General features: G+C 40.2%; 1 protein-coding gene and 1 non-coding gene across 5 annotated transcripts; both read right to left on the bottom strand.

Annotated features, from left to right (window-relative positions):
- Positions 1–45862: 45862 nt before the first annotated feature.
- Positions 45863–52518, bottom strand: LOC107630481 (WD repeat-containing protein DWA2). Of its 4 annotated transcripts, none has more exons than XM_088501426.1 (16): positions 52204–52518; positions 51717–51762; positions 51525–51620; positions 50953–51041; positions 50783–50866; positions 50563–50695; positions 50286–50397; positions 49845–49944; positions 48834–48961; positions 48396–48465; positions 48090–48178; positions 47845–47890; positions 47642–47712; positions 47487–47560; positions 47350–47408; positions 45863–46023 (listed from the first exon to the last, which is right to left on the bottom strand). In XM_088501426.1, exons 4-16 carry the CDS (start codon positions 50995–50997, stop codon positions 46015–46017), a joined length of 1020 nt encoding a protein of 339 aa, XP_088357552.1. In that variant the 5' UTR covers positions 50998–51041; positions 51525–51620; positions 51717–51762; positions 52204–52518; the 3' UTR covers positions 45863–46014. The 4 variants fall into 4 exon arrangements, with proteins under 4 accessions (XP_088357552.1, XP_088357549.1, XP_088357550.1 ...); XM_088501423.1 differs by lacking the exon at positions 45863–46023 and adding an exon at positions 46181–46681; XM_088501424.1 differs by lacking the exon at positions 45863–46023 and adding an exon at positions 46181–46681 and having other exon boundaries at positions 50953–51036.
- Positions 52519–66589: 14071 nt separating this feature from the next.
- LOC148576627 (small nucleolar RNA R71) lies at positions 66590–66697 on the bottom strand. The gene has a single exon (XR_015904160.1). It is a non-coding gene; the product is annotated as a small nucleolar RNA R71 (small nucleolar RNA).
- Between the last annotated feature and the right edge of the window lie 5392 nt (positions 66698–72089).

The following is a 72089-nucleotide window of genomic DNA, read 5'->3' as shown; positions in this document are numbered from 1 at the left end:
AGTACAGAAGATCTCGTTCGAGATCGACCTACAGTTTCAGGTAACCCTCGGAACATTAGCGTCGTTGCCAAAGAACCTGGAAGTCATCCCATCACCATGGCGGACAACCATGATAACGATCACAACTCTGGTTTGGTGGACAGAATGCCACATAAGAACGCGGATGTCACACTAGACAATACTTCTCAACGTAACAAAGACAAGAATTCACCAAGCACAGGAGTCATGGAGGCACTTCACGATTGCCTAAAATAACTCGAAAAAGAGGTCGAGTATCAACAGGAAGCCGAGAGAGACCTACGAAGGGAAGCTAGGCGACGCCGCGAATTAGAAGACAAGCTCCTAAAGCTCGAAGCCAATCTCAAAGCTAAAACTACTCGATCCAGCCACGAAGATAGCTCCCGCAAGAACCAAGACTCATTCACCAAAGAGATCATAAAGGCCAAAATCCCAAAAGACTTCAAACCCCCTGACATGACTCTGTACGATGGCACATCAGATCCCAGCCATTATCTCAGTAATTTTAGAAGTAGAATGTATCTCACCGACGCTTCAGATGCAGTCCGATGCAAAGCCTTCCCGACTACCTTGACAAAGACAGTAATTAAATGGTTCAACAATCTGCCCCCTAGGTCCATCTCAAGCTTTGACGACTTAGCCAAGAAGTTTCTAGCCAGATTCTCCATCCAGAAAGACAAAACTAAAAACGCCCCAAGTCTATTAGGGATCAAGTAAGGAGATCGGCAAAGTCTCCGCAACTACATGAAAAGATTCAACAAAGCATGTCTGGACATACAAAGTTTGCCAACAGAAGCAGCCATTATGGGCCTCATCAATGGCTTACAAGAGGGAGCTTTTAGTCACTCCATATCGAAAAAACATCCCACATCTCTGAATGAAGTGCAAGAACGAGCAGAGAAATACATCAACATGGAGGAAAACTCTCGATTAGGAGAGATCTCAAAGTCCGAATTCTCCTACTCCTCCCGAGATAAAGATAAAGAGTCCAAGAAAAAAGAAGATCAGCATAGAGAAAAGATCAAGAAATACTACAATTACACCCCTCTTCGGGTGTCTCTTGTAGATATCTATCGAGAAGTATGCCATACTGAAAAAATACCTCCACCTCGTCCACTCAAAAGCAAGAAAGGAGGAGGAAATTGGACAGAATACTGTGAATACCATCGAATCTATGGATATCCCACCAACGAGTGCTTCGATTTGAAGAATTTCATAGAAAAATTGGTAAGAGATGGGAGACTAGATCGGTACTTAGCCAACAAAACAGATGAGCCAAGAAAAAGAATAAGGGACGAAGAGGTCGGACGAACTGAACGACCACCTCGTACCTCGGAGAGACATGTCCACATGATACAAGGAGGATTTGCAGGAGGAGAAATCTCCAAATCATCTCGCAAAAGATATCTGAAAGAAGTATATCATGTCGAGGGAGGAGAAGGAGCACCCGACCTCCCCACTATCACCTTTACCAAAGAGGATGCAGCTGGCGTCATCTCGGGACATGACGATCCCATGGTCATAACTATCATATTAGCCAACGCTAATCTCCACCGCACATTGGTAGACCAGGGAAGCTCGGCTGACATACTGTTCAAAACCGCCTTCGACAAACTCGGCCAAGAGGAAAAAGAACTCAGAGCATATCCGACTAGCCTATTCGGGTTGGGAGACACTCCAATCCAACCACTTGGATAAATCTCACTGCACACAACCTTTGGAAAAGGAAACCAGTCAAGGACACTCAACATAGACTACATCGTGGTCAATGTGAGTACAGCCTACAATGCCCTGATAGGTCGGACAACGCTGAATCAGCTCCGCGCAGTAGTCTCGACTCCACATCTATGCATGAAGTTTCCAACCACAGAAGGGATCACTACAGTAAGAGCAGACCAGAAGACAGCGCGCCACTGTTACAACGAAAGTTTGAACCTTAGAGGCAAAGGAGAAGAAATCCACACCATTGAACTCGGGAGAGTGCGAGGGCGGGAAGAACTTCGTCCACAACCTGAAGGCGAGATAGAAAAATTTCAAATCGGAGATACTCCATACAAAACAACCAATATTGGCACAATCCTAAAAGGAGACGTAAAGGAGTCCCTCATACAGTTCTTAAGAGACAATGTCGACCTCTTTGCATGGAAGGCCGCAGACATGCCGGGCATAGACCCTAAGTTAATGTGCCACAAGTTGGTAGTTTACCCAGGATCTCGGCCAGTACAGCAGAGACGTAGAAAGCTCGGACCAGAACGATCCCAAGCTGTGGAAGAATAGGTACAACCTCTACTAGAGGCAGGATTCATAAGAGAAGTCAAGTACCCACTATGGCTAGCCAACGTCGTCTTGGTGAAAAATCAAATTGGAAGTGGTGAATGTGCATTGATTACACCGATCTCAACAAAGCTTGCCCAAAAGATCCTTATCCACTCCCAAGTATCGACGCTCTGGTGGATGCCTCTTCAGGATACAAATACCTCTCGTTTATGGATGCCTATTCGGGATACAATCAGATCCTGATGTACCCGCCTGACCAAGAAAAAACCTCATTCTTAACCCCAAAAACAAACTACTGCTACATCGCCATGCCATTCGGACTCAAAAATGCAGGAGCCACTTATCAAAAATTAATGAATAAAGTCTTCGCAGACCACATCGGGAAAGTCATGGAAGTACACATGGATGACATGTTAGTAAAGACACAAAGTGAGGAGTCATTACTATCCGACCTCACCCAAGTATTCGACATTATAAGAAGGCATGGCATGCGACTTAACCCTGTAAATTGCACCTTCGCAGTAGAAGCTGGCAAATTCTTAGGTTTCATGCTCACACAAAGAGGAATCGAGGCAAATCCGGATAAATACCGAGCTATACTCGACATGAAGAGTCCGACCTGTGTTAAAGAAGTACAACAACTCAATGGAAGATTGGCGGCCTTGTCCAGATTTCTAGCCGGATCAGCAATAAGATCTCTCCCCTTCTACGCCACTCTAAGGAAGGGAAAGAAGTTTGAATGGACAATAGAGCGCGAATAGGCTTTCTAGAATTTTAAAAGGTTCCTGGGACAACCATCTATTCTAACTCGGCCACGGGAAGGAGAACCACTTGTATTGTACCTCGCAGTAGGAAATCGGGCAGTAGCCTCAGCATTGATCAAAGAGGACGAAAGTGGACAACAACCTATATACTTCATCAGCAAGGCACTACAAGTGTCCGAACTGAACTACCAAAAAATAGAAAAATTCGCCTATGCTCTCATACTAACGTCTTGACGACTTCGCCCATATTTCCAAGCCCACAGCATCAAGGTTCGGACCAACCAGCCCATTAAAGACATTTTGTAGAAAATAGATTTAGTAGGAAGAATCTTGCAATGGGCAGTCGAGTTGTCCGAATTCAACCTTCAATGTGAAGCTCGGACAGCTATCAAATCACAGTATCTAGCCGACTTCATTGCAGAGTTTACTGACACACTGGAAATCCCTACAGAATGGAATCTCTACGTAGACGGCTCCTCGAATAAAACTGGGAGTGGCGCAAGAGTGATAATGGAAAGCAACCAGGGAACCCAAATCGAACTTTCCCTCAAATTCGGGTTCCCTGCTTCAAAGAACCAAGCCGAATATGAGACATTACTGGCTGGTTTAAAGCTGGCTAAAGAGGTCGGAGCCCAAAAACTTATCATCTTCAGTGACTCACAAGTAGTCACCTCACAAATAGCAGGGAGCTACCAAGTCAAAGATCCCACCATGAAGAAGTACTTGGACAAAACCAGAGAACAGCTCAGACAACTCGGGGAATATGAGGTTCGCCATATACCTCGGGAACATAATGCTCGAGCTGATGCACTCTCAAAACTAGCCAGCACCAAACCAGGGGTAACAATAGAAGCCTCATCCAGGAAATACTACAGACCCCGTCAATCACGGAAGAAGAAAAGGTCCTAACTATAACAAGTCTGGATCAAGGATGGATGACTCCTATAATTAACTACCTCAAAACAGAAATACTCTCCACAGATAAGAAGGAGGCAAAGAGGTTAAAACGGGAGGAACAATACTACACCATCATAAACAACACTCTATACAAGAGAGGGATCTCGACACCCCTATTAAAATGTGTACCGACCTCTAACACAAAAGAGGTCCTGGAAGAAATACACAGTGGCATATGTGGCAATCATCTGGGAGCACGAGCTCTCTCCAAAAAAGTACTCCGAGCCGGATTCTTTTAGCCAACTTTGATAAAAGAAGCGACCGAGTTTGTCAAGACATGCCCACCATGTCAGAAACATGCCAAATTTCATATCGTCCCACCAGAAGAGTTCATCAGCATAACCTCACCTTGGCCATTCGCAAAATGGGGACTCGACCTCCTGGGACCTTTTCCCCAAGGATCAGGACAAGTGAAATTCCTTATTGTAGGGGTCAACTACTTCACAAAATGGATTGAGGCAGAGCCCCTAGCTAATGTCACTGCTCAAAGAAGTCAAAAATTTGTATATAGAAACATTGTCACAAGATTTGGGGTGCCATACTCCATTACCAAAGACAATGGCACTCAATTCACAGACACAGGCTTCAGAAAATTAGTGGCCGACTTGATGATAAAGCACCAATTCACATCCGTAGAACACCCCCAGGCCAATGGACAGGCAGAAGCCGCCAATAAAGTTATATTAGCCGGGCTAAAATAGAGATTACAGGATGCAAAGGGAGCCTAGGCCGAAGAGCTCCCACAAGTCCTATAGGTATATCGGACAACTCCACACTCCACGACAGGGGAGTCACCCTTCTGACTAGCTTATGGAATGGAGGCAATGATCCCAGTAGAAGTCGAAGAAGGATCCCCCAGAATGATCTTCTACAGTGAAGAGGCCAACCCCCAACTTCAAAAAGAAGAGCTTGACTTACTTTCAGAAATACGGGAAAGAGCTCGGATCAAGGAGGAGGCGCTAAAACGCCGAATGGCCTCAAGATACAATCAAAAGGTAGTACATCGAAGTTTTGCTGAAAACGACCTCATCCTAATCCAAAATGATATCGGAACAAATTGACTTGGAGAGGGAAAACTCCCGGCAAACTGGAAGGGACCCTACCGAATCATAGAAGAACTCAGAAAGGGCTACTACAGGGCTGTCCGAACTCGAGGGACGAGAGCTACCAAGGTCATGGCATGTCTGCAACCTAAGAAGGTATTGTAGTTAGGAGGTAATAAAGATCTTAGGATAAAGCGCACTCTTTTTCCTGAAAAGGTTTTTTAACGAGGCGCCAAGCCAAGATCTATAAACTACCTGACTTAGAGGGATAAAGCACCCACATGTTTATGTTTGCATATTTTCTATTTTGAATAAAGTTTTTTCAGATTTTCTACAAATCCGCTTTATTAAGACGCATTAATCTGAAACACAAAAAATTCATCGTCCGATTATAAAACTACAGATCGGCAAAAAGTGAAAATAAAGTCACTGCTCGTTCATGATAAAGATCAACGAAGATGAAAACCGAATTCATCAAAGGTCGACTAAGCAAGGATCAAACTCAATTTCTACAAAATCGGCGAGATGAAAAGTGGTAAAAATAGAATAATGCAAGAAGTTATCAAAAAGTAATCCATAGGAAGAGACCTGACGAGGCCTCAACAAAAATGAATTGCTAGAAATAACTTAAAGATGGACCGACATAAAGAAGTCGGACCAGTCGACTACAACAACGAAAGTTATAAAAAATAAATCCCGAGAAAGAGGCCTGGCCAGCCCTAAAAAAAGGATTACTAGAAATAACATAGAAGGGACCGACATGATGAAGTCGGCCCAACAAAACCACAAAAGTTATAAAAAAGTAATCCATAAAAGAGACCTTACCAAGGTCCAAATAATATGGATTACCAAAAATAACTTAGAAGGGACCGACATGACGAAGTCGGCCCGACAAAGCTACCAAAAGTTATAAATAAGTAATCCATAAAAAGAGACCTGACAAGGTCCAAACAAAATGGATTACTAGAAATAACTTCGAACAGACCGAGATGAAGAAGTTGGCCGACAGAAGGCATGCACTATAAGGGACCCAAGTCGGACCCAGAAAGCCATGACCTCAATAAAATCAAGTACTGTATCAAAGGATGCGAAGAAGACTAGTTGAACAAAGCTAGCTTCAACTAAAGCAGGAAATAAAGCACAAAGGCAATCAAAAGAGGTCGGACAGCAAGATTCCAACACTCTCAAGATTCCAGAAAGTGTCAAAAAGATGCAGACAAGCATATCACAAAAGAAACAAGGGTGTTATAATAGCGGACTCACGAGGCCGCTTGAAGTCGACCCCAAGAGGCTGAGAAACTACTTTGTTTTTATAAAAAAGAAAAGCAACCAAAATATCCAAGTCAAACAAAACACAAGTCACAAGAATAAGAGTTTAAAAGCCCACAGACCAGGCTATACACAATACATCAAAGAAAAATTATAAAGGATCCAAAGACTCCCCAGTTGCAGTATCTTGGGGTGAAGGAGGACGAGTCTGAAGGGGTACCGCATCTACCGTCCCATCATCCCGATTCAAGATCTGGATATCAGGGTCGGACACGGGCTGGCTGACCTCATTTGCTGGAATTGAGGAAGGCGGGGCAACAGAGGCTTTGGCAGATGGCGTAGGAGGAAGGTCCACATCTACATCATCATCATCCGAGCCATCAGGGACAATCTTACCATCTACTACGATGTTGTCCAGACTGAATAAAGTGAGGTCGAGCTCGGGCGGAAGAACCCGAACCTGAGCCTTCAAATTCTCATAAGCCGCATTCACGCTACCTACAAGATGGCCCTGGAGCTCAGTATAGTCGGCCTGGGCAGATTTCAACCTCTCCCTAAGCTCTATCATCTTACCATAGGCCAGGACATAGCTCTCCTTATGCTTATGTGCCATCTCCTCGGCCAAATTTGCAGAAGTCGCCGCAGCAGTAGCTCGAGTCTTCTCGCCCTCCAACTCTTTTTCCAACTTCGTTACCTTCACCTCAAGCTCCTCCTTCAAACCCTTGATCCTGTCAAACTCCGATTTGGCCTCCTTCATAAAAGCCTTTGTTGCATGAATGGGAAGATCCTGGGCAGTTCGGTATAAAGCTGCTCCCATATGTGCCATCTTAATGCTGCTCCGAGTAATAAATTCCAAATGACGAAGAAGAGAGACATTGTCAGTAGGAATAACACCATAAGGAGTAATCTACTGATCAACAAACCCAACGGCATCAAAGTCAGAAGCATCCAAATTGAAGGGCTCAACAGTCCTCTGTCTTTTTGGAGGAGGGCCAACAATAGAAGAAGTAGCAGCAGAAGTCAGGGGAGGATCAACCAAATGGACCTGAGGAGTTAGAATCATCTTCCTCGGCCCAGCAAAGCTTAAAATCGGCTTCTTAGGAGGTACTTGGGAAGATCCTTCCCCTGCAGCTTTAGCCGAGATGTTCTGGGCGGCGGTGGCCTTCCTCGCCTTCTTAAAAGCTTTCATAGAATCATTGGTCTTTTCTATCTCTGAAAAAAACAAATCAACCAAAAAAACAAGTTACAAACTAGAAGCAAAAGCAAGTAAAACAGAGCAAAAGAAGTCGGTCACTATCCAGCTCAGCTCGGACAAGAGAGGGGTCCCCCAAAAATCTCTTTGTATCGAGATGGGGAGGTTCCCCCCAAATATCTTCCAACACAGTTACAAAGGCCTGCTCAACCTCATCAAGCATCTCCCATGAGTATCGGGACACCACAACACTCTTTTGCCAACACAAGGGGAAGGCAGGTTCACCATTCGACTCTAAGAAAAATGGTCGAGCTCTCTCAACAGCTCGGACCTTAAAAAAGTAGTTCTTAAAATCCCTAAAAGACTCATCATACATAGAAAACACTTTGTGCCCTTGGGCAGACCTGAAAGAAACCCAAGAAGCTTTCTTTTTGGTAGTCCCAGGCTTGGTCAAAACAAAGAGATATAAAAAGAGAGTTTGAGAAGGTGTGACATCTAACTCTTGGCAAAGTAACTGAAAGATCTTGATAAAACCCCAGGAGTTCGGATGGATCTGGGATGGAGCTACATTACACGACCACAACAAGTTGGTCTCAAAAGAGGTAAAAGGAAAAAGTAATGTTCAGGTGGCTGAAAAAATAGTCATAGGCATAGAAGAAGGGACGTCTCCCCTGGGTTAGAGCAGGAAAGCAAACCCTTTCATCAGAGTCAGGCGCTACCAATTCATAGTTTTTCTCCTGATCCCTACTACTACAGATTTGGTGATGTTTACTAAGCTCCACGCAGAACTCGGAATTAACTACGAAAACACACATCAGGACAAGGGAGTCCAACCAGTCGGACATACCCTCAGGAACTTTGGAAGATGTCTCGACAATATTTTTGCGAGAAGACATGGTCAACTAGTCCTACATCAAAGAAATAGATAAAGGGATTACTAAATAAACAACTCGGACAAATCAAAAAACATCTCAGACAAATATGGATACAACCTGGACTAAAGCATACAAAACAGCAAAAGGATGCCCCAAGACTCACACCAAGGTCAGGGGGCATCCTTTGGAGGCAGTAACAGAGTAAGGTTTCAGGAAAAATCTACGACCTACATCCCTCAAAACAAGGAAGCAACCCTCCTTCGACAGGAACATTCCACAAAATCACAAAATAATCTATCAAAGTCATTACCTTTTACAGCCTATCAATCAAAGCATGCAAAGGGACAATCATTAAAGGTGCAACCTTTTCTCAGAATCAAACAGTTCATTATTTCAAAGGAAGAAATCAAGAGGATACAATCAGAAATAGTAAAAACTCTAAAAACGCATCAAATACCAGCAAACAAGGAAAGGTTCTACAAAATTAAAAGAAACCCTAAAACAGCACACAGAGCAGAAACAAATCAGACGCAGCAAGCAAAGAAAGATTCAAACTTTCCAGCTTTTCCCAAACAAAAATCAAAAGGATTACAAATATCCAAGCATAAAAATGAAGAGAAAAAAAAGAGAGAAGGCCAACATGCAGTAGGGAAGAAACAATGAAGTGATCAGAGATTGAAATGAAGCAAACACCAACGATTGCCTCTTCAAAAGCAGAAGATAAAACGCAAGAAAAGTTGCAGTGAATCAAGAAGAGGAGAGACGAAGAAGAGAAACTCTTTGAAAAATTTTGAAAAGAAGTAAGAAGTGGGAAGCAAAGGAAACGGCGAAAGGGGAGGTTCATGGGCATTTAAAACCTTCGCATGTTCCCAAGGGTAGTACAAAAACGTGTGCTACAAGGAGAAACGTTCCGCATTTAAAGCTACTTAAATGAAGTTCTACAAACAGACCCAACAAAAGATTGCTCGAGTCCGGCTTCCCCAAAAGAGATCGAAGTTTCAAAAACTCGACCTTAAAAGAAAGACCGAGCTCGAGCAGGGGCACTGTTCATACCATGGGTCGAGCTGCACGACCCGGGCTGCTTGAAGACAAAGCAACCGACTTGTTCAGGTCTGGAATCCCCGATCTCTTCTCAAAGAGGTCGGCCAAATCGACAATAGAGGCCCAAAGCAGGCCCAAATAAAGGAACGCGACCCAAATCCAAAGGCATCCTAAGCCTAGAAAGATAAGGGCGGTTCCCTTAAAGATAAAGATGACTTCACTCAAAGATAAGATAAGATAACTATCTTATCTCCAGAAAGATCACTCTACAAACATTATAAATACACTGGAGCACCCAGGTATAACTCATACTCTGATTCTACACAAATACCTGCTTAATACCCTTGCTAACTTAAGCATCGGAGTCCCTTGCAGGTACCACCACCCTCTGGTGGCAAAGGATCAGCAGCATTGTCAATCCAACAAGCTGGACACGTCAGCTCTGACCAGTACAGAAGATCTCGTTTGAGACCTACAGTTTCAGGTAACCCTCGAAACAGAAGTCACGATCACAAATTTAAACTACTGAACTTATCATGCAAGGAACCTTAAAGTGCAAGAAACTAAATCAAGTAACTAAAGCAATGAGTGAGCAAATTCAATATAACAAGAGAGTATATAATCTACTTCTACTCTAGAATCAAGCAATTAGCTAAAACAAGAACTAAGCAATTGAGATTTTTGGTTTTCAAGTATGAATAATAAAAGGAACTCTTGGCTAAGCATAGGAATTGGGGTCACCATCCTTGTCTACAACCATATCTTGACAATTATGAGGAACCAAACTCACTAAGTCTACCTCCAAGAGCTGTAAGTATGTAATATCTACTCCTAAGCTTGAGGTACGTCGGCTTGATCAATCTCAACTCATAAGTCCCAACCTATCTACTAATTAGATTAGTAGTGGGTTAGTGTCAATGGGTATCAACTTGACCACCAAGGATTCTCCAATCACCAATTCAATGAGACCCAATGACTCAAGGTCACCCAATTCTCATAGCCTAAGCCAAGAGTAAAGAAAACTACTCCATAATAAAAGGAAACATTTTATCAAACACATGGGATGCACTAACAAAAGACATTTTCAAAATTGCAAATAAATTAGAAATTATAAGGACCCACTAACAATTATCAATGAAGAACAACTCAAACAACACTAATAATCATGGAAAACATCAATGTATTCATAGAAATTCAAGATCCATAAAATTCATAAAGTAAGAAGAAATTGGGAAATAACAAGATAACATAAATTCAACACAAAATCTAAGCAAAATTATACTAGAGAATTCAAATTAAGTAATCAAAACTAGAAATTAACAAAACCCAATTCATATTCAACAATGGAAGATCAAATCAAACTAGATCTAGAGAGGAATAGGGGTTTCTCTCTCTAGAAGAACAAGAACCAAAAAACTCTAGCTAAAATTGTGTCTAAGTGTGTAATGAATAATCCCCCTCTTTCCCCCTACAACTCCTAGGTCTTTTCCATCCAGAATCAGCTTGGAATTGGGCCTGGAGAGCCTCAAAAATCGCCAGCCACGAGTTCATTAATGAGGTCACGTGCTAAGCGCCATGCGTACGCGTCAGTCACGCGTGCACGTCGATGAGCTTTCCAATCCACGCAAATGTGTAGACTTTGCGCGCCGATTCCCAGCAACATGCATCCACGCGTACGCGCAAGGCACGCGTACGCGTCGCTGCTTAAGCTCCAAAGCTCCAATTTTCATCTCCCTTCCCCTTGTGCATGCTTCCTTTCCATCTTTTAGACCAATCTTACCATGTAAACTCTGAAATCACTGACGTTAGAATTTTTGCTAGTAAAGAATTTTATAAAAACAGTCGCGTTGTAGATATAGTTTCTAAACCGACAGAAATCCCTTCGTACAAATGTTTTGGTTGTCACAAGTAACAAACCCCTAAATAAATTGATAACCGAAGTATTTAAACCTCAGGTCGTCTTCTCAAGGAACTGCAGGGAAGTATGTTCTTATTATTGGTTATGAAGATTGTAAATTGGGGTTTTGGAAGTAAGGAACAAGTAATTTGAATGACAAGTAAAATAAATAAATAACTATAAAACACACTTTTGGCAAGGTATGAGAAATTGGAAGTCCTATCTTAATTATCCTTATCAATGGAGATGAGAATTGAATCTTAATCCCACTTAGTTAACCTTTACTAAAGCAAAGGAAGATCAAGTGGATTAGTTAGTCTGATCTTCAGGTTCTAGTCAATTCCTGAGAAAGGACTGGAATTATTGAAGTTCAATTCAATTAACAAAGATAACAATAATCGATCACGTTGAGTTTGATAACTCCTGAGTTACTGATTTCTTAACCAAGCCAACAGGGAAAAAGTAAATCTACTCGAATAAAAATATCTTCAGATTGGAAGTAACAGTAACATAAATAAAAGAGAGCAATCATAAACTGAAATACCTCAAATAACATTAATTAAGAGAATTATCTGTAACATAGAAAAGTTCATAAATTAAATTGAGAAAATAATTAATTAAAAGGAATGTTGAACCTGATAAAAAGGGACAGTCATGAAAGCAAGAAAAATCCTAAATCCTAATCCTAAGAGAGAGAGGAGAGAACCTCTCTCTAAAAACTATATTTAAATCATCAAAAGTGAATAATTGGAGACTCTCCTTTGAATGGATGCATTCCCCCACTTCATAACCTCTGATCTGTGCCTTCTGGACTTGGATTGGGCCAAAAAGGGCTTCAGAAATCGCTGGGAGCGTTTTCTGTAATTTCTTGTGCGTGGCCTCTGTCATGCGTCCGCGTGGGTCACACAGTCGCGTCATTTGGAGTTTTTCTTATCACGCGTTCGCTTCGGTCATGCGTCCGCGTCATCTGCGTTTTGCTCGTGGCGCGCGATCGCGTCAGTCACGCGTTCGCGTCACTGTCTTTTCGCGCTAGGCATGCGGCCGCGTCGCCCACGCGTTCGTGTCGCTGCCAGTTTCTTCAAAAACTCCATTTTGTGCTTTCCTTCCATTTTTGTATGTTTCCTTTCCATCCTTTTAGTTATTCCTGCCTTAGAAGATCTGAAACTACTCAACACATAAATCACGGCATCGAATGGTAATAAACGGTAATTAAAATAATTATTCTTAAAGCATAGGAAACATGTTTTTCACATATATCACATAATAAGGAAGGGAAAATAAAACCATGCAATTAACATGAATAAGTGAGTGAAAGATTGAATAAATCACTTAAATTAGGTACAAAATATATCATAAAATATGGGTTTATCAACCTCCCCACACTTAAACAATAGCATGTCCTCATGCTAAATCCAAGATAAAGAGTAAGGTTAAAGTTAAAGTGGTGGAATCTCATGCAATGCAATCTACTCTAAATGCAACTACCTAAATGAATCATGCAATTCTAATTATCATTCACTTGTATATAAAACTGACATGTAGTTGAATTAATTAACATTTTCAAGGAATCATATATGCATAGCCAAACCTTAGATAATGTTAAAGCACTTTTACATTTGAGATGGGAAAGAAAAATATTGTACAAACTTGCAAGACAATTAACAATTTAAGCAGAGATATATGTTGATGAGCTATTGAACCCTCACTGGATTTTGTGTTTACTCTCTAGTCACTCAGTGTTTATTGGGTTAATCACTCTATTCTTTTTTTATCCTTACTTTTTATAACTTTGTTCTTCATCTAACCAATCAACAATTACAGAATACAGACATACAAAAATCGTGAGGTCTTTATTTAAGGTTGTAATGGGGCCAAGGTAAAGGTAAAGGTACATGTATAAGGCTAAGTGAGCTAATAAGTGAATCCTTGATTAGTCTAAGATCTCACCTAACATACATATTTTGTAATTCAAAGGTTTCTTTGCCTATTTACCCAAATTTTCTCACTTTGTATTGCAAGCTCATATATTAACTTTAACTTTTGTCCCATGTGCATTGATTCCTTTTATTTTACAAATGGGGAATTTTTGTATCCCCTTTATTTAAATAAAAATTAAAATTTTTTTTAATGCACATGGTAATTTAATTGTTTTGATTTCACATGAGCATGCTTCTCAAAACTTTTATTTTGAAATGTCTTTATTCTTTTTAACTTTCTACCTTTGTTTTTATCATCCATGTTCCCATAAGGTTTTCCACACTTAAATAATACACAATTTCTATCTTAAGCTAACCAAGGATTCAACTTGGGATTTTTATTTTGTTTTTCTGCTTAAGGCTAGTATTGTGGTTTATAGAACAAGAGGGGATTAAAAGCTCAAGGGGGCTAACAAGGGTGATGTAAAAGGTAGGCTAACTTTGGGATAAGTGAGCTAGAATCAAACAATGGCCTCAATCACTTTCTTGGTATGGATCTATATTCTATAATTGGACATATAGATTAAAACAAAGTAAAGAACATCAAAATAAAAAAGAAGGGCGGAACACACAGGAATAAAATATTATGGTTTGAATGTAACCATACAATTAAACTCAAAACTCACAGACTATGTGTTCTCTAGCTCAAAAATCATATCTCAGTTATATATGTCATGCAAGTGAAAAATTAAGAGTTCCCATTATTCTCAATGTAAACCTTAGGGTGGCTTTAAAGTTTTAGTGTTTCTCCTTGATGAAATGTTGTTAACTAACTAACATGTAATGCTATATATACAAGGTATGGATTGTTTTTATTATGTTAAAGTCTCTAGTTTACTTCCTTTTTATTTTCAATTTAAACCAAACTTATCATATGCTAATAGGGTAAACTATACTAATTAATCCACATATTCTATAGCTAATAAGTTAGAATTGCAACTAAACTAACTGGCTAAAATATGAACTAAAGTGCAAAATATAGAAATAGAGTAAAAATACATGAAAAGAGCAATATATAAGTACTGAGAAATAAAAATAAAGATAAAAATATAGAAAAGAAATAAAATAAAATAAAGAGTCTGTAGTGGTTCACCAAGAAAAATACGCCAGAGATGGCGACCTCCCCACACTTAAAATGTAGCATCGTCCCCGATGCTCACTCAAGCCGGGTGTGAAGGAGTGTCATCACTAGAAGGATGGGTGGCTGGAGTCTCTGTGGTGGTGGCCTGAGGATCTGTCTGCTACAGAGGAGGTGCTGACTGAATAGGAACCTCTTGGTCTGCAACCTGAATTTGATGCGGCTCCTCTTGCTGTGATTCAGCCTGCTCTGGGCCTGCCTACTCAGCCTCTCTCTGTGGATGGGTCTCCGCCTCATGATCATCCGCCTCCTCCTCAGATAGTTCTGATGGAGTGTCAGGCTCGGAGGGGATGTCGCCGCCAGATCGTATCATCAGCTTTAGGTGCTCATAGCGTCGCTTGCTGCGACGCTCAGATCTCTCATATCGGCGCTGGTTGCGGTGCTCCATCTGGTCTAGCTGCTGAAATAGGCGGTGCACGAGGTGATAAACTGGCTCTGAGACAGGTGGAGGTGCAGTGGTGGTAGCTGGGGTAGCAGTAGATGAAGAGGGGCCAGCTGAAGGTGTGGCTGTCTCATCAGGGGCAGTGAGGAATGGAGGTTTGTTGCCCAAAGCCAAAAAGTTCTTGCTGTGGGGGATAATCTTCTTGTATTCTGCAACAGGTGGCTTCTCATCAGCATCCTCCCAAGGCACGTCAGCTCGACGGCCGAGCTGGGTAATCAGATATGGAAAGGGGAGAGTGCCTCTGACGTGGACCCTGGCCATGTAGTACCGGATGAATCGGGACAGGTACAGGTCCTTACCCTCCATCACACACCAGAAGAAGGTGATCATAGCGGCAGGTAGCTCCGTCTCATGAGTACTCAGCATAATAAAGTTGCTCAAGATCTGGTGCCAGAGCCGAGCCTCATCATTTAAGTATATCCACTTGATTTCCTTAGGCATGGTGATATTCTGACCCATGACCCATGGGACAGTCGGGTCAAGGGATATCCTTGCCTTGACCACATCCCAGTCAAACCTCATGAAGCACATGTCTTCCTCAGCCTTTTGGTAACCATCAAGCTGATCAGATTTAGGCTGAAGCTGCAGAATATCCTCAATGGCCTCTTCAGTGACCAGTATCTGCTTCCCTCTTAGGTTCACTGCATCTAGGGAAGTTTTGAAGTAATTGCAGTAAAACTCTCTTACCCAAGAAGCATTGACCTCTGTCAAGTTTCTCTCCAGGAAGAACCAGCCTCTTTGTTTGATCTGATCGGAGGTGTATTGTAGGAGTTCTTCCGGATTTTTCAGAGTCCGCTCCAGGTACAGGTTCTTGGAGGTTGCAAACACCGGATACTTCAACTCGCATTATGTGTTTGCAAACTTAGTGGGATCAGTTGCAGGGAGTAGCTGGTCAGCCTTCTCCTGTGGGGTAAAGTGTTTCTCCCGCCAGGAGTCATCATGCATGATGTCCAGGATGGACATAGAGGATTCTCCTCTTTTTCGTTTGCCAGTTGTTGCCTTTCCTTTTCCTTTTCTTTGAGTGTCAGACATCCTGAAAAACAGAAAGCTATGATATAATAAAAACAGGAAAACAAATAGGCAAATAACAAAATAAGCACATAGTGGCAAAGGAGCAGTAGAATAATTAAATGAGTTAAAGAATTGTGCATTTTGGATTGGTTCGGGAATAAAAAGCTGAGATGAGAAATTTCAATCCAAAAAGTAATAGAATTCATGTTAATTAGGAAAAACCATAAACATGCCTTGTGTTAAAAAGTAAAAGTGAAGAGTGAGTCAAAAAGCAGAGGGGGTTGTTAGAAAGTTAAAAGTGGTTTTAAATTGAAAAAGAGGTTAGAAATCAAAAATCAGTGAGTTAGTAAAAAGAAAGTTAAGGTAAACGGCATGATGATTGGTTTCTAAGTAACACGAATTTCACAATTTGAAGCAACAGACAACTCATATTTAAGCAAGGAAATCAAGGTGGTGATGATTCATGTAGATATACCAATAACGAAAATTTGAAATCAAATCATCAATAATGTGATTTATAAACCGGGGAAATAAAAGGAATAAGAATGTTGGCCCGTGCATTGATGCCAGGGTATTTTGGCCAGTTTCACTGACCTTTTCTTTACTGTTTTAGCGTAGTTTCATGCATTTTCTTAGGAAATAAGCAAGTTTTGGGTAAAAATTCACTTACATCTTCATTCAAGCAAGCATGGTGCACTTTACATGATTTCATGAGAATTTTGCATGAATTAAATGACAAATTGGATGATGCATGTCTCATGATGAGGATTAGAACTTTGATGCACTTTGTTGCTTGATTTCAGGACAAAGGAAGCAAGGAAGAACCATGTTAGCAGCCACGTTAGTCTAACTAACGTGACCACTAACGTGGAATGGGAGCTAGCTTGCAACGTTAATGAGAAAAGTAATCGCCAATAACGTCCTCGAAGCCATCATAGCCCACGTTAAGAGTCACGTTAACTAAGTTAACGTGAACTCTAACGTGGAAGAAGAAAGTGGAGCCAACGTTAGTGACACTCACCTTTGTCACTAACGTTGGACCAAACTCATATTGGCCACGTTAAGGGCCACGTTAACTTAGTTAACGTGGACTCTAACGTTGGGAAGCAAAAGAATGGCCAACGTTAGTGACACTCACCTTTGTCACTAACGTTGGACTAAGTCACTTTGAGCCACGTTAACTCCCACGTTAACTTAGTTAACATGGAAGCTAACGTGGAGAAAGCAAATAATCGCCAACGTTAGTGACACTCACCTTTGTCACTAACGTTGGAATGAGCCACAATGAGCCACTATGAGCCACGTTAACTCCCACGTTAACTTAGTTAACGTGGAAGCTAACGTGGAGGAAAGGATGATGAGCCAACGTTAGTGACACTCACCTTTGTCACTAACGTTGGAGATGGCTATCATCACCACGTTAGAAGCCACGTTAACTTAGTTAACGTGGATTCTAACGTGGGAAGTAGGGGCATCTTGGAACGTTAGTGACAAAGGTAAGTTTCACTAATGTTCTCGAAGGATTGGCAAGCCTACGTTAAGAGCCACGTTAACTAAGTCAACGTGGACTCTAACGTAGGGGGAAGGGATGACTCTCAACGTTATTGGAAAAAGTGAGTCCCAATAACGTGTGCGAAGGACCAAGAGGCAACGTTAGTGGTCACGTTGGTACCACTAACAATGAAGTTAACGTGGATCATCCCTGGGTTAGGAACGTTAGTGAAAAAGGTGATTGTCACTAACGTTCTCGAACCCACACTCTCACTTAATGTTAACGCCACTAACGTCCTGAGCTAAATACCCTGCCTACTTTACACTTTCTCTCTGCAAATAAAGCTAAGCCCACTGAAGAGGATAACTGCTTCAAACTCAAGATCCAAAGGCCCATATCCAAGACTTGAAGAACCAACTAGAAGATCAGAAGAGTAGTATATATAGGGGTAGTTTTGAATTAGAAGGGGAGATTTTGGGGAGTTGGAAATTTGAGAATTACTCTCTGTATAATTTACTCTACACTTCTAGTTTATTTTTGGAGAATGTATCTTCCATCTTTGTTTTCCATTTCCAGAGCTATGAACAACTAAACCCCCTTCATTGGGTTAGAGAGCTCTGTTGTAATTTGATGGATCAATATTAGTTTTCATTATTCTTCTTCTATTTTTTCTCTTGATTTTACTAGAAAGCTTTCAATCTTCATCTAATTGGGTAGTTATCTTGGAAAAGAAGCTATTCATACTTGGATCTCTTCTGAACCTTGGAAGAGGAATGAAGAGATCATGCTAGAAATGCTTTCTCATGTTGGACCAAATTGGGGTTGGAAGGATATGGTGACTATAATTCTACCAACACTTTATTTGGGAATGCATGTGGTATAATCAGTGACCATACTTCATCTCTTCTCATGAGCAATTGACCAAGGAATTGGCTATTGATCAAGATTTGAGAGATTGAATTACAAGGAATTGTAATTCGATCACTTAAGATTTCCAAGGAGATCAATGAACGCATTGATTGAGGAAGAGATAAAAATGAACTAGATCCAGAGAATGCAACATCTCCTAAGCCCAATGAATTCCCCATTTCTGATCTTACCCATTCTCTTTAATTTCTGCAATTTACTTAATGAGCATCTTCCCCATTCCCATTTAAGATTCTGCAATTTACTTTTCGTCATTTATTTTCAGCTCTTTACTTTCAGCATTTACATTTTCTGCTATTTACTTTCCCGCCATTTAATTTCCTGCAACTCTCAAACCAAATTCTGCTTCGCTCAACTAGAACATTCTTCCAATTAAAGTTGCTTGACCAATCAATCCTTGTGGGATTCGACCTCACTCTATTGTGAGTTTTTACTTGATGACAATTCGGTATACTTGCCGAAGGAAAATTGTTGAGAGACAAGTTTCCGTGCATCAAGTTTATGGCGCCGTTGCTGGGGATTGATTTTGTATCAACAATGATTAGATTGGAGGATAACTAGATTGAGCATTTTTCTTTTGTTTGATTTAAATTTCTATTTGAGTAATTTACTTTCAGTTTTAGTTATTTTCTTCCTTTTACCCCCTACTCCTCTTTCTTCGTTATTTACAATTCAGTTCACTAACCCACTAACTGTTCGATATATTGCATCACTCACACTAACAGCATTTCTAACAAGAATAGTTTCTGCATCTATTTCCTTGCCTGTGCCTTGTTGGTTGTATGACAGGGAGAAGAAGCGGGGCTTCAACTTCATTTGATTCTGAACCTGAGAGGACCTTCCTTAGATTAAGGAGGGAAGCAAGAGGAAAATGAGTAGTTGGTGCGGAGGAAGAGGAGGAGTACTTTGAACCAGATATGGATGAGAATATGGAGAACCATCATGAAGAAGAGGCTCACAACCATGGCCGAGAAGGTCCAGCACATCAGGCTGGGCAAGAGAGAAGGGTTCTGGGTTCGTACATCAATCCAAACCCAGGAAATTGCGGGAGTAGCATCCAAAGGCCAACCATACATGCCAACAACTTTGAACTAAAGCCACAGCTCATCACCCTTGTTCAGAACAATTGTTCATTCGGAGGGAGTGTCCAAGAAGACCCCAATCAACATCTAACCACCTTCCTGAGGATATGTGATACTGTGAAGTCTAATGGTGTTCATCCTGACACCTATAGATTACTTCTGTTCCCTTTCTCACTCAAGGACAAGGCATCTAAATGGTTGGAATCCTTCCCAAAGGAGAGTTTAGCAACCTGGAAAGATGTGGTGAACAAATTCTTGGCAAGATTCTATCCTCCTCAACAGATCAACAGGCTGAGAGCTGAGGTGCAAACCTTCAGGCAGCAAGATGGTGAGACTCTATATGAAGCATGGGAGAGGTTTATGGACCTGACAAGAAGGTGTCCACCAGATATGTTCAATGAATGGGTGCAGCTACACATTTTTTATGAAGGCCTTTCTTATGAATCAAAGAAGGCAGTAGACCATTAATCCGGGAGATCTCTGAACAAGAAGAATACCATTGAGGAGGCCATAGATGTTATTGAGACTGTAGCAGAGAATGACTACTTCTATGCCTCCGAAAGAGGCAAACACTAGAGGAGTGATGGAGCTAAATAATGTAGATGCACTGCTGGCCCAAAACAAGCTCATTACCAAGCAATTAGCTGACCTCACCAAGAAGATGGAGAGGAACCAAGTAGCAGTAATCACCACCTCATCAACAACCCAAGAAGGAGAGGATGAAGAAGCAGAGGGTAGTCAGGAGCAAGCCAACTACATTGGGAATTCACCTAGGCAAAATCATGACCCATACTCCAAGACCTACAACCCTGGTTGGAGGAATCACCCAAACTTTGGGTGGGGAAATCAACAAGATCAAAGCCAAGATCAGAGACGTCACAACCCCAACAACCATGCAGCTCACCAACAGTCCACATAGAGATCATATCAATATCAACACCACCCTAACAACACCTCTCCACATCCATACCAAAACCAAAACAACCCTTCTCATCACTCCAATCCCAACCCACCATCATCTGAAGATAAACTCTCCAGAATTGAGACTCTAGTTGAGGGCATATGTAAAGAGATTCAAGATAATAAGGTATTCAAGGAGGAGGTGCGAGCCAATATCAAGAATCAGGGAGACACCATCAAGAGGCTGGAATTTCAAGTGGGATACCTCTCCGAGCAGATTCCCAAACCTACAGACAGCTTCCCAAGTGACACAGAGAAAAACCCAAGAAGTGAAGCAAAGAAAGTAAGATGGGAAGATTGCAAGATGGTCGCTACAGAGACCGAGGACGAACCGAACAAACCATCAGAACAACTTGGAGATACATCAGCAGAGAAACATGAAGAGGAGCACCAAGCACCCAAGATTTCACAAAAGGAGCTGATAAGACTCTATGCACCTTTTCCCCAATTGCTCAATGGTGGTGTAGAGAAGAGAATATACTCAAGGTTTCTTGACATGTTTGCATCTCTCCATGTAAACATACCATTCATCAAGGCCCTCCAACAAATGCCCTTATACATTAAGTATATGAAGGAGCTGCTGACCAAGAAAAGCTCACTCAAGGGAGGACAAACAATAGTGATGAATAAGGAGTGCCTAGTGCTCTCATTCAACCAGAGCTGCCTACAAAGAGGAAGGACCCAAGGAGTTTCTACATCCCCTGTGCTATAGGAGAAACAATGTTTGATAAAGGACTCTGCGATTTGGGAGCAAGCAACAACTTAATGCCTTTATCCCTTGTGAAGAGGCTGCAGATCAATGATATAATACCCACAGATGTAGTTATCAGGCTGGCAGACAAAACTCAAAAACAAGCAGTAGGAGTGGTTGAAAATGTGCTAGTAAAGGTTGGAAAATACTTCCTGCCCACAGACTTTGTCATCTTGGACATGGAAGAGAATCACCTCCACCCAATCATATTGGGAAGACCGTTCCTAGCTACAGCCAGAGCACTTATAGATGTGGAGCGAGGGGAGCTAATTTTGAGGATTCATGATGAACAACTCACTTTCAATGTTTTCAAGCCCTCACAAGAAACAGATCAAGAGAACAAAGAACCAAGCAAAGATCACAGTGAGATACTGAAGGAAGAAACAAGTACTGAAGCACAACCAGTACATCTGGGAATCCCCTTAGTTGAGGAACAAGGCAATCAGCAGCTGTCACAGCTCAAAGAAAATCAGGAGGAACCTAAACTACCAGAGCTATATGAGACCAGCAACAAAACTTACTTGGAAGAGGAGGTCACAAAGAGCAAGACAACATCAAAAGGAACAAAGAAGAAGGTACCAAGGAGGTGGAGGAACAAGAAGATCCCTACAGAGGACTTCTCCCCAGGGGATAAAGTAATCTCAACTTACTTCCCAGAAATTCCCCCCGATCTCCCCACCATCCCATCTTAGCTACCTAAAGTTTTTACCATCAACAGAGTTCTCTCCTTGGAACATGTGGAGATCCTTGATGAAGCCAATGGAGATAGATTTACTGCAAGGGGGGAGGACTTGAAGTACTACCAACCACCCTGATAGAGGCAGAACGTCAAGCTAGTGACGCTAAATAAGCGCTTCATGGGAGGCAACCCATGTTTTACATGCTTTTAAAAATAGTTAATAATGCAAGGTTCATGAATTTCAAATAAACTTGATATGCACTTGAATGAATCATTTTGTGCAACATATAGTGAGGAACAAGTTTGGTGTTCAAGGCACACTAAGAGAACATAAATGTAACCCACATCATGTCACTCTTAGGGGCCTTGAACAAATCTTTTACACCATATGGTACCAAACTAAGTTTGGTGTTTCCAATGTTCCATACATGGTTGTTGAGTTAGTCAGTTGGTTTGCACTCATGAATAGCACTTAGTTAGTTAAAAACAAAAACTAAAAAAAAATAGTTAACCTTTTAATGTTGCCGCCAATTTCTAAAAGTATGTTTTTAATCACATTTCTTTTATTTTGTAGAAGCATTGATGGGGCAATTGAAGGGTTCGGATAACACAAAAGGAAGATAGTACACACTTGTCTTCAAGGGGAATACATTGGAAAATGGTTGCCATGCAACATTGGAAGAAGAACAAGCTTGGAAACTGAACCAACCCATCATAAAGTTGGTGATCCTTGTGCTCACCATTGCTAAACCCCATCCGTCCATCACACAACCACCCCATCAATCCACACCTTTCATTTACTCATCACTTCCCTATATAAGTGAGTCCTAGTCTGTACTTCCCTTCACATTCTAATTCCCATTTCTCATACTTCACACCTTCGGCATCCAAATCTCTTCATCACACCTTGTCCTAACCAACCGAATTCCTCATCTATCCGTACCTTCCACCCTCTTCACACATCAACTCAAACTCATGGCATCATCAAGCTCCAAGAGGAAAAAGAAGAAGGAACCAGTGGAGAGCATTCCTTTCGATGAGAAGAGATTCAAAACAGCATTCCATGAACTCGAATTTGAACGGATAAAGCTCAAGAAGATACTGCCTGAGTTAACATTCCAAATTGACGAGGATGAGTACCCACAGATTCGAGAGAAGATTGAACAAAGGGGTTGGCAAAGGCTTACGAACCCGGAGGGGAAGATAAATGCAAACCTCATCAAAGAGTTCTATGAAAATATGGCCAGAGAAGACAAAACCAAGGCTCCCACCTTCAAAAGTTACGTAAGAGGGAAAGAGGTGGACTTCAGCCCCAATGCTATAACAAGGACTCTTCAGTTGAAATCACCACATTTTGATGAGCTTGGTTATCAGGAAAGAGTGAGTAAGAGCCCTGACAATGATGAACTCGAACAAATTGTGAATGACATATGTGTTATAGGAGCTGACTGGGAAAGGTATGCGGATAAGAGACCTAGGTTCATTAAGAGAGGAGACCTCACTCCTGAAGCAAAGGGGTGGTTCGAAATCGTAAGGAGATCCATCCTCCCCGCCGGAAATAATTCAGAGGTAAATCTCAAGAGAGCCACAATGGTGCAATGCATACTCAAAGGAGGAGAGATCAAGGTTCATGAACTCATAGCCGAAGGCATTAGGAAAAGAGCCGAGAAAAGCGATTCTAGAAGAAAGTTAGGATACCCCAGCACTATTTTCCGACTATGTGAAAAAGCTGGAATGGTGTTTGAAGATGAGGACCTCGAGTGGATGAAAGAGGGTATTCCTATTACTGTCCGGCGTATGCACGCTGTTACATCTCCCCTACCTCAACGAAGGATAAGAAAGAGGGTAGCCCAGCAAACTGTAGAAGGGCAAAACCCAGAGGAGCAAGCCGCAGCCACCTTGAACATGCACCAATTACAAGAAGCCATTGATGGCTTATCTAGGAAATATTGGGAGAATTAAGAGGCACAGAAGGAGCTTCAATTACAGATGAGGAGCAGTCAAGAGGAATCACTCTCGAGATGGATGAATCAACAAGGAGAGTGGCAGAAGCAAATGATGGAGTAGCAATTAGAACAAGGAAAACAATGGGGTGAATCCTTCCACAGGATAGAACAAAGGCAGAATGAACAATAAGAATCTATCCAGAAGCTAATCAACATCCAAGCACATCAAGGTGCACACATACATGAGATGCATCGAAAACAAATAGAACAAGCAGAACTCTATGATGAGCACAGGGCATTCTCTGAAGGGGTTTACATGAGTGAAAGTGGAAATCATGTAAACATGCTAGCAAGGCTTGGATACTTAGTTGGACAGCTACCTATGGTACATCTAGGAATCACAAAATATGACAAAGTGAAGGATGAGTTAGCACGAGAAGAAAGAGTAAGGGTGGAGAAGAGTCATGAATCAGTAAAGAAGGCACTTGAAGACTGGAAAAGAGCCAGACTACCACGGATACAAGGAAGCATAAGTGGACACAAAGAGGACAAACAAGAGGGAGAGCAGGAGTAACCCCATAAGTAAAAGGTGGTGGAGTTCCCTCATTGTCCCATCTTTTACAAGTTTTAAATAAGGAAAATCATGTATGAAATAGAACATGCTTCCATGGTAGTTTAGGTTTTTCAATTCAATTTTTTAGTATTCTCCTTGCTTAGGTCTATGATTGCTAGTCAAATTACCTGCTTTCAATTCCATCTTGCTTATTTGTATGCTTGTCCCCTTTTTAATCAAATAAAAAGAGAATGTGTGTTATCAAAGACCAGAGTGGAGTTCAAGTTGTGGAGTAAGTTCCTAATTTTGTGGTGTGGTAATAGATTAGCTAAGTTGGTTCACCAATCAGGAGGGAAGGCAACTATCTGTCTTGAATCATATGCTTGAAACACACCCCATGAGACTAGCTGAATAACAAGATCCAAAAAAAAAAAAAGAGGGAAAAAAATGAAAGTTAAAGAATAAAAGAAAAAGAGTAAGAAATAAGGCTAGGCACCAAGGGTTTGAATCTTGAGGCAAGTGTCTGTGGTGTTCCTGTGTAAGGAATTTACTTGGATGAATAAGCTCTTAGGGGTGCCTTATCACTTGGTAACTTGGGTTAACTAACTCGGGATTATCAGCTGAAAGTCCACTATCAAGAGTAACCTTTGCTACAGAATGCTTAGTAACCCAAAGAGGTGCTGGACACCAAGGTCTCAAGAAAGAAAATAACAAACCATGTGCCTGTGGTGTGTATGTATGGGGGAAAGAGACTTGAGGGAGTAAGTCCTTAGGGGTGTCTTAACACCTAGCACCTTGAACCAACTGGTTCGGGAGTGCTGGCTGAAAGCTTATCTTAAAGAGTCGCCCCCTCACAGAGCACCTAGTCTGAGAACACAAATAAGCCCTGAAATGACAAAAAGGATCAATGAATAAAAGTTTCATAAGGTGCAGTCAAGTGGGTATTCCAGGACATGATAAAGGTCTGAAAGCCAGTGAAGGAATGAACCTAAGTTGCTATGCATGAAACCACCATAAAACCAAGGACATGACTTCCACAATAATGACTCATTTCTCTTGGCATTTCATTCATCATTCTCTTGTTCCAATACTTGCTTAGGGACAAGCAAGCTTTAAGTTTGGTGTTGTGATGCCAGGGCATTTTGGCCAGTTTCACTGACCTTTTCTTTACTGTATTAGGGTAGTTTCATGAATTTTCTTAGGAAATAAGCAAGTTTTGGGTAAAAATTCACTTACATCTTCATTCAAGCAAGCATGGTGCACTTTACATGATTTCATGAGAATTTTGCAAGAATTAAATGACAAATTGGATGATGCATGTCTCATGGTGAGGATTAGAACTTTGATGCACTTTATTGCTTGATTTCAAGACAAAGGAAGCAAGAAAGAACCACGTTAGCAGCCACGTTAGTCTAACTAACGTGACCACTAACGTGGAATGGGAGCTAGCTTGCAAAGTTAATGAGAAAAGTAATCGCCAATAACGTCCTCGAAGCCATCATAGCCCACGTTAAGAGTCACGTTAACTAAGTTAACGTGAACTCTAACGTGGAAGAAGAAAGTGGAGCCAACGTTAGTGACACTCACCTTTGTCACTAACGTTGGACCAAACTTATATTGGCCACGTTAAGGGCCACGTTAACTTAGTTAATGTGGACTCTAACGTTGGGAAGCAAAAGAATGGCCAACGTTAGTGACACTCACCTTTGTCACTAAAGTTGGACTAAGCCACTTTGAGCCACGTTAACTCCCATGTTAACTTAGTTAATGTGGAAGCTAACGTGGAGAAAGCAAATAATCGCCAACGTTAGTGACACTCACCTTTGTCACTAACGTTGGAATGAGCCACAATGAGCCACTATGAGCCACGTTAACTCCCACGTTAACTTAGTTAATGTGGAAGCTAATGTAGAGGAAAGGATGATGAGCCAACGTTAGTGACACTCACCTTTGTCACTAACGTTGGAGATGGCTATCATCACCACGTTAGAAGCCACGTTAACTTAGTTAACGTGGATTCTAACGTGGGGAGTAGGGGCATCTTGGAACGTTAGTGACAAAGGTAAGTGTCACTAACGTTCTCGAAGGATTGGCAAGCCTACGTTAAGAGCCACGTTAACTAAGTTAACGTGGACTCTAACGTAGGGGGAAGGGAGGACTCTCAACGTTATTGGAAAAAGTGAGTCCCAATAACGTGTGCGAAGGACCAAGAGGCAACGTTAGTGGTCACGTTGGTGCCACTAACGATGAAGTTAACGTGGATCATCCCTGGGTTAGGAACGTTAGTGAAAAAGGTGATTGTCACTAACGTTCTCGAACCCACACTCTCATTTAACGTTAACGCCACTAACGTCCTGAGCTAAATACCCTGCCTACTTCACACTTTCTCTCTGCAAGTAAAGCTAAGCCCACTGAAGAGGATAACTGCTTCAAACTCAAGATCCAAAGGCCCATATCCAAGACTTGAAGAACCAACTAGAAGATCAGAAGAGTAGTATATATAGGGGTAGTTTTGAATTAGAAGTGGAGCTTTTGGGGAGTTGGAAATTTGAGAATTACTCTCTGTATAATTTACTCTGCACTTCTAGTTTATTTTTGGAGAATGTATCTTCCAACTTTGTTTTCCATTTCCAGAGCTATGAACAACTAAACCCCCTTTATTGGGTTAGGGAGCTCTGTTGTAATTTGATGGATCAATATTAGTTTTCATTATTCTTCTTCTATCTTTTCTCTTGATTTTACTAGAAAGCTTTCAATCTTCATCCAATTGGGTAGTTATCTTGGAAAAGAAGCTATTCATACTTGGATCTCTTCTGAACCTTGGAAGAAGAATGAAGAGATCATGCTAGAAATGCTTTCTCATGTTGGACCAAATTGGGGTTGGAAGGATATGGTGACTATAATTCTACCAACACCTGATTTGGGAATACATGTGGTATAATCAGTGACCATACTTCATCTCTTCTCATGAGCAATTGACCAAGGAATTGGCTATTGATCAAGATTTGAGAGATTGAATTACAAGGAATTGTAATTCGATCACTTAAGATTGCCAAGGAGATCAATGAACGCATTGATTGAGGAAGAGATAAAAATGAACTAGATCCAGAGAATGCAACATCTCCTAAGCCCAATGAATTCCCCATTTCTGATCTTACCCATTCTCTTTAATTTCTGCAATTTACTTTTATGAGCATCTTCCCCATTCCCATTTAAGATTCTGCAATTTACTTTTCGTCATTTATTTTCAGCTCTTTACTTTCAGCATTTACATTTTCTGCTATTTACTTTCCCGCCATTTAATTTCCTGCAACTCTCAAACCAAATTCTGCTTCGCTCAACTAGAACATTCTTCCAATTAAAGTTGCTTGACCAATCAATCCCTGTGGGATTCGACCTCACTCTATTGTGAGTTTTTACTTGACGACAATTCGGTATACTTGCCGAAGGAAAATTGTTGAGAGACAAGTTTCCGTGCATCATGCATTCATGAATTGGTTTGGTAAAAGCTAAAGAAAGCAAAATTGAAAATGCCAAAACCAAGACATGAATGAGAATCAAAACGATTTATAGAAAATTGGGCAGCATTCCGGCTAAAATTGGATGTTCCCAGAAAATAAACAGCAAGCATAATAGTTCATATAAACTAAAATAAACTGCAAATAGATATAAATAATATGAACATGAAAGAGCAGTCGCAATAGCAGCATGAACAGTAAGAACATCATATGAACAATACTGAGATCATAGCAACAGCAGATTTGCGAAAATTATAAAACAAGTAGCAAGAACTGCGCAATTAATCAGGCCTAAATTCACTAACCACATCCTAGGCTACCTAACCACCTAGAATCCACTACAACATGCATATCTACTAGCCTAATTTTGAACATAAATGGAAAAATATGCAATTAACTACGAATTGAAAGAGTGGCGTTTGGCAGAACCTGGTAGGCATATGAATGAAAGTAGGGCAGATAGATGGTAGGGGTGGTTGTGTTGGTGGCTGACGCGGCAGTTGAGGGGCGGTTGGCGCGGCGGTTGTGGCTGTTCGGAGGTAGGGGGTTTCGGGTAGGGGTAATGGGATTAGGGGTTAAGGGGGAAGGATGGGAGGGGGTGAGGGTGGTGGTGGTGGGTGGAAGCACGGCGGTGATGGTGGCGCGGTGAGGGTGGTGGTTGCGGAGGGGGCAGCGGTGGTGGAGGGAAGAAGAGAAGAGAAGAAGAAGAAAGAGAGGGAAGGAAGAAGGGGGTGGCGTCGCGGCTGGGTGGTCGACGGTGGTACGGCCGGTGGTGGTGGTTGTTGGTGGCGAGGGGTGGAGAGGGGGGTTGCAGAGAAGAGGAAGAAGAAAGGAGTTGGGGGCGCGACAGGGTAGGGTTCGCGTCACTGGGGGGTTAATGAATTTGAATCCACGCGATCGTGTGGCTGGGGTGGAATGGGGGTTGATGCGATCGCGTGAGTGATGCGCCCGCATGGAATGGAAAAAGGATGAATGACGCGGTCGCGCGGGGCATGCGACCGCGTCGCTGGAAATTGTGCGAAACGCATAATTTCAGCGTCATTTCAGTGCAACTCTCTGTCTCCACTGGGGTGTCATGATATCCGCACGACGCGGACGCATCGCTCACGCTATCGTGTGGCATGGGTGTTGTGCAAGTGATGTGATCGCATCAAAGACGCGACCGCGTGGGTCTTTTTGTGCGAAACGCACAACAGCCGCACGATTCCAGCCCAACTTTCTGGGCGTTGGATCTTTACGCCGATTTCCAGATCACGCGGTCGCGTGAATGACGCAGACGCGTGGGAGGTGGTTTTCGCAATTATGCAATTATGCAGTATGCAATGCTAATGAATAATATTCAGGTTCGATTGAAAAAGAATAAAAATAAATAACACGAAATAAAACTGAAAAAGAAACGACCATACCATGGTGGGTTGTCTCCTACCTAGCAATTTTATTTAAAGTCCTTAAGTTGGACATTGGATGAGCTTCCTGTTATGGTGGCTTATGCTTAAATTCATCCAGAAATCTCCACCAATGCTTGGAATGCCAACAGCCTCCGAGGTCCCAAACTAGGCATGTAAAGCTTCTGAGCAGCTTCAAACAGATTCTCAGGCTCCCGGGGTGACGAATGTCAGAATAGATTCCAGGATCCAAAACTTTGCTTTTAAATCCACCTTCGTCTTGATCTATATTTTTCCATCTGGGCGGCTTAGAAATTGTATTCTCACCAAAATGACCAAATGTCTTCCGTGATCCATTCGATTGAACATGATGCCAATCCGTGCACTTCGAGTTGAAGCTTGGAACCTTATTGAACCTTGTGCACCAGCTCTGAGTGTGAGCCATTTCCCTCTTACTCTTAAAGCCGCAGAGAGCTCTAAGCTAGTCATCTGTTTCAAGCAAACCATATTCAAGTGGAAAAGTAAAGATAAAGGTTAAGGATTGTACCCACTTGAAGCTTGTATTAGGTGATAATGGCCTTGGGATAGGTGTTTCCAGTGGTTCTGTAAGCTCTACTCCCTTGTGATCTTCTGTGAATTCCTCCACTTCTTTGCAAACTTATTCGCATGCATCTGTGTCCTGATCAAAGTCTTCAATGTCTTCTTCATCACTTAAGTCATAAGCTGGAGGTTGAGAGAAATCTACCTCGACGTCATCTTCGTATTTACTTGGATAAGGTTCTTCAGGCTCAAGAAATTCAGTTGCGGATGTGAGTTCGTGACTAGGAGAGCTTGAGGCAAGATTGTCACTGCCCATGGAATCAACTTCTTGGTTTGTTCCGTCCAATTTTTCACAAAGTATATGCTGTGGAGGTTGTGCACTGTCCTCCTTGACATCAATTTCGGATTTCTCAGCGGAATCCTTTATGGCTCTTGATTCCCACGGAGGTTCAACATCTCCTAAATCTTCAACCACTTCTTCCTCTACAACTATCATGGCTTCCTCTACTTGTTCCAGTACAAAGTCATGCTCTTCATTGTCTACCGGGGTCTCTAGTGTCTCCTTTATGCCACGCTCTTCTTTTGATTTCCCACATGCAGCTGTGGGAGTACTTTGAGTCCTCAGATATCGGGAAGCTATTAAATTTACTACCTCAGTTACGGGCAGTAGTGAGTTCCAGTACGCTCTTTTTCATCTTTGCTTGCCCTTGAAGAAGAACGCGTAGTCTGTTGTCCATAGGACGTTGGGGTGGATGTGAGGGTTCATTGGTTGGGAAGGGGGTTCAGAACAAGAATGTGGTGGTTCTCTGGAGTAATTGGATTGGGATTGTGGTGGATAAGGGTCATACAGTGGTGAATGGTGAAAAGGAACTTGTGAGTATGGTGGTTCAAATCTATGTTGAGAGGATGGTCTATGAGCACAGGGTGGGGCTTGTTGGTAGTTACAAGGTGGTCCACCATATCTATCAACTTGGCATGCATTGTAGAATGGTCTTTGTCCATGATATCTTGGAAGGGATTGTTGCCTAAAGGGGTGATCAGATCCTCTTGGCTCCATCCATCGTTGATTGCGTAGACCTTGATGCATATTCCTATTATAGCTCTCACTCCTTTCAATAATATTAGAACCAAACTCAAAGCGAGAGGGGTGAGAATTCATAGTAGTTAATAAAAATAAAAGGAGAAAATAAATAAACAAACAAAAAGCAAATATTTACAATAACCAATAATAAGGCACACGTTTGCAATTCCCCAGCAACGGCGCCATTTTGAATAAGGAAGGGAAAATAAAACCATGCAATTAACATGAATAAGTGAGTGAAGGATTGAATAAATCACTTAAATTAGGCACAAAATATATCATAAAATATGGGTTTATCAATCACTTAACAAACGCATCACGGCATCAAATAGTAATAGAAGGGATTAAAATATAGTATTTTTAGGATCAAATAAGCATGTTTTCAATCATGAGACAAAATAAGGAAGGAAACACAGAACCATGCATTTTATATGGATAAGTGCGAAAAGTATTGACAAAATCCCCTAAAATCAACACAAGATAAACCACAAAATTGGGGTTTATCACTCCTCCCTAATTTGACATCCATTCCCACAATGTGGTTCCTTATTGGAGCTTTCGTTCCCTACAACACAATTGTAACCAAACTCATAGCCAAGGTGATGAGAATTCATGGTGACAAGAGAAAATAAAAACAAATACTAATAAGAAACAAAGAAAGCAAACTCCTACAACTAGCAAAAACTAACGAAGAAGCAAAGGAAAAACATATTCACAATATTTACAATAGCCAATAACATAACACCATTGTAATTTCCAGGCAACGGCGCCATAAATTTGATACAAGAATTGTTGGTCTAGAATTTCTCTTATAGTAAAGAATTTCTTCGTTGTAAGTATAGCTCCAAACCAACTAACAACTCTCAAATCAAATTTAAAAGATTGGTTGTCACAAGTACAAACCCCAATAAGAATTAACCGAAGTATTTAAACCTCGAATCGTCTCACAAAGAATTGCAATGAAGTGCTCAGTTATTGGCTATGAGTGAATAAGGGGGTTTGATTTGGTGAAAAGGGCGAGAAAATAAAGAAAACAACTAAAGAAAGCAATTAATAAAGAGAGATATTCATGGTCAGGATTGAGAATATAGGCTTTCTATCCTAGTCATGCAATGATTAATTCATCATATTTTGTCAACTCAAACTAAGAAGAGGTATGACCATCACTTCCCACGAGAAAACGTCAAATAAGACTTGTTAATTATATCACAATAATAAACAAGAGCTTATCTTATTTTGTCAACTCAAATTAGGAAGAGGTATATATTAACTTCCAATAAGAAAACGTCAAATAAGACTTAACAACTCTAGATCGCCAACATAAGTTGGGTATTCATGACTCAAGATCACTTAATCTCTCTTCCCAAGCCAAGAATGCTCAAAAATATACTCTAAAGCCCAACCAAGCATTTTGTCAAACACTTGGTGTGTACAAAAGAAAAGCATAGTAAAATTGCAAGGAAAGTAAGTCTACCAACTACTAATTGCAAGGAAACAACAAAAACAACTCAAATCAACAATAAAAGGACATTAATATCAAATTGCATTAAAGGAGATCCAAATCCAATATGAGCATTCATAAACATAAAAGGAGGCATAAAAGAGAAATTAACAATGCAAACTAAGAGAAATGAGATGTAGGAATAAGAAATCATTAAGAAAACTAGATGAAAGCAAGGATCAAAACCTAGATCTAGATGCAAATATCCCTAAGAACCCTAATTCTAGAGAGAAGAGGCAGCTTCTCTCTCTAGAAAACTAACATATATGATGTTATCCTACAACTAATTGCTCCCCCTTTGCTCAATCCTCAATTCTGCATGAAATAGCCTCAGAAACAAGTTGGATTTGGGCCTGGGAAGCTCAGAAATCGCCCCCAGCAAATTCACTTTAAGTGGGTCACGTGCCTAACGTCACGCGTGCGCGTATGCGACGCGTGGGCGTTGTTCATACCCTGGGTCGAGCTATCCGACCCGGGATGAAAAGCAACAAAGCGACCGACCTCTTCAGGTCAGATCATCCGACCTCTTCTCAAAGAGCTCGGCCAAATCGACAGGAAAGCCCAAAAGGGGCCCAACTCAAGGAACACGACCCAGACCATAAGGCAGCCCAAGCCTATAGGGATAAGGGCGGTTCCTTTGAAGATAAGTTGACCTCACCCAAAGGATAAGATAAAGATAAGATAACTAACTTATCTTATCTAAAAAGGTCACTCTACACCATTATAAATACACTAGAACACCCAGGTATAACTCATACTCTGATTCTACATAAAAACCTACTAACACCCTTGCTAACTTAAGCATCGGAGTCCCTTGCAGGTACCCCCACCCTCCGGTGACGAAGGATTAGCAATGCAGCTAGTCCCACAAGTCGGACACGACAGCTCCGGCTGCCACCCACCAGGCGGACACGTCATCTCCGACCAGCACAGAAGATCTCGTCCGAGATCGACCTACAGTTTCAGGTAACCCCCAGAACATTGGCGCCGTTGCCGGGGACTCGGAAGTCATCCTGTCACCATGACGGACGATCATGACAATGATCACAACTCAGATCTGGAAGATAGAATGCCGCACAAGAACGCGGACACCACAACAAAAGATACTCCTCAACCTAACAAAAACGGCAATTCACCAACTATGGAAGCCATGGAGGCACACCAGGATCGCTTGAAGCAACTCGAAAAAGGGGTGGAGCATCAACGGGAAGCTGAGAAAAACCTACAAAGGGAAATAAGACGACGCCGGGAATTGGAGGAAAAAATCCTAAAAATCGAAGCCGATCTCAAGGCCAAAGATAATCAATCCTCTCATAAGGATAGCTCCCGCAAGGATCAAGATCCATTCACCAAGGAAATCATGAAGACCAAAATCCCGAAGGACTTTAAGCTCCCGGATATGACTTTGTACGATGGCACTACAGATCCCAACCATCACCTCAGCAATTTCAGAAATAGAATGTACCTCACCGACACCTCAGATGCAGTTCGCTGCAAAGCCTTTCCAACAACTCTAACAAAGACAGCGATTAGATGGTTCGACAATCTACCTCCTAGGTCTATCTCGAGCTTCGACGACTTAGCCAAAAAGTTCTTGACCAGATTCTCCATCTAAAAAGATAAGACTAAATACGCCCCCAGTCTATTAGGAATCAAGCAAGGAGATCGGGAAAGTCTTCGCAACTACATAGAAAGATTCAACAAAACATGCCTAGACATACAAAGCCTACCAACAGAGGCCGCCATCATGGGCCTCATCAATGGCCTATGACAGGGACCTTTTAGCCAATCTATATCAAAAAAATATCCCACATCTCTGAACGAAGTGCAAGAACGAGCAGAGAAATACATCAACATGGAGAAAAATTCTCGACTAGGAGAAACCACAAAATCCGGATTCCCCTATCCCCCCCGGGACAAGGATAAAGAATCCAAAAGGAAGGAAGATCGACATGGGGAAAAAATAAAAAAATACCACAATTACACCCCGCTTCGGGTGTCCCTTGTGGACGTCTACAAAGAAGTCTGTCACACAGAAAAAATACCCCCAGCTCGACCACTCAAAGGCAAAAAAAGAGGAGGAAATCAGACTGAATATTGTGAATACCATCGAATCCGTAGGCATTCCACCAACGAATGTTTTGACTTAAAAAATGTCATAGAAAAATTAGTAAGAGAAGGAAAATTAGATCGGTATCTGGCCACCCGGGACGACAAGCAAAGAAAAAGAAGAAGGGACGAGGATGTCGGACGAACCGAGCGATCACCTCATACGCCAGAAAGGCATGCCTATATGATACACGGAGGGTTTGCAGGAGGAGGAATCTCCAAATCATCTCGCAAAAGATATCTCAAAGAAGTATATCATGTTGAGGGGAAGGAGGAAGCACTCGACATCCCTGCCATTACCTTCACTAAAGAAGACGCATCCGGTGTCATCTCAGGACACGACGATCCCATGGTCATCACCATTATACTGGAAAATGCAAATCTCCACCGCACACTGATAGACCAAGGGAGCTCCGCTGACATCTTGTTCAAAACTGCCTTCGACAAGCTCGGCCTAGAAGAAAAAGAACTTAGAGCATATCCGAACAGTCTGTTCGGACTGGGAGACACCCCAGTGTAACCACTCGGATACATCTCATTACATACAACCTTCGGGAAGGGAAACCAATCAAGAACGCTCAAAATAGACTACATCGTGGTTGACCTAAGCTCTGCCTACAACGCCCTAATAGGTCGGACAACATTGAATCAGCTCGGCGCAATAGTCTCGAATCCACATCTGTGCATGAAATTCCCAACTACAGAAGGGATAGCTACAATAAAAGCAGACCAGAAGATGGCGCGCCGCTGTTACAACGAAAGTCTAAATCTTAGAGGCAGAGGAGAAGAATTCCATACAATTGAACTCGGTGAAGTTCAGAGGCGGGAGGAGCTCCTCCCACAACCCGAAGGTGAAATAGAAAAAATCCAGATCGGAGATATCCCGGACCAAACAACCAATATTGGTACGAACCTAAAGAGAGACATAAAAGAATCAATCATACAGTTCTTACGAGATAATGTCGACCTCTTTGCATGGAAAGCAGCAGACATGCCGGGTATAGACCCCAAATTAATGTGCCACAAGTTGGCGGTCTACCCGGGATCTCGGCCAGTACAACAAAGGCGAAGAAAGCTCGGGCCAGAACGATCCCGAGCTGTGGAAGAGCAGGTACAAGCTCTACTAGAGACAGGATTCATAAGAGAAGTTAAGTATCCATTATGGCTAGCTAACGTCGTCTTGGTGAAAAAAATCAAATGGGAAATGGCGAATGTGCACCGATTACACCGATCTCAACAAAGCCTGCCCAAAAGATCCTTATCCACTCCCAAGTATCGACGCTCTGGTAGATGCCTCCTCCAGATATAAATACCTCTCGTTTATGGACGCATACTCGGGATACAACCAAATCCCAATGTATCCACCCGACCAAGAAAAAACTTCATTCTTAACCCCAAAAGCAAACTATTGCTACATTGTCATGCCTTTTGGTCTCAAAAATGCGGGAGCTACTTATCAGAGATTAATGAACAAAATCTTTACCGATCAAATCGGAAAAATCATGGAAGTCTATGTGGACGACATGTTAATAAAGACACAAAGTGAGGAAATGCTATTGTCCGACGTGACTCAGGTGTTCAACACTATAAGAAAGCATGGCATGCAACTCAATCCTACAAAATGCAACTTCGCATTAGAAGCTGGCAAATTCTTGGGTTTTATGCTCACACAAAGAGGAATAGAGGCAAATCCGAATAAATGCCGGGCCATACCCGACATGAAGAGCCCGACTTCTGTCAAAGAAGTACAACAACTCAACGGGAGGCTGGCAGCCTTGTCCAGATTTCTGGCCGGATCGACAATAAGATCTCTCCCCTTCTACGCTACTCTAAGGAAAGGAAAAAAGTTCGAATGGACAAAAGAGTGCGAGTAAGCCTTCCAAGATTTCAAAAGATTCCTGGGACAACCACCTATCCTAACTCAGCCACGGGAAGGAGAACCACTCACATTATACCTCGCAGTAGGAAGTCGGGCAGTAGCATCAGCACTAGTTCAAGAAGACGACAGTGGGCAACAACCCGTATACTTCATCAGTAAAGCATTACAACAATCCGAGCTAAACTACCAAAAAATAGAAAATTTGCATACGCCCTCATACTAACATCTCGACGACTTCGTCAATACTTCCAAGCCCACATCATTAGGGTTCGGACTAACCAGCCTATAAAAGGGATTTTGCAGAAAACAGATCTAGCGGGTAGGATTTTGCAATGGGCATTCGAGTTGTCCAAATTTGATCTTCAATACGAAGCTCGGACAGCTATTAAGTCACACAGCTATTAAGTCACAATACCTGGCCGACTTCATCGCAGAATTTACGGACACCCCGGAACCCCCCACAGAATAGAGTCTCTACGTGGATGGTTTCTCAAATAAAACTAGAAGCAGCGCAGGCGTGATAATCGAAAGTGATCAAGGAACCCAAATCGAACTCTCCCTCAAATTCGGGTTCCCTGCCTCAAACAACCAAGCAGAATATGAGGCACTACTAGCTGGTTTGAAGCTGGCTAGAGAGGTTGGAGCTCAAAAGCTTATCATCTTCAGTGATTCACAAGTAGTCACGTCACAAATAGCAGGGAGCTACCAAGCCAGAGATCCCACCATGAAGAAATATTTGGACAAAACCAGGGAACAGCTCAGACAGATAGGAGAATATGAAGTCCGTCACATACCCCGAGAACAGAATGCCCGAGCTGACGCACAGCACCAAACCAGGGGGCAACAATAGAAGCCTCATCCAAGAAATTCTGCATTCTCTGTCAATCTCGGAAGAAGAAAAAATCCTAACCATAACAGGTCAGGATCAAGGATGGATGACCCCCATAATTAAATACCTCAAAACAGAAACACTCCCCACATGTGAAAAGGAGGCAAAGAGGTTAAAACGGGAGGCACAACACTACACTATCATAAATAATACTCTATACAAAAGAGGAATTTCAATACCATTGTTAAAATGTGTGCCGACTTCCAACACAAAGGAAGTTCTAGAAGAAATACACAGTGGCATTTGTGGCAATCATCTCGGAGCACAAGCACTTACTAAAAAAGTACTCCGGGCAGGATTTTACTGGCCAACCCTACAAAAAGAGGCCACAAAGTTCGTAAAGACATGTCCACCCTGTCAAAAACATGCCAACTTTCACATCGCCCCCCAGAGGAGCTCATTAGCGTGACCTCACCTTGGCCATCGCAAAATGGGGACTCGACCTTCTCGGACCTTTCCCTCAGGGATCGGGGCAAGTTAAATTCCTCATAGTAGGGGTAGACTATTTCACAAAATGGATCGAGGCAGAACCCCTAGCTAACGCCACTGCTCAAAGAAGTCGAAAATTCCTATATAGGAACATTGTCACAAGGTTCGGGGTTCCATACCCCATCACCACAGACAATGGCACCCAAATTCACAGATACAGGCTTCAAAAAGTTAGTGGCCGACTTGAACATAAAACACCAGTTCACTTCCGTAGAACATCCCCAAGCCAATAGACAAGCCGAGGCCGCCAACAAGGTCATATTGGCTGGACTAAAATGGAGATTACAGGACGCAAAGGGAGCCTGGGCTGAAGAGCTCCCACAAGTCCTATGGGCATATCGAACAACACCGCATTCCACCACAAAGGAATCACCCTTCCGATTAGCATACGGAATGGAGGCAATGATCCCAGTAGAGATCGAAGAAGGATCGCCTAGAGTGATCCACTATAATGAAGATGCCAACTCCCAGCTTCAAAGGGAAGAACTTGATCTACTCCCGAAAATTCAAGAAAAAGCTCGGATCAGGGAAGAAGCACTAAAGCGTCGAATGGCTTCCAGATATAATCAAAAGGTGGTTCCACGAGGTTTCGCCAAAAATGACCTCATTCTAATCCGAAACGATATCGGAACAACTCGGCCTAGAGAAGGAAAGCTGGCAGCAAACTGGAAAGGACCCTACCGAGTCATAGAAGTGCTTGGGAAGGGCTACTACAGACTGTCCGAACTCGATGGACGAGAGCTTCATAGGTCATGGCACGCCTGCAACCTAAGAAGGTACTATAGCTAGGGATGGTAAAGGATCTTAGCATAAGATGCACTCTTTTTCCTGAAAAGGTTTTTTAATGAGGCACCAAGCCGAGATCCACAAATTATCCGACTTAAAAGGATAAAAACTCCGCATGTACATATTTGTATTTTCTTTTAAATAAAATATATTAGATGTTCTACAAGTTTTCAAGACGCATTAATCTGAAACATTATTCATCTGATTATAAAGCAACAGATCGGCAGAAAGTAAAAAACAAATTCACTGCACGATCACGATAAAGACCAACAGAGCTGAAAACCAAATTCATCTAAAGGTCGACCAAACGAGGATTGAACCCGACTTCTACAAATCGGCAAAGATGACAACGGAATAATGCAAGAAGTTATCGAAAGTGATCCGGAGAAAGGACCTGACGAGGTCTTGATAAGATGGATTGCTAAATAATAACTTAAAGACTGGTCGACGTTAAGAAGTCGGACCAGTCGACCAAAGTTATAAGTAAACCCTGGAAAGAGGTCTGGCCAACCCTATAAAAGAGGATTACTATAACTTAGAAGGGCACGACACGACGAAGTCGGCCCAAAACAGAAAAGTTATAAAAAGTAATCCCTGAAAGAGACCTGAGTAAGGTCCAAGAAAGAGGATTACAAAAATAACTTATAAGGGCCCGACATGACGAAGTCGGCCGAAAACATAAAAGTTATAAAAAGTAATCCCTGAAAGAGACCTGAACAAGGTCCAAGAAAGAAGATTACAAAAATAACTTAGAAGGGCCCGACATGACGAAGTCGGCCCAAAACATAAAGTTATATAAGTATTCCCTGAAAGAGACCTGAACAAGGTCCAAGAAAGAGGATTACAAAATAACCTAGAAGGACCCGACATGACGAAGTCGGCCCACAAAAAATGCTAAAAGTAATACCTGGCAGAGACCTTATAAAAGGTCCAAACAAAACAGGATTACTAGAAATAACTTCAGAAGCCTCAAAGGAATCAAAGCCGCAAGTACAAAAGCAATCCAAAGAGGTCGAGCAACAAGGCTCTAGCACTACCAAAACCTAAAAAAGGTACCAAGATAGATAAAGACCGACATGATATTAAAAGCATGAAGTTATAATAAAAACAAGTTCAAAGAGGCTACCCAAATCAGCCCCAAGAACTTGAAAGCTATTTTTTGTTTTCCAAAATAAAGTTGCCAAACAAGCAACTGAAAAAAAGTGTCAACGGTCAGCAACATTACAAAAAGAAAGTTTTTAAAGCCCACAGGCCGGGCTATCTACACAAAAAATTTTACATAATCAGGGAAGATCCGAAGGCTTCACGGCAGCACAAGGTGAAGGAGGGCGAGTCTGAAGGGGCACTACATCCACCGTCCCATCATCCCGATTTAATATCTAACAGTCAGGCTCTGGTTCGGGATTACTAACCCCATCGGGAGGAGCTGAAGAAGTCGGCACAACAGTGGCTTTGGTAACCGGCACAGAAGGAGGTTCAACATCATTGTCATCAGGGTCATCAGGGACAATCTTGCCGTCCTTTACAACGTTGTCCAGGCTAAAGAGAGTAAGGTCAAGCTCGGGGGCAAGAACTCGAACCTGCTCCTTTAGGTTCTCATAAGCAGCGTTCACGCTACCCACAAGGTGACCCTGGAGCTCGGCATAATCAGCCCAGGCATGCTCCAACTCCTCCCTGAGATGCATCACTTCCCTGTAGGACGTGACAGAGCTCTCCTTATGCCTCAATGCTGTGTCTTCAGCCAACCTCACAGAAGCCGCCAAGGCAATAGAGCTAGCCTTTTCACCCTCCAACTCTTTCTCTACCTTTGCCAACTTCGCCTCCAGCTCCTCCTTCAAACCCTTAATCCGATCAAACTCTGACTTAGCCTCCTCCATAAAAGATTTTGTAGCATGAACCGGGATATCCTGAGCAGTTCGAAAAAGAGCCGTACCCATATGTGCCATCTTCACACTACTCCTAGTGATGAAATCTAGATGGTGAAGAATGGACACATCATTCATCGGAAGTCGACCATAAGGGACGATCTGATTGTCAACAAATCCCACAGCATCAAAATCAGGGGCATCGAGGTCAAAAGGCTCAACAGACTTTTGTTTCTTCAAAGGAGGACCCGTAGTTTGAGAGGAGGCAACAGCAGAGGATTCGGGTGGATCAACCAAATGAATCGAAGGGGTAGGGATTATCCTCCTTGGACCGGAAGCAGCTGAGACTGGTATCTTAGGGGAAACCTGAGAAGACCCCACCCCAGCAGCCTTGGACAATGCAAGATAAGCTGCGGTGGCCTTCTTGGCCTTCTTAAATGCCTTCATTGAATCCGAAGTCTTTGCCATCTCTGAAAATTCACAAAAACCGACAGGGCCGAGTTATATACAAAAGACAAAGTAAATTAAGCAAAAAAACAAAGAAAGGAAATCGATCACTACCCAGCTCGGCTCGGAGAAGTGAAGGGTCCCCTAAGAATTTCTTGGTATCAAGATAGGGAGGCTCCCCCCAATTCTCCTCCAACACAGTCACAAAGGCCTGCTCGACCTCGTCTAACATCTCCCATGAATACCTCGACACAACAACATTCTTTTGCCACTCTAAAGGAAAAGTGGGCTCATCATTCTCATCCAGAAAAAAGGGTCGAGCTCCTTCAACAGCTCGGACCTTGAAGAAATAGTTCTTAAAATCACGGAACGACTTGTCATACATAGAAAAAACTTTCTTCCCTTGCGAAGCTCGGAAAGAAACCCAGGCAGCCTTTTTCTTCACTACCCCAGGTTTTGTCAAGACAAAGAAATAAAAGAAAAGGATTGCGAAGCAGGGACGTCAAGTTCACGACACAGCAATTGAAAGATCTTTATAAAGTCCCAAGAATTGGGGTGAAGTTGGGACGGAGCTACATTGCAAGACCACAACAGATTGGTCTCAAAAGGAGTAAAAGGAATGGTGATATTCATTTGGCCAAAAAAGAAATCGTATACATAGAAAAAAGGATGGTCTCCAGCAACTCGAGTAGAGAAACAAACTCTCTCTTCAGAAGTGGGGGGTACAAGCTCATAATTCTTTTCCTCACTACCACTACTACAAACCCTATGAAATTGCCTAAGCTGCTGACAAAATTCGGAATCAAGCAAAGAAACACACAAAAGAACCATCGAATCCACCCAATCTGCCATGCCCTCAGGGACTTGGGAAAATGTCTCAACAATGTTCTTGCGAGAAGACATGAGGTCAACTAGTCCTACAGCAAGAAAAGAAGAAAATAGATTACTAACCCAAACATCTCGGACAAAGTCAAAAACAACCCATAGCAGAACACGACTCAAGCATGCAAACAGATAAAAAGGAAAACCCCAAGACAAGGCCCAGGGGCATCCTTTGGAGGCAGTGACAGATTAAAGACTCAGAAAAAATCTACAAGGCTAACATCTTGACAAAAACCCTCGACGAAGAAAAAATCCCCTTCCAGACAAACAGCAACACGAAGAGAAAGACAAAGCAAATATAAGAAAGAACGTTATCTGCTACAAAGTCTACCAGTAAAGAAAGTTACAAAAGGCGCAGTCTTTTTTACCAAAGAGATTATCAAACAGTTCATCGACCCAAAATTCCAAAATATGAAGGCGACAGTCGCAAACAACAAATTGAGCATAACAAAAAGGTTCAGACTTTCCAGCATGTATTTCAAACGAAAATTGGAGTTTTATCAAAAAACCGAAGGCAAATAGTAAAGAAGCAGAAAGTAGAAACCAAACCTGGAAAAATAGGAGAAAACCCTGAAGAAAGGTTGAGAGCAGAAGCGACAGGGAGAAGAGCCACCCCTCGAACAGAAAGCCTCACAAAAGTAGGAAACAGAAGGCGAAATCCAGAGTCACCCCTCTTCCACAAGAAGCAATAACCAAGCAACGTAGCAGGGAGAAACTATAAACTCCAAGCGAAAACAGAAAGAGAGAAAGAACAGGGAGGTTACGGAGAAGAGAAACCGTTTTTCCTGAGTGTAAAATTCAAAAATAAAGAGGTTAAGAGAAACGGGGCAATTAAAAACCAATTAATGAAGGTATTAAAGCCTCGCATATTCCCAAAGCTAAGAGCGCTAATGCAAAAGCGCGCGCCTTTTAAAGAAGCGAAAGAAAACGTTCCATATTCAAAAAAGAAAAGCTCTACAAAGATGAAGTCGACAAAATGCTCGAGTTTGGCTTCACCAGAGAAGGATCGAAGTCCTAAAACTAAGACTCGACCTCAGAAAAGAAAAATCGAGCTCGAGCAGGGGCACTGTTCATACCCTGGGTCGAGCTATCCGACCCGGGATGATAAGCAACAAAGCGACTGACCTCTTCAGGTCAGATCATCCGACCTCTTCTCAAAGAGCTCGGCCAAATCGACAGAAAAGTCCAAAAGGGGCCCAACTCAAGGAACACGACCCAGACCATAAGGCGGCCCAAGCCTATAGGGATAAGGGCGGTTCCCTTGAAGATAAGCTGACCTCACCCAAAGGATAAGATAAAGATAAGATAACTAACTTATCTTATCTAAAAAGGTCACTCTACACCGTTATAAATACACTAGAACACCCAGGTATAACTCATACTCTGATTCTACATAAAAACCTGCTAATACCCTTGCTAACTTAAGCATCGGAGTCCCTTGCAGGTACCCCCACCCTCCGGTGACGAAGGATCAGCAGTGCAGCTAGTCCCACAAGTCGGACACGACAGCTCCGGCCGCCACCCACCAGCCGGATACGTCATCTCCGACCAGCACAGAAGATCTCGTCCGAGATCGACCTACAGTTTCAGGTAATCCCGGAACAGGCGTCGATGGCAAATTTCCTCCTCATGCGTACGCGTGGATGACGCGTGCGCGTGGCCCTCAATTCTCCAAATGCTCATTTCTTCATGCATTCTCCACTTTGTATGATTTTCTCTTCACTTCTTCTATCCAATACTTGCCTTATGGATCTAAAATCACTCAACAAACATATCAAGGTATCGAATGGAATTAAGGTGAATCAAAATTAGCAATTTAAAGGCCAAAAAAGCATGTTTTCACTCTTAAGTACAAAATCAAGGAGAATTATAAAACCATACTATTTCATTGAATAAATGTGGAAAATGTGATAAAATTCCCCCAAATTAAGCACAGGATAAACCACAAAATTGGGCATTTTAGGGTTAAAGAAGCATGTTTTAAACCATGAAGCATAATTAGAAAGGAAACACAAAAACATACAATTTATGTGAATAAGTGTGAAAAATATCGATAAAACACCCCAAATTCTACACAAGAAAAATCCTAAAATTGTGGTTTATCAGTTAGCACAAAAAGGTAAAAGAAAACTTTAAGGGAAGGTCGAATATCAGGTTCCAGACAAAGAAGTTGGTATATTTTCAAAAAAGCCAACAAGTTAGGGTGAAGTTGGGAAGGAGCGACGTTACAAGTCCAGAGGACATCAATCTCAAAGTCGAAAAAAGGAAGCCTAACGTCTAGCTTAGTGAAAAAACAATTATAGGCATAAAAGAAAGGGCATTCCAACTTATCTAATGGGGAAAAACATGCCCTCTCCTTAGGATCAGCTACGACTATCTCATAATTTCTCTCATCCTCCTGACTTTCACACAACCTATGGTGCCTATAGAAGGTCTCGCCATACTCACTATTAAGAACGAGAACAGGAGTAAGAATAGAAATATCTATCCAGATCAGATGAGATGGGACTTTCGTAGACGTTGTGAATGACAAATCGAGACGTAAAGCTATACCTACAAAGACAACAAACAAATCGTCACAAAGAAGCCGGACACCAAACAAAAGAAATTGGGTTTTCAGCAAACAGCGGAAAATTGGGTTTTCAAGAATTAGAAATGGCATCACTTCTGAACTAACAAAAGAAACACCATTTGGGGACAACACAAATCATAGTCTATGGCAACAATCTCATACGGCAACAGTTTCAACAAAACTTCAAGAACAACAAGTATCAATGATGAAAAAGGAAAAGTAAAAAACTTCGTCACCAACAACATTCTAAATCACCATTCAAAATATTATTCAAAACAAAAATACAAGTACTACTCAGAGTAATCGAAAACAAAAAACAAAGGAAAAAGTACCAACCTTGATGAAATGCGAAAATGGAAGGGCACGTCTAAATAGCAAGAAACACGAACGTTCCTCTCCGAAAAAACAAAACAAGATCTTCAAAGGGTCCAAGACAGAGAAATATTGGACTAGAACGACATCACGAAGCAAGAACAAAATAAGACGAGTTAAGGGTATTTTCTTCTAAAGTGGGAAACGAAGAAAAGTGAGTGATTTCAAAAACAGAAAAGGGTGAAGAAAGAAGGCGCGAGGCTTTTATAAGAAACAAGGGGCAAAAAAGGCATTTCGCACCCCTCTTTAAAGCTACGCGCGGATTTCAAGAAAACTGCCGCATAACGTTTGCTATATCATTAAAGAGGCAACGTTTTAAAATTTTGAAACACGTCGAGTACCCGACCTCCTGGAGGCGGCGTACCTGATAATAGAAACTGAAGCCACGAAATGCTTGGGCCCGACCTCATTAAAGCTTGGACTCAAGCATGAGCACTGTTCATACCCTGACCCACGACAAAGCAATGCCCAATAAGGATAAAGGCTCATCCAAAAAGGATGGCCTCTCCAGCTTACCTGACCTCTTAAAGAGGTCACACGCAGCAAGAAATGTCTAGTTTTACTTAAATAAGTAATTGCCTTTCCCGAATCTCTCATACTATCTCTATCTACACCAAAATATAGATTCCAACAAAATTTCAAGATATAGGAAACGGTTATCCACCAATAAAGTTGGAACTACTTCAAAAGGTGGCTATCTATTCTATTATAAATATACTGACATCCCTCAGGTATATTCACGCTCCCAATATACTAAAAACCTGCCTAAAATCCTTGCTAACTTAAGTATCAAAGTCTCTTGCAGATACCACCCCCCCCCAACCAAAACAAATCGGTTGTTGTCTCATAAGAAGTTTAGACCTCATGTTCAAGTCCAAATTACCATTTCAAGTAACCCCCGAAACAGCTCTCATATTTGGGTATAATCAAGGAAACTGAGATACCCTAACATCCAAAACCTCGTTCGCATTCAAAGAATAATAAAATTAAAAAAAAAATTGTTTATTTTTGGTTTGGAGACAAAGATGAAGGCATCAGATGTTAGTGTTTTTGACATCGTAAGTGATTTGGATGCAATTAACTTATTTAATTATGTTTGGGTTTTAAAAATAATTTTAAAAAATATTGTTGCTCATTGATAAATACAAAATAAACTGGAATAAATTTTAAAATGTTTTTGGAAGCTCCATCAAATAGAGCAGGAGCACTGTTTGACCGTTCCGCCAATACTTAACCTAAATAGTGGCACGACAAAGATCGAAAAGTGGATTTGAATCCTGTTGGAGAGCAAGTCTTCTCCGGTTCTCCCTTTATCCACTTGCCCCCAAAATCCAGTCACTCGGAATGCTCGAATCTGTCCTCCCACAATGCCCCTGCCACGTGCCACTCAAATATAACTCGTCCACACATCAAAGCACCTATTGACCAAGTGAATAACAAATTGTGGATAAGAGGTTGAATCGAAATGAATAAGCGCTTACATGCTAATACCAAAGATTGGCAGAGAATTCGTGGTTATTAGCCCCTCACGTGCCAAAGGCAAAACAAGTCAGCTAGCAACTAAGAACATTCACATTGTTGTTCAACTGAGATTTGATTATATCCAAATCAAAAGTACAATGAAGGTGAGTCATTATAATAGACTGTTAATAATGGAACGCATTCAACATTCCACCTCGCCCCTCAGACCACAATTTAGCACAAATGATGAGGTTTTGCAACTAAGCATTAGGTTTAACCATGAATTACATGTGGAAACGTACCAAAGAATGTTAGAAACATAAACCAACCTAAACGAAAAAATTTCCAAAACAATGTCATTGCTTTCGGGGCTATGAATGGCTGCTGGTCAAGGATGTTATGCACATAAAACATTAAACATGTTTGCCACATGAACCCGCCAATGGTACCATGATGTAATGACAATTTGGGTCTTCTAGTCATCTGTTTATCTCAATACCAGGGGAGCAGGAAACTATCGATGCAGAACAAGAAGGCAAAATGGTGACAACGGCATGATTTTTTATTTTAACTTCATTTTTTGGAGATGAAAGGTTTAACCGATTCTACAACCACCTGTTTTGAAAGAAGAAATGCCAAATTAATAGGGTTATTTATAATGTCAACATCTAACTTGATAAATGCATAGAATTTTGAGAGCAAATCACTGATTTAGATTGTTATACTCCGGTCCAAACTGTAAGTGATAGGCCAGATAATAAATCAGGCAATACTATTGTTTAGGACCTAGAAGTGTTAAATCAAGTAGTCCGATCTTATGAACAAGTGTATGCCATTGGCACCAGCTACATCACCCAAATACATGATCAGAAGCATTCTTTGAAAGGGGGGATAGAAACAGCGCTAACTGATCTGAGACTTTACCATCAAGAAACTCAGATCAAGTATGAAACACTCAAACCTAGGTCCAATAGACCAATACGCCGATGGCTACAATACACAATATATTGGTTCATCAGGAGCAGCAGGTCTAATATTTTGCAGTCATAGCTTACTACTGCTCTTATTGGATAAAACAGCTAAGACCATCCACATAAACCATAATATAAGAGAAAATCTAGTGGTGCAGAGAATATTTGAAGATATTTTTTTTATTAAGACCATTCAAAAAAAACAGGTTTTTGTCTTTTTATTTGTTTATTTTTTACATTTTCTAATTTTCATGAGGAGAACTTGTCAATTTAAGACTGAGGGTTAGTCGAAAGCTTTTCTCATGATCTTACCCTGCCATCATAGGATAACGATGCAAAGATCCATGGTTCACGAGAACTCCAGGTGAGCCCTGTAACATGAACCAATAGTTGGAAATAGAAATCACTAAAGATCATGAATTTAAGTAAAAGAAGAAGAAATCCCTTACCATAAATGCTGTCTTCATAATCACTATACGTATTGATTAAAGGATCAACCCAATGAGTAGGTGACTCAGTTTGGCTGCAGAAAAACATAGGAAAATCAGAAAAATAATATTAGTCATAAAAAAATGTTTAATAATATTTAAAATCAGAAAATGACCTCTCAGTTGATACATCATCATTGCCTAGAGAGACAAGCCACAGGTTCACTGTTGAATCTGTACCAGCACTCTGAAATATCCACATCATGAAAAATAATTAAACAACCCCATACACAAATGAAAAATAGAAGAGGTCTGTAAGTAATTCAGTATCCTTGTGATTGCGTGTGTTGTGCGTATGAAAGAGAGAATGAGAGATAACCAAGATCACTCCGTCATACTCAGGGTTACATTTGACAATCCATGTCCTGGCAATACAATATAGACTGTCGATCAAATGTCTGTTTATTTTGATAAAAGAAAAAGCTTATAATGGCATTAAGACATAAGTTATTTGGGCATCAAAATCGTTGATGATAGAGAGTATTTTTTGCATATTATTTTTCATTATCCTTTGTAATATAACTAAGAAATGAAATCAACTCTTCAACTACAGGTGCTAGTTACCAATGCGTATGTCCTGGAAGCTCTTGGATGGGAACTTTTGGTTTTCTTAGATCCCAGATATGTATCCCAGACTCATGTTCTGCAGTAACCTGTACAGATCATAGTCATTCAACTGAATCAATAAGAATGGAATGTGGGTGAATACTACTGTCTCAGAAGTCAGCTGCTCTGTAACTTGAAGTTGCGTAATTCAAATTAAAGTTTATCAAACACATACTATATCGGACACAGATTTTTTAACCATTTTTGAGGAATTGTATAAACACACTTAGCACTTCAACAATGACCACAAAGTTCAAGTCTTACAAGTACGTGCTTCCTTTTCGGGTGATAATCAACACTGCGTACATGGGAGCATTCAATTGAAATAGTCTTCCTGTAATTCAAAGAATCCTATTAATAGACAACAATTCCAAGTGGTACTAATTCATACTAAAACTAGTTGCTTGTAGGGGAATATATAACCCTTTCCCTCAACCCACAATAGTGAACTTCAAGTGAAAATAACAGAAAAGGAAGAAATAATTGCAAATAAATTTGCTTTAAAAAATAAACAAAACCGGCAGATGATGTTTCAAGATGCCTAGAATCATGTTACCACATAATTCAAAGTTCCAAAAATACTAAACTAACTTTCCTCATATTTTTAAATAAAACCATGTTTGTGTTCACCATTGTGGAATATTATCACCTATTTAAATACATTAATACAAGAATGAATTATGCTATCTGAACATTACATACCCCATTGCTCTGACATCCCATAGTTGGAGAGATGATTCAAAAGTTGCGGCAACAGAATTCACATCATGTGGATCCCATGCCCCACCAGATATCTTGTGGGGCATGCCAGCTGAATCTTGTGATTGTATCTACATTTTATGTTGGGGGTGCACGTTAGTCCGACAGTCATTGAACACCATTTGCAAATATGAGATATTGTATATTCACAAATATATATTGTAATCACATGTTACTATGTAAAGTAAAACCATGATTATCAAAGTCCAAACACATTTACATTTATATACAACGCTATCTAATACCAGTATCCCTAGTAACTTTGCGATATTTAACTTTTATGCAGATGGACTATTAAAACGAATAGAGTTTGCCTTTTCCAACCCAAATAATCAAACCATAAAATCAAGGAATCAGAGTCATTCAAAATTACAACTAGGCAGTTAGCAGCAAATATTATGGCTGGCAATGATCAATCATTCTCCTATGAATTACTGATACACTATTGTATAATACGAAATAAGACCCATTATGGACAACATATAAAATTCATTTCTCGGTCATTTTAGGGGGATCCATTTACACCTATCTTCAATCAGTTTCAAGCCTTAATTTCTTATCACGCCTCTTGCTCAAAACTTGAAACAATAGCTTCTAGCAAAACAATTATCTTTAGAGTCAATCCAGGAAGAAATAAAATAACTAATCCATTGATCACGTATATTAATATTACACTTCAAGGGGCATAGAATACTTTCCTTTTGTTTTTGAATTTTTTAGGGGCTTAAGGTAGAGAGAAATCAACCATTTCACATTTGCATGTGATTAGATGATCTTTCATCATTTTACTCTCCCCAATTTGTCATGTGTGCAACATTCAAAATTTCAAATCATTAACTTATTATAACAAGTGATGGTAACTTGGATAACAATGACACGTGTTTCAGTGGAATATGACATTTTCTTATGCATGCATATGTCACAAACTTCAGATACGTAGTGTGAACTTCATACTTGTGCAGTTTTCTTGGAAGCATCTAGACTCCACAAGTAGAGGTTCTCCTCATCGATGCTGATCAATTTATCATGCCTTCCAGATGGCCACCAGAGAATACTGTTTGGTAGTGAATTTTCAGTAAGGATTGGGAAGACAATAAAATAGCGTATCATATTCAGAGAGTAATGCGCATACATCAGACAAGAACGACAACTCTTCCAGGACATAGCCAAAAGGGGAGTCCAATACTTACTGTAAACTTAGAGGTATAATATCTTCCTTAAGAACAACTGTTAACTATTTTATCCTCAAAAATTTCTTCAACATCTTTAGATAATTACCAAAACAGAGTAATGACTTCATATATAACACCAGCACTGGAAGTTCAAAATATTAAATTACAACATCACTTCCTATCAGATAAATCAAAATCAGCATATGGGGAATCGCAAACTTACCATTTAATCTTACCAGCATGACCGTCTAGCGATGTAATTTTTTCTAACTGAGGCGAATTCAACTCGCCATATAACTCAGGGATCTGCCATATTGCTGCTCCATAAGTTTCACCTTAACAAACAAAAAGAAAATAGTCATAAACCAGTCTAACTGTGGATACTAACATGATGCATAAACTATCTCAACTATCAAGCTCAAAAAGCACGCAAAAAACGCACATACTTTGAAAATGTTTTTCAATGTGAAGTAAATAAGTCGTAAAACGCAGTCAATTACCATTAGAGTAAACGGTTGAGAAGATCCGTTGATCGAAAGGACATGAGACAAGGTCCCAAATCTCATTCGGGTGCGAAAACAATCCTTCACAGAACAATTCAGTTCCACTCGACGAAAGCCGAATCAGATGAACCTACAAAACAAAAGAATGAGAAACAAGTTGAAATTGGAGTCACATGTCAATGAGAAAGTGAAACGTGAAAATTAAGCATATTATTACCTCATTTTCTTCTTTGAGGCTGAGAGTGCCAGCCAGAAAGGTAGTGTGATCCGTGTCTGCCTTTACATCCGAAATGCATCGAGCCTATGCATGTTATGAGAAGTGGATAACAATTTAGATCAATGGAGATTGAGAATCATAAATATTTTAGGGTTTTTAGTGAAGTTGACCTGATATTTTAGACCGTATCCTATGCCTGATGATGCACCTTGCATTGCCCTTGCTTCTTGCTCCTCCGGATGCTGAATCTTCCACTTTGCTAGCTCGTCGCACACACAGTTCAGAGTTCAATAGAGGTGTTTACGGTTCAATTTGGTTTGGTTTTTAGAGGAAGAACCATCCGATCCAATCGTACAAAAAATGTTCAGTTTGGTTTGGTTCAATTTTATATTTGAGGTCAACCAAACCAAACCAAACCAAATGTAATTGGATTGGTTTGGTTCAGTTTTTAAATTAATTCAGAAAAAATTCCATGTCCTACACCAATTCTATTGTTTTAACACTGTACAAAGATCACAGCAATACAGTGGCCAAGGCCAAAAACTATAGGAGAAAATGTGCAACTGCATTGGTTTTGAACTGAACACAAACATTTGTTGTCACTAAAATGCAAGCAAATGGCTATTCAGGCTATACAGCAAATTGAAAATGCAAGCATGTCACTGAAATGGAAAATGTTTTAGTTGCATTGAATGGCTATACAGGCTATACAGCAATTTGTTGCATCTAAATAGGCAATTACCTCAGTTCTTAGCTTGAATGGCTTTTGGCTAGTGACTTTCAGCTGCTGTGTCTTCGTCCACCTGCTTCCCCCAAAGGTGCTAGTTGATTCCAAGCACTGAAAGGTAAATCCATTCAATTCAAATTTGAAAACCCTCATTTATGAATCAAATCATTTTTTGCTCAAAAAAGGTAACCAAACCAAAAGACTTACATTTCTTCTGCTTCTTCTACCGCATTAGAAGTGCTGTTTAGATACACTGCAGTTTGAATAAAAAGTATAACAAACATCAACACAAACAAATAAATGCTACCATGTAAAGTTTTTACACACACATCTACCCATTTATAGATACATAAATCAGAACAAAAAACCAGAAAAAGAGGCATTGGACTTGTTGTCAATTTTGTTTCATCATCTTCCTAAAACAACACAAACAAAATTCCAGATGATTTTTTTTCAGCATATAGAGGGTTGAATTTTAATGAATAATTGTATATATTGCCAAAAATTAATTCTGTCCTAATTTTCCAGTTAGTTACGATTCTTCAAGGATGCAACATTTGATATGTAGGGAAAAAATTTCTATTGATGTGTTTTGTGTATTTTTCATGTTCATTTTGTAAAGATAGAACAGAAGGCCACAACGGAACACAAACCATAGAATAATAGAACAGAACAGAATCGAACCAACTACTACCTGAGGCTCCATTCCGGATGCAGGGGATGCGCGCGGAAACGGCGGAGATGGACGGCGGAAAAGGGGATTGCAATCGGAAGCCGGACGGAAGCTGCGACGTCTGGAGTCTGGGCTGCGTTGCGACGCAAACGGTGAACGGAAAATACGACGGCTGGACTACTGCGTTTGAGTGAGTTGAGTGAGTGATAGAGAGTGAGGTACGAGGCTGAGGAAGGAATTAGGGTTCGCAGGGGCATTTTTGAGACTTTATTAATTTTTACAGTTTTTTTTTTTTTTTACAAAAGATAGGAGACTCAAACCCGCAACCTCTTAATTGAGTATGGGGACTATGTCATTTGAGCTATTACTCATTGGCAAAATTTGAAAAGATAGAAGACTCGAACCCGCAATCTCTTAATTGAATATGGGAAGTTTATGCCATTTGAATTATTACTCATTGGCATTAATTTTTACAGTTTAGTTTGGTTCAAGTCTTTAATTTCATAACAAAACCAAACCGAACCAATAGAAAAATTGCAAAAAAAAAAAATTAAAAGACTGATTGGTTTGTGAAAATGTCTTCTGTTTTCATTTTTTGTTTTTTGTTTGTTGAAAATGAATTTCATGTTCAATTTTTCATAAGAAAAACTACCATTTGTACCCATAAACTTTACGAACGCTGACAAAAGTACCCATAGAAGAAGAAAAGTGACTTTGTACCCATGAAAAGCTGGATCCGTCTGTCGATAATACCCGAACGTCATTAAAACGTTAGCTCCGTTAAGTTAAAAGCCAACATGGCACGTTAATTGTTTACCTGGCTTTTTATTTTTAATTTGAATTTTTTTAAGAACCTTCCAGGTGGATATAGAAGAGAGAGAGAGAAACGTTAAAGGCACTTCGCGCCATTCCATCTTCTTCCTCACTACCCTTATGCATGCCCTAGCAGAGAGAGAGACGTGAATCACTTACTGAACCTGACGCCACCAACCAATCCGCCCAACCGCCTCCGTCCGCCCAAAACACCACCGGCGACCAGCATCGCCCAATCCTTCTTCCATTTTCTTCTCCATTTCCCTATTTCTTCCCTCCTTTTCGCGTAGTCACTCTGTCTCTGCGCGAACAGCCCCTGCTTCGCATCTTCTAGTCCGGCGAAGAACCAAGGGCGGCGAACTTTTGTGCCGATGCAACCGCCGCTCCTCCGCCTCGCCCAATTTCTTCGTCCTTCCCTCTCATCAGCGCAGGTTCAATTCCCTTTCCCTGCTTCCCTGTTTTTCTTCTCTTTATTTTTATTGCTTTTTCATTCTGTTTTAGTGATCTGGGTAGGTTAAGTTACATGATTTCTGTGTTTTGAAGTGAATGTGTTTGCTGTGGCTAAATTTTCTGGGTTGTTTGATGCCAACATAGAACTAAATACGCTATCTGAATTTGCTGCACACCACATGCTCGATATATCGCCTGAATGAAGTTTTTTATTTAAACCTTATATCTGATCAGCATAGGGCTTAATTTTTGTTTTCATTAGGCATTTTAATTCACAAATATGCAGTTTTCTGAACTTCGTGATGATGATTGTGATTAAACTTTGGTTATGCGCTAGTTGAATGTCCTTGTTGAACACCAAGTTATCTATATGTTGTTGTCATCAATGAAGAGATACCTATCTAACAAAATGTAATTTGGTAAATTCTTCATATTTTACACAATTGAAAACAATACCACCACCACCATAAGATAATTATAGTTTTCAGGGGACATTTTTCTGAAAACATTCACTATTTTACACGGGTTGGCAGCAAGCATAGCCTATTACATATTCCTCACCAAATATCATAACATGTATATCTCAAATCATTATTCTATAAATCAATAATTGAAACCCCATTTTTCATGTAATAAATAATGGAAAGGATTAAGCGATGTATTGGGTTGATGAATGCAGTTTAGCTAAAATTTCAAATAATGTATAACTAAAATTTTACTAATTCTCAATTATTCTAATAAATTTAAATTATATCTTTTTTATTGTGTAATAGATTTATAGAAACAATAGTCATTTAATTATTGAGTGAATCATATTTTATAATTTAATAATTAGAAAAGTCATAAACATTGTCCAAACTTTTTCATGAGTCAATTTTAGTGAAAATAGACAATTAACTTTCTCATGAACCAGGATTTGTTCATTTAGTGGTAATAGACATACCTACATAATTAATAAGATTTACATGAATAATAATATTTTAAGAAACTAATTATCACGTTAATGTTTGAGCCGTAAGTCGTTGTTTATCAAAAGTTCGTCTTCATTTGCTTTCTTTATCTTAAATATTTTTTATTTTAAATTTTTATCTATTGTATAACTAAAATATTTTTATCTATTTTATCTTAAATATTTTTATCTATTGCAGTTTAGCTTCTCTTATTGCTTGTCTCAAATAAAGTGCAACTGTTTTCTGAATTTTTTGATGATGATTGTGATTAAACTTTGGTTATGCGCTAGTTGAATGTCCTTGTTGAAATAGTAGGTGTATTGATATAGACTGTTCATTCTTTTTTTATTGACAGAAATGGCTACCACGACGTATATCACATTAATAATACACCATAGAGGTAGACTTGAAAGGGGATCGGATGGCAAGTTGTGTTATGCAGAAGGTGAAATTACTGAGGTGGAGAGAGTTAACGTGGATACTCTGAATAGCTTCTTCATTAGTGCCTTACTGAAAGACATTGGGTATCCAATCATCTCCGATTTCTACTGGCGACAGCCTGGAATGGAAATTGAGGGTGGTTTGAGGCTTCTGCGACTTGACATGGATGTCGTTAAGATGTATGAAGCTGCTGTGGAGAATGGGCATAAGATTGAATTATACACAGAGAACCCAATTAGCCAAGCAGATGTTGTAGATACGAATGAAGAAGCTGGTGTAGAAGTACCTGATCAGGTTAATGTAACTCCATCAAGGAGGAGGAGGAAAGTTTGTGTCAGGAGGACTCCAACTCCAAAGAAGGCAACAGGTCCTAGAACCCAGTGTAAGTTATTTATATCCACTCTCTTCTTCTACTTATTGGCATGAAGATAAATTTATCTTGCATTAAAAATTTGAGCTAATGCAATTATCAACATTTATAGGTGAATGTTGATGATCGCAACTGTGTGAATCCTTCTGAAGAACCTATGGCAGTAAGACCTCCACCTTCTAACTCCTCTACTGCATATGTGCCACCTAGACCTATCATAAAGCCAACCATGCCCAAGAGACCAATTAGGAGGAGAAATATTAAGAGGCCACCACCGTCACAACCTTCTCCCCTCAGACTTGCCCCACCACAACCTATTCCCATAACGCCTACCACACCACAACCTTCTGTTGTTAGGCCTACATCACCAACTAACCAACCGCCTCCAAGAGTTACCAGACAAACAATGCATGGTGCAAGTCAAGGGACCACTACACGATTTATGCGATTCATGCCAACTCCACCATCCACAATTCAAACACCAGGCAGATGGCCAGTACCTGGGTTCCGTCCACCAATAGGAGCATCTTCAAGTGGCAACAACAACGGGGTTTCTAGTGGCAGCAGCAACTCCACACCCAACAAATAGGATTTTCTAGTGTGAATTTGTAATTTGATGAAGTACTTACTGTAATGAGAGCTCTATGAACTCTTATATTATGGTTTTTTTGTAACTTATGCCTAGTAATTAAACAGCACAACTTGATGCTTTCATGTTCATGGTTTGTATTGGTTCTATTAGGTACATTTGATTTGCTACTGCTACATCAAACTCATACCCTCATTTTGAGGCTTTTGTTGATAACTGCATATGAGTAAATTACTTCAAGGTTTATTATAGCTTATGGAATGAATATTTAGTTCCATTTCCAGGTTACAACTTTGCTATTTATTTTACAATACCATGTTTCTGGCTAGATTAAGACAAATCACGACATTTATATTTCTTTTTTTGTCAAAATTGAGTTAACTCCAATCTAACAGATATCAAATACATTAACAATCATGGACATTAATGTCATAACACAACTTGACTTTTTCCATAACAAGTGAAGATAGTAACAGAGTTTCGAAGTTCATCATCATCGAGACCAACCAGCTTCTAAGTTCATCATCATTGAAACCAAAAAGCTGCACAAAAAGACCCCAGGACAACATACACCATAAGCACAGTTACATATTGATTAATTGGAGTAGATTCAGCCCTACACAAATCAGTAAACTCAAAAAATAGTTATAATCCATGACCTAATAGTTCTAATTTCACCCTGGAGCTTCCCTATCTTTAACAAGATCTTCACACTATTCTCTTGAATCTCTCTTCTTTGCCCAGTGAGATTGACCTCATGGTTACCACAGGAGCTATCTTGATTTTTTCTAACAAGGGCTCTTGCCAGTCCCTCCCATCCTCCGTCAATCTCATCCACCCATATAAAATACTTGCAATCCATCGTCTGTAGTGTGAAAGGGAGGAATAAGGAATCATTCACAATAAGTTAATTTGATCAGAAGCACAAAAACAAAAAGACTTACCTTCCATAGAGGACACCTTACGAACCATCTCCCAGGATTTGTTAAGGTTCCAGATTGTAGCAACACCACACCCTGTCCACAAAAGCATCTCCCAGACAAAGTCTTCTCTTCACCCCTCTTGGAAGACGAAGTCCCTTCTGCGCTGATGCTTCCATTCGAAGAACATTGGTTACCTCTGCTTCTCCTAGACATTCTAGGGTTTTGAAATTGAAATTGGGAAAACAGTTGAGGATAAATTAGGGAAATGAGTGATGTTATAACAGTATATTTATGCTTGGACACGTTAGACTACTGATTCAAAGCCAAGTAAGCAGTTAACATGCCATGTTGCCTTTTAACTTAACGGAGCTAACATTTTAATGACGTTCGGGTACTATCGACTGACGGATCCAGCCTTTCATGGGTACAAAGTCACTTTTCTTCTTTCATGGGTACTTTTGTCAGCGTTCGTAAAGTTCATGGGTACAAATGGTAGTTTTTCCTTTTTCATATTTAAAAAAGGGAAAAGCTCTACATCTATGTAAAAATTACATGGATGGTATCCATGTAACTTTCACTCCACGCCCCCACATCCCTGTTTGTTTTACACGCGTCACTTATAACTTATATAAGGAATCCTTATTTTGCTTTTTCAACGTTTCTCAACGTAAACCTTCTCATACAACGTAAACCTCTTTCGCGTTTTTCTTCTTCTTCTTCTTCTTCTTCTTCTTCTTCTTCTTCTTCTTCTTCTTCTTCTTCTTCTTCTTTAACCTAATTAAATTCGTTGTTCTCCTCTTTCACATTTTTTTTCTCTGCATTATGAATCTGGATTGATTCAACGCAATTAACTTTGTCGTTCATCTTCTTCTTGGTTTTCTTCTTCAATCTGCACTTTTGAGTTGAAACAATGAATGAATCAACTTCAAATCAGTTGAATGACTGCGATTTGGATGATTCTTCCGAAATGCATCAATTTGATGAGGTTTGGATTATTGAATTCTGAATCGAATTTAATGGAATAAAATTGCTAATTTATTTGAAGTGAATTGAATGGACTAAGGTGATCTACATTTGAATTGAATTCAAATCAATTGATAATATGTAACTATGAGTAATTGTGAGTGTCATTAACTGTGAGTAACTCTGAGTAAATTTGAGTAATTTTTCGGTTCGATAAGTACTAAAGAGGTGGTTCATCATTTTCATATTTTTGGTTCGATACGTAGAAAGTAGTCTAACAAAAATTAGACCAACATGTTTTGTTTTTTTTTCTAAGCACTATATAATTGTTTCACCGTAATTAAGATTTCGGTTCACCTTAATTAAGATTTCGGTTCACCGTAACTAAGATTTTCGGTGCACCATGCAGACCAGCTATGTCGTGGACGAAAAATTTGTCCCAAAGGTGGGAATGATTTTCAAGACCCTAGAAGAAGCTAGAAAATTCTACAAACATTATTCCAAACTTGCTGATTTTTCCACCAAAATAAGGAACACGACTCGGGATGGAGACAAGATTAAGAATCAATTAATTGTATGCTCTAGAGAAGGGGGGTGAAAACCCAAGATATCTCCAACTTTGAAGACAAACCCTTCAGCTGGGTTAAATTGTCCAGCCAGAATTTACGTACACATAATGAAGGATGTTGGTCTTTGGATAATTTCCAAAGTTGTTTTGAATCACTCACATCCTTGTTGTCCAGACCAGCTGAGATGCTCAAGCAACACAGGGAGCTTAGCATGTTCGTGCCTCACACCATTGAAACCCACGATGAAGCTGGAATTAGACCGAGCAAAACCTACCAATCATTTGTGGCAGCAGCTGGCAGCCACCGTGAACTAGGTTTTATAGAAAAAGACGCAAGGAATTACATCACAAGGGAAGTACGGAATATTTCAGAAAAAGACGATGCCAAAGAATTTGGGAAGTACCTAGTAAGAATAAAAGAAAATAACCAAAATTTCTTCTTTGAGCTCAACCCTGAAGGCGATCACTGCATTAAACATGCATTCTGGGCTGATGCAAGAAGCAGGGCTGCATTCGATTATTTCGGAGATGTGGTTTCATTTAATACCACATATAACACAAATAGGTATTCGGTTCCCTCAAAGATACTTTTGATGTTCAGTGGCTGTACATATTTCGGTTCACCATAGTGTGCTTATTATTTATGCAGGTACAATTTGGTTTTAGGTTCTTTTGTTGGTGTGAATCACCACGGGCAGTCGACACTTCTTGGATGCGCACTGATGAAAAATGAGGACATTCAATCATTCAAATGGCTATTTGAGTGTTGGCTACATTGCATGGGAGGGAAGGCACCAAAAGGTATTCTTACCGATCAATGCGCATCGATTCAAAGGGCAATTGAGCTATGCATGCCAACAACAATTCACCGTTGGTGTATCTGGCACATCATGAAGATGATCCCAAGCAAACTAAATGGCTACAAGGGACACATTGATATTGAAAAAGAGATGAGCCATGTTGTTTGGAACTCGTACACAAAAGACGATTTTGATAGAAACTGAAGGATTTCCTCACAAAGTATGGTCTCGGAGGCAACAAGTGGCTTTCAGGTAATTGAGATTTCAATTCAAATAATTTTTATGCTTATATATTTTTTTCCCAAAAGCATGCACTATTTTCGGTTCACCATAACTTATAATTTCGGTTCGGTTTGCAGAGCTGTACAAGGATCGGCATATATGGATTTCGATTTACTTGGATCACCACTTTTGGGCCGCGATGAGAAGCACACAAAGGAGCAAAAGCATGCATTCATTTTTCAACAAGTTCATCACACAGAATAGCTCCTTGAGACAATTTGTGAAGCAATACGACAATTGCCTCGCAAGCAGAGAATAAGCAGAGAGAGAATTTGATGTTGCAGATTTTCACACTATGATACCGTGATGAACAAAATCAGCAATAGAGCCACAATTTCAGTGTGTATATACCCATGAGAAGTTCAGGGAAGTTCAAGCTCAATTTAGATATAAAGTGAATTTTATCACAAGATCAATGCATTCCACCCTAGGTTTTACAAGATATGAAGTCATAGAGCAAGTTTCTAACTCCACATTCAATCCAAGTTTGTCGTCACCTATGACGCAGTATCACGAGATGTAAAGTGCCATTGCTTGCTGTTTGAGTCTAGGGGGCATATTGTGCCTCCATTCCCTAAGCGTTCTAAGCTTTGAGCAAGTGGATAACGTGGCACCTAAATACATATTGGAACGCTGGAGCAAGAACATAAAGAGGAGGCATACACACATCAAGAGCAGCCAAGATGAACCTGTACTGGAGCCAAGAAGTAAGAGATTTGACGAATTGGTGTTTTGGTCACACAATATATGTGAATTTGCATCCGAGTCTGAAGAGTTGACCGTAATTTTGCACCGAGCATTTGACAAGGTCATGGCGGAGATGGAAGAATATCAAGAAAGAAGGAAAGGAAAAAGTTTGTTAACCCACGAAGAAGCGACATTAAGAAATGTGAATGATCTTCAAAACCCACCATGTTTCAAAACAAGAGGTCGGCCCAAGAACAGACTTGGATCAAACCTGGAAAAAAAGATCTCAAATGCCATGAAGAAAAAGAAAAAGACAGCTCCAAGCAAGGTAAAATTGACTTGCTTTTGATTAGTTAAAAATTCAATTGTTCATTTTCCAAATATACAATTAATTATGTCTTTTGTAGTTGAACCTTTTAGACTCTGGATCATCGATTCAGTCAAGCTCCACTCTTTACAATACACCAGATATGAATTATCCAAGACAAGATTTTACAAGTTTTAGCTTTTATTAATATAAATTTTTCTTTATCCATGAGCAAATTTCGGTTCACCATGGTTATAGCAGGTTTAATTTCTTAATGTTGATAATCTTTAATGAATAGTGACTTTTTTGTGAAATTCTATAGTAATATATGCAGTTTTTCAATTCGTCTAGTGTATTAATTTCTAAGTTGAATAATAAGAATTTGTTTTTTGGTTCATGGTTTAGAGTTCAGAGTTCTGATAGTAGCATTCTTTTAAAATTAGATCTATGTTATATTGCTATATGCACTTTTTCGATTCACCAGTTGCATTAATTTCGGTTCATTGTGTTTTGGGGGTTTAGGGTTTAGGGTTTAAGGTTTAGGATTTAGGTTTAAGAAATTTAGGGAATTAGGGTTTTTGTGTTCAGGGTTCAGTGTTCAGGGTTCTGCTTTTAGTGTTTGGGTTTAGGGATTCAGTGTGTTTCTACTTTTTGGTTCACTCAGTGTAGTAATTTCGGTCACTGTGTTCTTTTGGAGTTCACAATCTATTGGTAATCACCCTGATTTCTTTCACTGTGAACCTGCAACAAAACAACAGCCAGGCAGTTCCAACAGGTATATAAGAAGACAAAGAGTAATTTATCTTGAATCAGTATATACATTAACATTAGATCCATACATTAATATTAACATTTACATTAATGTTGACATATATATATTCAAAAGAAGCAGTGTCTACTTTTTTAAACAAGTTGAACAAAATATTGTTAATTAGAACTATTTAAACTGCACTGGTTTTGAGATTCACTTGATGTTTCTGAATCCGTTGGAACAATTTTTTCTTTTTTCATGAGCCTCTTTTGTCTTGTTCTTTCTGCCAGCATTATATTGTCAAATTCTGATTCTGATTTGGATTCCGAAAAAGATTCTTCTTCCGAAGAAGAATCCACAACAACAACTTTCTTTTCTTCTTTCTCCCTTTTTCTTTTCTCTTTTCCCTTTATTTGCTTTCTATACAGAAGTCCCTAAAATACAAAATTATTTAGTTAGCAGAGTATTTGAAACGAGAAAATACAAAAACAATCAGGTGAATCAAAATGACCACAAACACTCAACCAAATTCAATTCATGTGATGAATAATACGTGATAAACATCCAATTATCAAGAAAAATATTTCTGTATGCACAATGCTTCAAATCAACACATTACCATTGTGTCTGTTGCTTCCTTAGAAATCCGGTCTAGTATCATCTTCTTTGTCCAATAGGCTACCCACAGTGCCGGGGGAGCATCAAGTCCATCCAAGTGAGGAACTTGGTTTCATGGAAGTAAATCAGCATTAAAACAAAAACACAGCCTTCAACGAACTGTTTCTTCCCCTTTCTCTTGTTTTTGATTCCCTTTCTCAAGAAGCTGAGCACATGACATGCCCAATCCCACTGTCGGATGTTGTCCACACAAAAGATAGGTGGTTTATGGATCGTGGAGGCCATGCTTACCGTCGTCCGCAACAAGAAGCACTTCTGTATGAAGATGACAAAAGTCCTGCGGAATTTTTGCCGGTTCTCCTCCCCTTCAACACTTTTAGGATAGACTTTGTTAAAGTCGCCAACGTAACACATTTGAGGCTGCCAAATATTGCCTTGTCTTCCTCATTCAGTTTGCGATAGTCAACCTTTTTAGGAAAACGATCCCCTACAATATTTTAATAGCAACAAATGAGCCAAAAAGGTTCAGTTTAATTTTTTACATACTAATGAACCGAAATTAAAGATAGCAATGAACCAAATTTAAAGGGAGAAATGAACCGAAATTTAAATGAGAAATGAACCAAAAATAAGCAAGAAGTGGAAAGTGTATTACCGCCGTGGCTTATTGATGAGCGGATAATTTATACGCTTTTTGGCATTGTTTTTAGTATGTTTTTAGTAGGATCTAGTTACTTTTAGGGATGTTTTCATTAGTTTTTATGTTAAATTCACATTTCTGGACTTTACTATGAGTTTGTGTGTTTTTCTGTGATTTCAGGTATTTTCTGGCTGAAATTGAGGGACTTGAGCAAAAATCAGATTCAGAGGTTGAAAAAGGACTGCTGATGCTGTTGGATTCTGACCTCCCTGCACTCAAAGTGGATTTTCTGGAGCTACAGAACTCGAAATGGCGCGCTTCTAATTGCGTTGGAAAGTAGACATCCAGGACTTTCCAGCAATGTATAATAGTCTATACTTTGGCCAAGAATTGACGACGTAAACTGGCGTTCAATGCCAGCCTTCTGCCCAAATCTGGCGTCCAGCGCCAGAAAAGGATCCAAAACCAGAGTTGAACGCCCAAACTGGCATAGAAACTGGCGTTCAACTCCACAAATAGCCTCTGCACGTGCTACACTTATGCTCAGCCCAAACACACACCAAGTGGGCCCCGGAAGTGGATTTATTCATTAATTACTTACTCATGTAAACCCTAGTGACTAGTTTATTATAAATAGGACCTTTTACTATTGTATTAGGCATCTTCGATCAGTTGTATGCTATCTTAGATCATAATAGGGGGCTGGCCATCTCGGCCATGCCTGGACCTTCACTTATGTACTTTCAACGGTAGAGTCTCTACACTCCATAGATTAAGGTGTGGAGCTCTGCTGTTCCTCAAAGATTTATGCAAGTACTACTGTTTCTATTCAATTCTTCTTATTTCGCTTCTAAGATATCCATTCGAACCCAAGAACGTGATGAAGGTGATGATTATGTGTGACGCTCATCATCCTTCTCCCTTATGAACGCGTGCCTGACAAACACTTCCGTTCTACATGAATTAAGCTAGAATGAGTATCTCTTAGATCTCCTAACCAGAATCTTCGTGGCGTAAGCTAGAATGATGGCGGCATTCAAGAGAATCCGGAAGGTCTAAACCTTGTCTGTGGTATTCCGAGTAGGATTCAATGATTGAATGACTGTGACGAGCTCCGAACTCGCGATTGCAGGGCGTTAGTGACAGACGCAAAAGGATAGTAAATCCTATTCCCGCATGATCGAGAACCGACAGATGAATAGCCGTGCCGTGACAGGGTGCGTGAGCATATTATTCACTGAGAGGATAAGATGAAGCCATTGACAAGGGTGATGCCTCCAGACGATTAGCCGTGCCGTGACAGGGCATTGGATCATTTTCCCGAGAGATGACCGAAAGTAGCCATTGACAGTGGTGATGTATCACATAAAGCCAGCCATAGAAAGGAGTAAGACGGATTGGATGAAGATAGCAGGAAAGCAGAGGTTCAGAGGAACGAAAAGCATCTCCATTCGCTTATCTGAAATCCCTACCAATGATTTACATGAGTATCTCTATCCCTATTTTATTAATTAATATTCGAAAACACCATTATTATTTTATATCCGCCTGACTGAGATTTACAAGGTGACCATAGCTTGCTTCATACCAACAATCTCCGTGGGATTCGACCCTTACTCACGTAAGGTATTACTTGGACGACCCAGTGCACTTGCTGGTTAGTTGTACGGAGTTGTGTCCACACATAGAGCCACAATGAGGATTCAATACAATTATATATTGTTAATCTCACACAAGTACAAAGAACAGGACAACACAATTTCGTGCACCAAGTTTTTGGCGCCGTTGCGGGGATTGTTTGAGTCTTCGGCAAGCTTTTGGTCCGGTAACATCAGTGCCAGATTCCCTTTTGATCCGGCAACAGCACCAAGTTTTTGGTGCCGTTGCCGGGGATTGTTTGAGTTTGGACAACTGACGGTTCATCTTGTTGCTCAGATTAGGTAATTTTCTTTTTATTTTATTTTCAAAAAAAAAATTTACTAAAAATAATGTTTTCAAAAATAAATTATTCTATGGCTTCAAAATTTTTAAGAATGAATTCTAGTGTTTCATGAAGCATGTTGAAGCCTGGCTGGCTGTAAAGCCATGTCTCAATCCTTAGACCCAAGAGAAGAGCTTCTTTATCTTTCTTAGCCAATTGGCTATTGAATGTAAGGAATGTCAGGCGTGTCATGTCTGAGTTACATACTAAAGCTTGGCTGGCTATTAAGCCATGCCTGACCCTTTGATTGGAGCTTTAGAGCATAAGATTCCTGGAATTCATATTAAAAATTTTGGAATCCTTTTTTTCTTTTTCAAAAGAATTTTTCGAAAAATATAAAATAAAAATCCAAAAAAATTAGAAAATCATAAAAATAAAAAATATTTCATGTTTCTTGTTTGAGTCTTGAGTCATATCATAAGTTTGGTGTCCATTGCATATGCATCTTGCATTTTTTCGAAAATATCATGCATTCATAGTGTTCTTCATGATCTTCAAGTTGTTCTTGGTAAGTCTTCTTGTTTGATCTTGATGATTTTTTGTTTTGTGTCTTTTATTGTTTTTCATATGCATTTTTCGTTTCTTAGAGTCTAAACATGAAAGATTTCTAAGTTTGGTGTCTTGCATATTTTCTTTGCATTAAAGATTTTTCAAAATTGTGTCTTGATGTTCATCATGACATTCAAAGTGTTCTTGGTGTTCATCTTGACATTCATAGCATTCTTGCATGCATTCATTGTTTTGATCTAAAAATTTCATGCATTGCATAATTTTCATGTTTTTCATAAAAATTTCAAAAATAAAAAAAATATCTTTCCCTTTTTCTCTCATCAAATTCGAAAATTTGGATTGACTTTTTCAAAAATTTTTAAAAATCAAGTTGTTGCCATTGAGTCAAATCAAATTTTCAATTTGAAAATCTTATCTTTTTCAAAATCTTTTTCAAAAATCAAATCTTTTTCAAATTTCTTAGTTATTTTCGAAAATTCCAAAAATCTTTTTCAAAAATCTTTTTCTTATTTTTATATAAAATTTTCGAAAATAACTAATCAATTAATGTTTTGATTCAAAAATTTGAAGTTTGTTACTTGCTTGTTAAGAAAGATTCAAACTTTAAGTTCTAGAATCATATCTTGAGATTTCTTGTGAATCAAGTCATTAATTGAGATTTTAAAAAAAATCAAATCTTTTTCAAAACTAACTCCAATCATATCTTTTCAAAAATATCTTCTTATCTTATCTTTTTTAAAAAATATCTTTTCAAAATATCTTCTCTAACCTCCTAACTTCTTATCTTTTCAAAATTTGTTTCAACTAACTAACTAACTTTTTGTTTGTTTCTTATCTTTTTCAAAACCACCTAACTAACTCTCTCTCTCTCATTTTTTCGAAAATATCTCTCCCCTTTTTCAAAATTTCTTTTTAATTTATTAATTATTTTAATTTAAAAAAAATTCGAAAAAAATACTAAACTTTTTCAAAAACTATTTTCAAAAATCACTAACTTCTTTTCAAAAATAAATTTCGAAAATTCCCTCCTTCTCTCCCATCTCATTCTATTTATTCATTCATATCCTAACATCTCATCTCACATTCCAATCCTCACAGTTGTGTTTCTTCCTTTACATCACATCCTTTATCTCCCCCTCTTCTTCTACTTACAAAGGGATCCCTATACTGTGGTATAAAGGATCTCTATTATTATTATTATCATTTTTCTGTCCATTCTTCCTTGTATTATGAGCAGGAGCAAGGATAAGAACATTCTTGTGGAAGCAGATCCAGAACCTGAAAGGACTCTGAAGAGAAAATTAAAGAGAAGCTAAAATACAACAATCCAGAGAAAACCTTTCAGAAATTTTTGAACAGGAAGAGGAGATGGCAGGCGAAAATAATAATAATGAAAGGAGAATGCTTGGTAACTTCACTGCACCTAATTCCAATTTACATGGAAGAAGCATCTCCATTCCTGCCATTGGAGCAAACAACTTTGAGCTGAAACCTCAATTAGTTTCTCTGATGCAGCAGAACTGCAAGTTTCATGGACTTCCATCTGAAGATCCTTTTCAGTTCTTAACTGAATTCTTGCAGATATGTGATACTGTTAAGACTAATGGAGTAGATCCTGAAGTCTACAGGCTCATGCTTTTCCCTTTTGCTGTAAGAGACAGAGCTAGATTATGGTTGGATTCTCAACCTAAAGACAGCCTGAACTCTTGGGATAAGCTGGTCACGGCTTTCTTAGCCAAGTACTTTCCTCCTCAAAAGCTGAGCAAGCTTAGAGCTGATGTTCAAACCTTCAGACAGAAAGAAGGTGAATCTCTCTATGAAGCTTGGGAAAGATACAAACAGTTGACCAAAAAGTGTCCTTCTGACATGCTTTCAGAATGGACCATCCTGGATATATTCTATGATGGTTTATCTGAGCTATCAAAGATGTCACTGGACACTTCTGCAGGTGGATCTATTCACCTAAAGAAAACGCCTGCAGAAGCTCAAGAACTCATTGACATGGTTGCTAATAACCAGTTCATGTACACTTCTGAAAGGAATCCTGTGAGTAATGGGACGCTTATGAAGAAGGGAGTTCTTGAGGTTGATACTCTGAATGCCATATTGGCTCAGAATAAAATATTGACTCAGCAAGTCAATATGATTTCTCAGAGTCTGCATGGAATGCAAGCTGCATCCAACAGTACTCAAGAGGCATCTTCTGAAGAAGAAGCCTATGATCCTGAGAACCCTGCAATAGCAGAGGTAAATTACTTAGGTGAACCCTATGGAAACACCTATAACTCAACATGGAGAAATCATCCAAATTTCTCATGGAAGGATCAAAAGCCCCAACAAGGCTTTAATAATGGTGGAAGAAACAGGTTCAGCAATAGCAAGCCTTTTCCATCATCCACTCAGCAACAGACAGAGAACTCTGAACAAAATGCTTCTAATTTAGCAAATCTAGTCTCTGATCTATCTAAGGCCACTGTAAGTTTCATGAATGAAACAAGGTCTTCCATTAGAAATTTGGAAGCACAAGTGGGCCAGCTGAGTAAAAGGATCACTGAAATCCCTCCTAGTACTCTCCCAAGCAATACAGAAGAGAACCCAAAAGGAGAGTGCAAGGCCATTGACATAAGCGCCATGGCCGAACCTGTGAGGAGAGGAGAGGACGTGAATCCCAAGGAGGAAGACCTCCTGGGACGTCCAGTGATCAATAAGGAGCTTCCCTCTGGGGAACCAAGGGACTCTGAGGCTCATCTAGAGACCATAGAGCTTCCATTGAACCTCCTTATGCCCTTCATGAGCTCTGATGAGTATTCCTCTTCTGAAGAGAATGAGGATGTCACTGAAGAGAAAACTGCCAAGTTTCTTGGTGCAATCATGAAGCTGAATGCCAAATTATTTGGCATTGATGCTTGGGAAGTTGAACCTCCCTTGTTCATCAATGAACTAAGTGATCTGGATCAACTGACATTGCCTCAGAAGAGACAGGATCCTGGAAAGTTCATAATACCCTGCACCATAGGCACCATGATCTTTAAAGCTCTGTGTGACCTTGGTTCAGGAATAAACCTCATGCCCCTCTCTATAATAGAGAAACTGGGAATCTATGGGGTGCAAGCTGCTAAAATCTCACTAGAGATGGCAGACAGCTCAAGAAGACAGGCTTATGGACAAGTAGAAGATGTATTAGTAAAGGTTGAGGGCCTTTACATACCTACTGATTTCATAGTCCTGGATACTGGAAAGGAAGAGGATGAATCTATCATCCTAGGAAGACCTTTCCTGGCCACAGCAAGAGCTGTGATTGATGTTGACAGAGGTGAAATATTCCTTCAATGGAATGAGAACTCCCTTGTATTCAAAACTCAAGGATCTCCCTCTGCAACCATGGAGAGGAAGCAGCCAAAGCTTCTCTCCAAGCAGAGTCAACCAGTGCCCCCACAGTCAAACTCTAAGTTTGGTGTTGGGAGGCCATAACCAAACTCTAAGTTTGGTGTTGAACTCCCATATCCAAACTCTAAGTTTGGTGTTGGAGAGTCTCAACAAAGCTCTGCACATCTATGAGGCTCCATGAGAGCCCACTGTCAAGCTATTGACATTAAAGAAGCGCTTGTTGGGAGGCAACCCAATGTTTATCTAATTCTTATTTTTATTATTTTTTCATGTTTTCTTAGGTTCATGATCATGTGGAGTCACAAAATAAACAAAAAAAAATCAAAAACGGAATCAAAAACAGCAGAAGAAAAATCACACCCTAGAGGAGCATCTGTCTGGCGTTCAAACGCCAGAACAGAGCATAGTTCTGGCGCTGAACGCCCAGAATGGGAGCATCCTGGCGCTGAACGCCCAGAACAAGCATGGTTCTGGCGTTCAACGCCAGAAATGGCAGCAAAGGGGCGTTGAACGCCCAAAATAGGCACCAACCTGGCGCTAAACGCCCAGAGTTGTGTGCAAGGGCATTTTACATGCCTAAATTGGTGCAGGGATGTAAATGCCTTGACACCTCAGGATTTGTGGACCCCACAGGATCATCTCAGGATCTGTGGACCCCACAGGATCCCCACCTACCTCCACTCACCCCCTTCTCTCTTCTCAATCATCCTCTATTCCCAATAAACACTCTTCCCTATTAACTCTACCACTCACATCCAAACACCCACTTTCCTTCAAAATTCAACATCTCTTTCCCACCCAATCCCACCCATATGGCCGAATACACATCTCCCTCCATCTCCTCCATATATTCTTCTTATTCTTCTATTCTTTCTTCTTTTGCTCGAGGGCGAGCAACATTCTAAGTTTGGTGTGGTAAAAGCATAGCTTTTTTGTTTTTTCCATAACCATTGATGGCACCTAAGGCCAGAGAAACCTCTAGAAAGAGGAAAGGGAAGACAAAAGCTTCCATCAATGGTCTATAGCTCAGTGGTAGAACATTTGACTGCAAATCAAGAGATCCCTGAGAAACCTCAGGGGATACATTTTCTTCCACACAATTATTGAAAGCAACTAAGAGTGGAACATCAAGAGCACTCCTTCATCCTTCATGAAATCAGAGAAGATCTAAAAGCAATGAAGGAGGAGCAACAAATACAAGGAAGAGACATAGAAGAGCTCAAAGACATCACTAAGGTGGACTCATTCCTTGTTCTTACTTTCTCTGTTTTTCGTTTTCTATGTTATGAGCTTATCTATGTTTATGCCTTCATTACATGATCATTAGTAGTAGTAACTATGTCTTAAAGTTATAAATGTCCTATGAATCCATCACCTCTCTTAAAAAAAAATGTTTTAAATCAAAAGAACAAGAAGTACATGAGTTTTGAATTTATCCTTGAACTTAGTTTAATTATATTGATGTGGTGACAATGCTTCTTGTTTTCTGAATGTATGCTTGAACAGTGCATATGTCTTTTGAAGTTGTTGTTTAAGAATGTTAAATATGTTGGCTCTTGAAAGAATGATGACTAGGAGACATGTTATTTGATAATCTGAAAAATCATAAAAATGATTCTTGAAGCAAGAAAAAGCAGCAAAGAACAAAGCTTGCAGAAAAAAAAATAGGCGAAAAAAAAAATAGAAAGAAAAAGAAAAAGCAACCAGAAAAAGCCAATAACCCTTAAAACCAAAAGGCAAGGGCAAATAAAAAGGATCCCAAGGCTTTGAGCATCAGTGGATAGGAGGGCCTAAAGGAATAAAATCCTGGTCTAAGTAAGCGGCTAAACCAAGCTGTCCTAACCATGTGCTTGTGGCGTGTAGGTGTCAAGTGAAAACTTGAGACTGAGCGGTTAAAGTCAAGGTCCAAAGCAAACAAAGAGTGTGCTTAAGAACCCTGGACACCTCTAATTGGGGACTTTAGCAAAGCTGAGTCACAATCTGAAAAGGTTCACCCAATTATGTGTCTGTGGCATTTATGTATCCGGTGGTAATACTGGAAAACAAAGTGCTTAGGGCCACGGCCAAGACTCATAAAGAAGCTGTGTTCAAGAATCATCATACTGAACTAGGAGAGTCAATAACACTATTCGAAATCTGAAGTTCCTATAGATGCCAATCATTCTGAACCTCAATGGATAAAGTGAGATGCCAAAACTATTCAAGAGGCAAAAAGCTATAAGTCCCGCTCATTTGATTGAAACTATGTTTCATTGATCGTTTGGAATTTATAGTATATTCTCTTCTTTTTATCCTATTTGATTTTCAGTTGCTTGGGGACAAGCAACAATTTAAGTTTGGTGTTGTGATGAGCGGATAATTTATACGCTTTTTGGCATTGTTTTTAGTATGTTTTTAGTAGGATCTAGTTACTTTTAGGGATGTTTTCATTAGTTTTTATGTTAAATTCACATTTCTGGACTTTACTATGAGTTTGTGTATTTTTCTGTGATTTCAGGTATTTTCTGGCTGAAATTGAGGGACTTGAGCAAAAATCAGATTCAGAGGTTGAAAAAGGACTGCTGATGCTGTTGGATTCTGACCTCCCTGCACTCAAAGTGAATTTTCTGGAGCTACAGAACTCGAAATGGCACGCTTCCAATTGCGTTGGAAAGTAGACATCCAGGGCTTTCCAGCAATGTATAATAGTCTATACTTTGGCCAAGAATTGACGACGTAAACTGGCGTTCAACGCCAGCCTTCTGCCCAAATCTGGCGTCCAGCGCCAGAAAAGGATCCAAAACCAGAGTTGAACGCCCAAACTGGCATAGAAACTGGCGTTCAACTCCACAAATGGCCTCTGCACGTGCTACACTTATGCTCAGCCCAAACACACACCAAGTGGGCCCCGGAAGTGGATTTATTCATTAATTACTTACTCATGTAAACCCTAGTGACTAGTTTATTATAAATAGGACCTTTTACTATTGTATTAGGCATCTTCACTCAGTTGTATGCTATCTTAGATCACAATAGGGGGCTGGCCATCTCGGCCATGCCTGGACCTTCACTTATGTACTTTCAACGGTAGAGTCTCTACACTCCATAGATTAAGGTGTGGAGCTCTGCTGTTCCTCAAAGATTTATGCAAGTACTACTGTTTCTATTCAATTCTTCTTATTTCGCTTCTAAGATATCCATTCGAACCCAAGAACGTGATGAAGGTGATGATTATGTGTGACGCTCATCATCCTTCTCCCTTATGAACGCGTGCCTGACAAACACTTCCGTTCTACATGAATTAAGCTAGAATGAGTATCTCTTAGATCTCCTAACCAGAATCTTCGTGGCGTAAGCTAGAATGATGGCGGCATTCAAGAGAATCCGGAAGGTCTAAACCTTGTCTGTGGTATTCCGAGTAGGATTCAATGATTGAATGACTGTGACGAGCTCCGAACTCGCGATTGCAGGGCGTTAGTGACAGACGCAAAAGGATAGTAAATCCTATTCCCGCATGATCGAGAACCGACAGATGAATAGCCGTGCCGTGACAGGGTGCGTGAGCATATTATTCACTGAGAGGATAAGATGAAGCCATTGACAAGGGTGATGCCTCCAGACGATTAGCCGTGCCGTGACAGGGCATTGGATCATTTTCCCGAGAGATGACCGAAAGTAGCCATTGACAGTGGTGATGTATCACATAAAGCCAGCCATAGAAAGGAGTAAGACGGATTGGATGAAGATAGCAGGAAAGCAGAGGTTCAGAGGAACGAAAAGCATCTCCATTCGCTTATCTGAAATCCCTACCAATGATTTACATGAGTATCTCTATCCCTATTTTATTAATTAATATTCGAAAACACCATTATTATTTTATATCCGCCTGACTGAGATT

This window comes from Arachis ipaensis, chromosome B1, assembly GCF_059453495.1.
Source record: "Arachis ipaensis isolate K30076 ecotype BB chromosome B1, ASM5945349v1, whole genome shotgun sequence".
NCBI lineage: Eukaryota > Viridiplantae > Streptophyta > Magnoliopsida > Fabales > Fabaceae > Arachis > Arachis ipaensis.
Note: the sequence above shows the minus strand (reverse complement) of the source record. Positions and strands in the feature narration are given on the sequence as shown.

Excerpts from the sequence above, each read along its gene's own strand:
- LOC107630481 (XM_088501423.1), bottom strand. The coding sequence starts at position 50,997 with ATGCAAGGTGCATCATCAGGCATAGGATACGGTCTAAAATATCAG. Across the intron at positions 50,398-50,562 it reads CTCAACCGTTTACTCTAATG|GTGAAACTTATGGAGCAGCA; the intron begins GTAATTGACTGC and ends TTGTTTGTTAAG. Across the intron at positions 47,713-47,844 it reads AGTATGACGGAGTGATCTTG|AGTGCTGGTACAGATTCAAC; the intron begins GTTATCTCTCAT and ends TGGATATTTCAG.